General features: G+C 37.0%; 3 protein-coding genes across 3 annotated transcripts; all 3 read right to left on the bottom strand.

Annotated features, from left to right (window-relative positions):
* Positions 1-16,043: 16,043 nt before the first annotated feature.
* On the bottom strand, positions 16,044-16,925 carry LOC110940970 (F-box protein At2g02240-like). The gene is made up of 2 exons (XM_022182542.2): positions 16,827-16,925; positions 16,044-16,622 (listed from the first exon to the last, which is right to left on the bottom strand). The coding sequence occupies exons 1-2, from the start codon at positions 16,922-16,924 to the stop codon at positions 16,214-16,216; spliced, it is 507 nt and encodes a 168-aa protein (XP_022038234.2). The 5' UTR covers position 16,925; the 3' UTR covers positions 16,044-16,213.
* Positions 16,926-30,998: 14,073 nt separating this feature from the next.
* Positions 30,999-38,105, bottom strand: LOC110933885 (receptor-like protein kinase ANXUR2). The gene is made up of 5 exons (XM_022177090.2): positions 37,200-38,105; positions 36,883-37,032; positions 31,279-31,385; positions 31,106-31,166; positions 30,999-31,007 (listed from the first exon to the last, which is right to left on the bottom strand). The coding sequence occupies exons 1-5, from the start codon at positions 38,097-38,099 to the stop codon at positions 30,999-31,001; spliced, it is 1,227 nt and encodes a 408-aa protein (XP_022032782.2). The 5' UTR covers positions 38,100-38,105.
* A 9,842-nt stretch (positions 38,106-47,947) lies between these two features.
* Positions 47,948-61,097, bottom strand: LOC118491712 (probable serine/threonine-protein kinase DDB_G0271682). The gene is made up of 5 exons (XM_035989734.1): positions 60,571-61,097; positions 59,644-60,490; positions 59,491-59,544; positions 50,109-51,095; positions 47,948-49,088 (listed from the first exon to the last, which is right to left on the bottom strand). The coding sequence occupies exons 1-5, from the start codon at positions 61,095-61,097 to the stop codon at positions 48,195-48,197; spliced, it is 3,309 nt and encodes a 1,102-aa protein (XP_035845627.1). The 3' UTR covers positions 47,948-48,194.
* Between the last annotated feature and the right edge of the window lie 10,992 nt (positions 61,098-72,089).

Here is a 72,089-nt window from a genome sequence, read left to right as displayed (position 1 = left end):
GAAGGTTGTAGAATGATTCAGCGACCTTCAGCAAGGTTGTAGAATGAAACAGCAACCTTCAGCAAGGTTGTAGAATGAAACAGCAACCTTCAGCAAGGTTGTAGAATGAATCAGCGACTTTCAGCAAGATTGTACTTTGAAACAGCGACTTTCCCGACAATGTGCAGCTTTTGCAGAACCTCTAACTTTTTGCAGAAAATTCTCTTGAAGGTCGCTGAATGAATGTGCAACTTACCTATATATGAAAACAATGTTGGTGACCACCTAATGGCACTCTTTTCTGGCCTAAAACACCTATTTCTGTAAAAAATTCGATCTTTTTTAACAGCGGAAATGGATTAATTAGTTTGAACCACCAAAACTAACAATATCTACCATTTAAGATTAAGAATCAGAAAAGATCATATGCAGAATCAACCATAAAATTCCCAAATGATGCATGATTACACACAGTAAAAAAATTACATCATTTAGGAATCAAACTATAGCACAGCAGATACAGTACCGAAGAAGCTTTCCAAATTTAACGCATATACAATATTGTAATCATGCGGGGTGGGTATCCTAATTTCACTACTTTAGTTTCAATACACAAAAATCCAAAGTAGAAAGTGGACTTGTGTGTAGTATATTTTATGATAATGAGTGATATGACACTCTTTCTTGGCTACCCTTTGGATTTTATGCATTAAAACTAATTTTGGTACACATTGGTCTATCATTTATATCTAAACACGACCACCTGACCCGGTCTGGCTGTCCGACCCGAAAATTTTAGTATTTAGTTGCGAGAAATCTGACCATCGAAAATGATGAACCCATAAAGAAATTCATGGGTCCGACACTATCGGATTGGTTTCGGATTATTTTTTGGATCAATAGGATTCAGTTTCTTTCTGTACACCTCTAACTCCAACCACATTATTACAATCATTATTCCACCAGATCTATACAAGCAAACTATATATAACAAAACATATGAAATTCCAAACTAATCTTCAAACGTTGATCCTTTCCACTTCAAGCCTTCCGTTTGACATTTTGAACACTGTTGACCAAGGTGCAATAGTTGACTTTAAGATTTGCCTCCCAATTATTTCATTTCATATTCTAATCATTTTTATGTCCCTTTCAATTGTCACCATATAGAAAACAAACTTAACCGAATTATGGTGGTTAAATCACATACACAATCAAGTCTTTCAACTCCCAACAACCAAACAAACTCGCTTTGATGATCCATCTAACATTAACCAAGAAGCCAATCGCCCAGTATGATCCTACCGGATTGCTGACATGGCACAAGGGATATCAAACAAGCTATTCCAAATAAACACAAAATCATAATCCCTTATTTGCCAGATGTTATTATCGCACATTCTATACGGACTTGACCAAGGTCCCTTAACCAGTACACATTTGAGCCAGTAAATTTTGACTCATGAATTTATTGCATCTGCCATTTTTAATGTTCAGCCCAACCCAATTAGCTATCCATTCAAATCACTCTTTCAACTTGGGCTTGAACGAATCCCTACTGTAATATACTGAGATATCCCAAATCAAACCGCATGTTATAGACCCAAAATATATTGAAAATAATTCCTTCAATACACAAGCGAAATGTTTAGTTTTGCACATTCCTCAAGCCACACGTTACACAAAAGTACATAAACTTTGACAAGAGTGTGCCTATTGGCACACTAAAGTGCCTATTGGCACACCAAACCCTAGCAAAATTAGGGTTTATCTACGCTGCGTATTGGTCACTACGCAGCGTATAGGGTTTACCTTATACGCTGCGTATTGGTCAATACGCAACGTAGATAGACCATAGATCTCAGTGCCCTGATAACCAATCATTGCACAGAAAACAAGGTTCCTATGCGCTGCGTATTGGTCAATACGCAGCGTATATAAAACTGATGCAAATTTGGGGTCGTTTTGGTAGGTTTGAAGTGTCAAATTTTTGCCAGGTTTGTATACGCTGCGTCGGAGCGTATACAAACCTGGCAAAAATTTGTAACTTCAAACTTACCAAAATGACCCCAGATTTGCAGCTGTTTCATATACGCTGCGTAGCGGGTAACAATTACGTAACCATACTTCTTTTCCGTTTCTTGTACCCAATTCTTCAAATTAGTTAGAGACATGAAACGCTAAAAAAAAGTTACGTTAATGAATCGGTCATTTTATGAAACTCATACTTCAGGGACTAATATGGTCATTATTGAAACTATTTTAACTGAATGTTTTAGCCAGGTTAACTTTCATATAAAGATTTCTTCTTTAAACACTAACTCCGTTAGCATACTTAACTGAACAGTTCAGGGACCGTTTCTGTCAATTTTCGAAACTTCAGGGACCACTTCTATCAATTTTTGAAACTTCAGGGACCATTTTTGTCAATTTTTGAAACATCAGGGACCATTTTTGTAAATTTATGAAACTTCAGGGACTGCTTTTGTCAATTTATGAAACTTTAGGGACCATTTGTGTAAAAATTGAAACTTCAGGGACCAAAGTGTAAATATATCTAAAATCTGTATAAAAGGGGGTCTTCTTTAAAGAACCGGCCCTTGCATGGATCGAACTCGTGACCTATCTTTTAGAACTGCAACGCCTTAACCAGTTTATCCTCCGTCTCGGAGCTGTTAGATTATGAAACTTAATACTTATATGTAGTAGTTATCATATACGCTACGTATTGAGCTATACGCAGCGTATATGAACACTTATATAGGCTGCGTATAGGTCAATACGCTGTGTATATGAACATTTATATACGATGCGTATTGACCTATACGCAGCGTATATAACCTTCTGAATTTTAATTGCAAACAGAACCTGTTATATTCCAGAACTTTATCGATACAACAGAACATGTTATATAACCTGCCATAATTTTATATGTACACCACAATATAAAAGTTTGTGCATACATAACAAAATGATATATACAAGAGTTTGATATATACAATAAAAGTTTGTGCATACATAACAAAAGTATAAAATACTACTGTTGCTGGTCCTGCTGCTGCTCCTGCTGCTGCTGATGCTGATCCCATTCCGCATCCGTAATGAAGGGTAGTGGAGGTAACCCGTCATGCTGTCGCTGCTGCTGCTGCGCCGCAGCCACCCACTCCAGCAGATAATTGTTTCTTTCAGATAACCGAAGCTGCCGCTGATATGATGGGTCAGCACCGGGCCAAACATGGCGTGGGAACTGAGGCGCCCCTGGTGGTCCACGCGGCGGTGGTGGCTGCGGAATGACGACGGTCGGCTCATACGGCTCCGGCGCCTCCGGATCGCGCGGGGGATAATACGGAGGGAACTCCGCCGGCAGCTGTTGAAGCTGATATTGCGTGCCGTCCTTGTTCTTAAACCGCTTCCCGTCGGGGAAGTCTTTGGTAACGTGCATTTCCGGATATAAGGCGCGTACGTAAGGCGCGTACGGGCCTAACGAGCGTCGAAACTAAGTCTGTCGTTAAACAGTTTAACGACGGACTTAGTTTCGACGCTCGTTAGGCCCGTAATTATTTAGTCGACGTCGTATTTCCCTGATTTAAATCAGTACCTCTACGCAGCGTAGAGATCCCTACGGAGCGTATAACATTAATCAGTTTGCCATACCCTTCTGTTTTGGGGCAATACGAGGCTGACAATAAGGGTAAAACAGTCATTTACGAAGGCCATATATGCTGCATATGGATCTCTATGCTGCCTTGTACTATTATTATTATTATTATTATTATTATTATTATTGTTATTATTATTATTATTATTATTATTATTATTATTATTATTATTATTATTATCCTGAAACTTACAGAGGCTGCGTAGAGCTCCATACGCAGCATAGACAAAGGTTGTAAAATGACATTTTTACCCTTACAGTTAGCCTCGTATTGCCCCAAACACAAGGGCAAAATAGTAGTTTAACATGTATAGGTTTTGAAATCCTGGTTTGGGGGGAAATTGTCCGCCTTTTACATACGCGGCGTATGGATCCATACGCTGCCTTTGACAATGCTCATTTTACTGTTTTGCCCTTGTGTTGAGGCAATACGGAACAAAAAACAGGGGCTTTTTTGTCCTTTGCATTACATACGCTGCGTAGGGATTCCTACGTAGCGTATATAAAGTTCCATTTTTTTATTTTTTTTGTGTTTTCCTTTGATAAATAATACAAAAATTATGAATAAATTATAAAAATTGAAAATGATACAAACTTTATAAATTAAAAAAATTCTACAATTTACAAAAATACAAGTTTTCGGTTAATCTTCGATTTCATTTATACTCGGTTCTCTGTCTTTGTCTGCTTAGGATTGATTAACTCGTAGTAGTGTTGTAACCACGGTCTATACATTTCTTCCCACCGTTCCGCAGCTATTGATCGATGTATCAACCACAACGGGGTCGCTAAAGGCATGGGGTAGTCTCCTTCCAACTTAGCATGTATGAAGTGTCCCCTGTCAACATGTACGAGCGTTATCGCTTGAGGTCGTGGATCTAGTGGGGCATCCGTTAATGGGAAGATGGTAGTGCTCCATTCGATGCTTAGCACGTGGAGGACAATATTATACCTTTGCGCTACGAGAAGCCCTACCTGGGGCATTTCCATCCCGTGACTTGGACCGCACGCTTTCAATGAATGCCATTCGATACTCTTACGTATTCGTTCAAAGTCTCCTTTGTTATATGTTTCGAATATATGCTTCCAACGCGCCTTGTTATGGTCAATCTCCAGTAGTAAATCTCTTCGAATATTGGACCATGCGTGTTCCGAAAAACCTAACCCGACAGCCACAGACCTGTACCCACAATGACCGTCTGGGGTCACATCTTGTATACGCGATATGTAAGAGTGAAACTCTGAGGGAATTTGATCCTTAAACCTCTGAATGCTTAACAAGTGCTCGTCCACCTTCATTAATGGAAAACCCTTATCATCCCGCGTCTCCTTGTTTTTATAACTCGTTGAACTGTTTCGTTGCATTTTAGGTTTTTCAGACTTTATAACCGAACCAGTTCCACGAGAGCCCTCTGACGGTACGTATGAGCTGTGTCGGGGTAAATCGTACCTATGTTTGGGGGAAGCGGTATATACGCTGCTGTCCTCGCCATAGGAGTTGTGTCTCGCAGCTTCGTCTAACCTCGCAGCTTCATCTAGCCTTTCTTGTACTTCCTTTGATGTAGGTTGACCGTGAGTATTTTGCTGGACGATCGGTGGTTTCTTGGTTGGCGATTTCGGGTTGAAGACCGCTTTTATCTTTGAAAGCAAACTCTTTTGCTGAACGGGGGACTGTGCCTCTAAATGTTGCCGCATATTATTTAGCTCTACTACAACATCGACCTCCTCGTCTACCAGTTTACACGGGAGCAAGTCAAGCTTACGCCAGAATACATCTATGTCGTCGAGTTGTATTATACGCCCTGCACAGTTAAGTTAATACGGTGTGAGAAACAGCTAAATCGTACAAAATAACAAAAGGTTTGTAGTTTTAATATTTTTTACCTGTACATTTGTAGTTTTCCAGCCTACAAGCACACGGCAATCCTTTGCTAAGCCACATATGGCACCACATGATGCGTTAAGTTTCCACAACACATCCATCTTCCTCAGTAGCTCTTTTTCCAGCAAATCAAGTGCTTCATGGGAAACCTTTCCACGTAGGTTGTCCAACATTCGGTGTCTGTGGTGGTTCATCGTTTTTTCGATGCTCTCAGTGAAACTTTTTTGTATTTCATCGTACTGAGTTTCAACTATATCAATGATGCATCTTGCTATTCGCTCCAATGAACTCCCGCGCGTAATGTATCTTTTTAAATTTGCGTGTTGGCTCTCAACTCTGTTGGTGGTGCGCTGACCAAAGTTGCGACACTTATCGGTCCACGCATAAATGAACATTTCTTTATAGTCTTTGAGCCAGTTTTCGTAGACGTAATCATAGACACCTGCAAAAATAAAATAATGAAATGTAAAAGCGTGTGTAAAATATAATAGATTGGGTGAGTCGTTTGTTGAAGGAACACTTACTTTCTCGGTTGGCAACCACGAGTCGGTTATACATTTTCTCCAAGTTGTACTTGTACATGGGCTCTGATGAAGATTCGCACAATCTCCGCCAGTACGACATAAATTTCCCCCAATCTTCTTTATCGAACCCTTTCTTGCACTTTCTAGCTATATTTTGTTGGATGTGAAAGTGGCATAGAAGCCTGGTTGCGTTCGGGAATACTTTAGAACACGCTTAATTAGGGCAAGCTCCCTATCCGTGACTATCACACGCGGCATCATACATTCATGCAATATTGACTTGATCCGCTCAAGCACCCACATGTAGTTACCCCTTCGTTCTTTACAAATAACGGCATGTGCGATACAAAAAGACTTCCCAGTCGACGTCATACCCACAACCTGGACAAATGGCATGTTGTAGAGGTTTGTTTTGTAGGTCGCGTCGATCAACATCACGTGCGGGAATGCACGCCACATAGTGATTGAATAAGGATGAACAAAGAAAATCTCTGTTACGACATCTGTTTTGGGATCCTGTCGGGTGTCGTAAATGAATCGGCGGTCATGCAGCAGGCTCTCCAGTGCCTGAATAGGATTCTTTTCGTCCATTATTGTCGCTCTAATTTTTTGTACCGCATTTTGCACGTCTTTCTGAACGTGCAGGCTGTCGGGGAACTGCTTTCTTAGGGTTTGAAATATGATACGTGGCTCCATGTTTTGAGCAGTTAGCTGCTCCACTAGCTTGTATTCGGCTTTAGTAAATCTTCGCACAAAAGCATGGCCCAACAGACTCGTCCTAGGTTCGTGGTTATGGTTCGCACAGTCCACTTTTAACTCCCACGTGTCATTCGTCACGTCCCGTATGGCGAGTAATGAAAATGGGCAACCGATTTTTTTGCTACCAGCTTTCCTAACTGTTGCTTTACTACGGTGCTCACCACTACGGTCGCACATAAGCCATACCATCCCAGTAGTACCGCCAATATTTTTTGATCGACGTGTAACAATTACGTAACCATACTCCTTTCCCGTTTCTTGTACCCAATTCTTCAAATCAGTTAGAGACATGAAACGCTAAAAAAAAGTTACGTTAATAATAATAATAACTCTAATAATAATAATAATAATAATAATAATAATAATAATAATAATAATAATAATAATAATAACTCTAATAACTCTAATAATAATAACAATAAAAAAAGTTACGTTAATAATAATAATAACTCTAATAATAATAATAATAATAATAATAATAATAATAATAATAATAATAATAATAATAATAATAATAGCTCTAATAATAATAATGATAATAATAATAATAATAATAATAATAAGTCTAATAATAATAATAATAATTTTACTAATAATAATAATAACTCTAATAATAATAATGATAATAATAATAATAATAACTCTAATAATAATAATAATAATAATAATAATAACTCTAATAATAATAATAATAATAATAATAATAATAATAATAAAAGTTACGTGAATAATAATAGTAACTCTAATAATAATAATAATAATAATAATAATAATAATAATAATAATAACTCTAATAATAATAATGATAATAATAATAATAATAATAATAACTCTAATAATAATAATAATAATAAAAATAATAAAAAGTTATGTTAATAATAATAATAATAATAATAATAATAACTCTAATAATAATAATAATAATAATAATAATAATAATAATAATAATAATAATAATAACTCTAATAATAATAATAATAGTAATAGTAATTATTTTAATGTGATACCTCATTTATTTCAAACGGATTGCCCGGGGTAGATGGTTCATAAAGTGATGTGTTACGGGGCTCATAACCATATCCACCATGTTCTTCGTATCCACCGTAGCCTCCGTATCCACTGTATCCACCTTCACCCCCAGATCTATCGTATCCACTGCATCCACCTTCACCCCCTTATCCACTGTAACCACCTTCATCCCCATATCTATCGTATCCAATGTATCCACCTTCACCCCCGTATCCACTGCAACCACCTTCACCCCCGTATCCACCTTCACCGCCGTATCCACTGTAACTTCCGTATCCACCTCATCCCCGTATACCCCGTAACCCGGATATGATTGCTGCGTTAGGTAATATGGTACATCAACAGGTGCATTCTCAGCACCGTATCCACTTTGCTGCACGTACGGATATTCATACCCGTATCCGTAATCTTGATACACTTGATGTGCCGGGTAATTTGGTTCATCAACAGGTGGAGTGGGAGTCTTGTTCAAGTCTGGCAACTGTGGTTTTTGATCAACAGGGACTTTAGACACAACCTCCTCCTCCTCATTGGCAGCATTTGCTCCCCATGTGTCGTTAGAATAGCGATTACCAAAATAATTATCGTTCCAAAATGATGACATTTTAACAAGATTGAACAAAAAACAGAACAAATGATTTTGGTTTGGGGTGTAAATTCTCTACTGAAGAAGACTATGAAACACAGAAGAAGAAGAAGAAGAAGAAAGAATTGTGGCTTTTGTTCGAATGATGAAAAGAAAGCAGAGCTAAATAGACTTTTAAATTTACTCAAATAGGCAGCGTATTGATCTGTACTCCCCGTATTGCTTTATTCACGTGCCTGGACAACATCGTTTCATTGTCAAATCAGTCTGACATACGCTGCGTAGAGACCTCTACGCAGCGTATAGGGTTAGTAGTATACGCTGCGTATAGGTCAATACGCACCATATGTAAGACTGATTTGACATGGTACTAGCTTTGACTGTCTGGTCGTGTACCTACCCCTTACATACGCTGCGTAGAGGTCAATACGCAGCGTATTGTGGTAACCCTATATGCTGCGTATTGGTCAATACGCAGCGTATGTAAACCCTAAGTGTGCAGATAGGCAAACTCGGTGTGCAGATAGTGAGAGCCCTTTGACAAAGTAACTATTTTATTACGTTTTTCTTCGGAAGCCACATTACAATAACCTCTGGACGAAAATGAAAGTTACTAAAACATAATTTTAAGAATACACTGTTGCCGGAATTTTCTGCGATGCTTATGCTTACATTGGCCGAAACTCGAGCCCATATACAATAAGGCCCGACGTTGTTCCTTCATAACTTATAAGTTTCAAATTCATATGCACCAAAATACTTTCATTCCTTGTTTGTAAATCCTTTGTTTTAAATGTCCACACATTAACCTCCATCCATCCATCTTCTCTTTGTTTTGGGACCTGGTCGATATCATGAATATTCCATGCGTTTGGGGACCTAATGTAAAGATTTTAAATCAGTATGTTACTTCGGTGGAGCGGACCTCGTACTTTCACTAGACAATGTAGGCCACGGCATTTTTCTGAAAGCTTGAATATCAGGTAACACCTATAATATATATATGGTGAAAATAAACATTGAGGAATCTTGCCCTTGATACGAACTACTGTTTGTGATAGAACCTCGATCACCTCTTGAAATCTGCATGTACAAAATGTCATGTGGTTACATACTTCACCACAATCAAGAGGTGAAACTTGTCACATCCCTATACTTGAGAATCTTTAGTGTTTTATATGACATTAGAAAAGAAAACGATTTAGTATTTTAAACTCTTGCTCATCATAATTATATATATGTTGGTATCATTGTCATCGGAAACCCAGGACCATTCGGAATGGATAGAGTTGTGACCGCATACACAATCATTCTCAAACAACCCACAGTAATCACAATACATCATTATGAAAACGAACAAATTGAAACTTGTGAATGATAATCAAAACTAACCGAACAAACTTGAATCGAACTTGAACTTGAATAATAATAACTTGCAATACAGAAACGAACGAACTAACTGTTTTGAACAAGTGTTTGCGGCCGGCTTTATATGCAGTGAACAGGTACGTTTCCAAGAGTCACGATGTTTCATGAAGAGATATGATGTTTCCATCATAACCGCTCATGCGGTTATACTCGACGTACCGGTTCAGAAGCTTCGGCCCAAACCCGCTTGTTCTCTAACTTTACATAACCTAACTGGACTTGATATTTGTTCGACCCACTAGACATTGGCCTCCGGCCCAAATACATAAATATAAACAATAAACAGTTTTGACCCATTACTAACTAAAACGAATAAACAAACGATACCGGCCCGAAACCGATCTTCGGATGGACTTGATTAACTTCGTTCTTCATTCACCCCCCTAAGCAAGAACATCCGAGTCTCCGGCCGTGATCACTCCTTGCGATTGTTGGTGACCTCTATCTTGACCACCACTTCGTCGTCACTTGATTCTTCGAGCCAACCGCCGTTGTTGCTTGAATTTCCAGCCATGACATCTTCCTTTTTCCCACGCTCTTTCTTCATGTAGTCGAAGTACCACTCGACTAGTTCCAAGTAGTAGATGTAGGCAACTTTCATCTTATACGCATCATCCGGTTCATAACCGTACTTTGCCGCGATCACATCCCACATATATGCTTTTCCATTACTTCCTTGAATCCTCCGTTATGCTTTACAATTCGATGTAATAAGATGAGACTAAGATCTCGGCCATCAATAAACTCGGGTGGCATTGCCTTTTCACATACGATTCCGAGAAAATCCATAATAAACCAAATCAAGACTTCTTCGAATGGTGCATCGAAAAACCTTTGGTGTTTCTTTATTTCTTCGTGCAACGTTATAAGATCTCCCGGTTCTACACAACTTTCCATAATCATGTTCCTTTCGATGACGTCTTCCTCGAGTTGTGAGAGAATTAACGCTCGTTCCCGAAGTGTTTCTTTTGATTGACGCGGGTTATCTTTTTCGCCTTCAATGTAAACTAAAAGCGCCTTCTTTGCTTTCTTGGAATACACAACTTCCTTCTTTCTTGCCCTCGAATTTTCACCGTACACCCTTTTCTTGTTTCTTTCCTTTTCGAATTCCCTTTCGCAGTAATCACCCAAACATTCTTGGAATTCTTTCTTTTCTTTCTTGTAACCGTTGTCAACGCCAAGATTATCATAAAATGCGTTGAGATAATCTTGTTCCAAGTCAACTTCCGACTTATCTTCATAAATGTCGAACCCTTTCGAGCGACATCCAAACATCTTCTTTAACACACACGTATCCCTCGTTGTAACCGTTTCTATCCTTGGGCAAATCGAGGCGATATGACCAAATTGCTTGCACTTGAAGCAACGGATTCCCGGTTTCCTTGGCCTTCCCACCGGTGCACTTGCTTTCTTACCGGACTTCTTCACGAACCCCTTTGGGACCATTTTCTTTGGAAACTTCTTCACCGGTGACTTCCTGGTTCGTATGGTTGGCTTCCCCTGCGCGTACTCATCCTCTTCCGCCGCCCGGCCGCACTTTCCACTACGAACAACATCTTCACCGTAATCGGTTTCCACCGATTTTCCTTTGTCTCCACATACCCGGTTCCCGTCATGATCACAACTCCTTCCGGTTCCTGTTAAACCTTTGGCTCTGATACCAATGTTGGTATCATCGTCATTGGAAACCCAGGACCATTCGGAACGGATAGAGTTGTGACCGCATACACAATCATTCTCAAACAACCCACAGTAATCACAATACATCATTATGAAAACGAACAAATTGAAACTTGTGAATGATAATCCAAACTAACCGAACAAACTTGAATCGAACTTGAACTTGAATAATAATAACTTGCAATACAGAAACGAACGAACTAACTGTTTTGAACAAGGGTTTGCGGCCGACTTTAAATGCAGTGAACAGGTACGTTTCCAAGAGTCACGACGTTTCATGAAGAGATATGATGTTTCCATCATAACCGCTCATGCGGTTATACTCGACGTACCGGTTCAGAAGCTTCGGCCCAAACCCGCTTGTTCTCTAACTTTACATAACCCAACTGGACTTGATATTTGTTCGACCCACTAGACATTGGCCTCCGGCCCAAATACATAAATATAAATAATAAACAGTTTTGACCCATTACTAACTAAAACAAATAAACAAACGATACCGGCCCGAAACCGATCTTCGGATGGACTTGATTAACTTCGTTCTTCAATATATACCTACTGCTTAAGTAAACATAGCCTATCATATTGTATAAACAAGTATATATGGGAAATGTACAAAAGAGAGTTATCTTTCAAATTGGAAACCTGGATTGTTCAGAGGGTTTCAAACGAAAAAGCTTCACATTAGAAGAGTCGTAGAAAATCTCCTCTGCAGAAAGCATAAGATGTTGCTTTCCATTCACTTTAGTTGACTGGAACAATTGTCATCAAAGAGTTTAACGATGTTATATCCAAAACCACAATAATTTTTTTTTATTTCTCAGATGCTATAAACTTTGTTAGCAATACAACAAAAATTGTTGTAAACCCGATTTCATTCCAGCGGAAACATCATTTTGATTTGGATTCACAGACGTATTGTCTTTGATAACGTGCAGTTGATTAACAAGGACATGAACAAGATTATGATGGACAATTTCGGTTGATAATGAAACTGTCTTGATACCGGATCTTACTGCCGGAAATTACATATATATATGAGAGATTTTGGCGGTTGTTTATGGCGGGAATAACTGCCATAAACCGTTTGAACATCCAACCTGCTTATCTCTAAGTTTATAAGTCATAATACATTTCGAATTAATAAGTTGCATAATAAACATTAACATAATTAAGTTTATACTTCTAACACAACCCCCTAAACTTGATTATGCTTGGAGGCATATGCTTGAACACTCCGATTCGCTTCATCCACGGCTTTCCTTGCTTCATTGAAATCAAAACGGCGACGCTTCTTATGCAGATTCCATGAACCTTCCCAGCTATTTTCGGCATATAGAGCATAATGCTCCGAAGCAGCATCCTCCGGTGTTGGATCTGCACTCTTACTTCTTCCTTTATCCTTGCCTGCCTTTGAGGTTTCACCTTCTTCCATCATCTCTTTAATCTGCACCCTTTCTTCAGTAGATTTAAACTTATAATAGTAGATCAAGATATCCAAATACATGGCATATATGACTCTTATAAAGTCACCATCTTGATATTCAAAGCCTAAATCTTTTGCTATTGCCGGCCATAAGTTATCAACAGTCACACTTTGGTAGCCTCCATCCCTCTCAACCATCACATACAACCCGAGCAAGTTTATCTTTCTCCCATCAGTTAACAGAGGAGGAATTGATCTTGATGTTATGCCCATCTTTTCTTTTAAGAACCAACCCACCATCTCTTCAAACTTCAATTCGAGATCATATTTATACTTGAATATGAATTCCCGATCATCAATCATGTTGAGCAGCACTTTACAATCAGTAAATTCATGAAATTCGAGTGCTCTAATGATCATACGAGTCCAGTCATTCTCGTTTTCATTTGAAACACTTAGTGTTTCAAAATATGAATTCAAGTAGTGTTCTTTGAATTCATCATCTACAGAACATAAAGATTGTAACTTTCGTTTTTCATACAATCCTAATTCTTCTTCCTTTGACAACCCACTCACATCACTTACAGTATTTGCAACCGGGGATGAAAACATGGGGTAAATTTTGCACATATCACCGGATTTCTTGACGGTAAACCCTTGAAGGGTTAATTCATCAAGACTTAGAACATTACGTTCAAGATCCGGTGAGTAGAATACGCTATGTATTCTCATCGTATCGTTCCCAGTTTTTATTTCTGCATTTCCTACCCCTCTAATGAACATAAAATTATTCATTCCAGTTCTTGTTTCTACACCCATCACATGCTTCACTCTCTTGAAAACATTCAAATTACCACTAAAATGATGATCAAACGTCGGATTTACATACCAGATGTCGGACCATAATCCGCCTTCAGTGCCTGTAACGATCATCTCATCCTGACAGCGTACATCTCCTTCTTGCCTTTTCGTTCCAGAATTTATCGCCTGCTTTAACAATTGTGTCACTTCATCGTTTTCTTTGACTTTGCAATTGTAAATTTGATGGCCAGGAGAATGACAATAGTAGCAGAGTTTTATGCGAGGGATTCGTCGGACTTTTTCATTTTGTTCATCAGTGCAGTGTTGGCACGGTAAAGTGGTTGAATTGGGTTTGATTTCTACACGTTTATCAGATTTGGCTCTGATACCAGTATGTTGTAAACCCGATTTCATTCCAGCGGAAACATCATTTTGATTTGGATTCACAGACATATTGTCTTTGATAACGTGCAGTTGATTAACAAGGACAGGAACAAGGTTATGATGGACAATTTCGGTTGATAATGAAACTGTCTTGATACCGGATCTTACTGCCGGAAATTACGTATATATATCAGAGATTTTGGCGGTTGTTTATGGCGGGAATAACTGCCATAAACCGTTTGAACATCCAACCCGCTTATCTCTAAGTTTATAAGTCATAATACATTTCGAATTAATAAGTTGCATAATAAACATTAACATAATTAAGTTTATACTTCTAACAAAAATGACCTTTCCCGCCCCCTCGTCAGAGAATTCATAATAAGAGTATTGATGATCAGAGCTTTTGGAGAAAACAAATATTTCATTATCGTCAGCTGGAGTTTGTTGCATGTGACTCATGTTCGAATTCGATCTCCTAATTTGTTGGACATAGTTTGATTTCTCAGATTCTTCATGTGTCAGCTGTATACAATTATATACAAGACCATGCCATAAATCTAGAGTGATCTTTGTTTCAAAATATAAACAAAGTTGCCAGAATAAGAACCAAAGATATTTCTCAACGTACATTGTCAATGGCTCGAAACTCAATGCCTTCAACGTAGATGGGACCACTTCCGCAATTATAACATGAAAAACTCTCCAGTAAAACCTCGAAATTAACATCATCTTTATCATTCAGGAACCCGGTACAAAAGTGTCGTTTTTATAGTTTACGTCGTCCGTCTCGTTTACTGACTCTGCGTTTTACTTCTACCAAAATTATTACTTATGATAAATAATATTTATTTTTGGGATTTTCGGACAGTTATTGTTTCGTTCTGCGGAATGTTGTACACTTCAGCAGGATTACTGTACTTTTCTGCGGACTTGGACAATTTGGTTTTTAAATGGAATTTTTCTAAATAATATAAGGCACATGTTATTTTCAGAAGAAAATTTTATAGAATATTTGTGTAGACGTATCTTCATGTCTTGTTTTTGTCGTGTCAGACTGTACTGCGACTGGTACTGACAACCAGCCGGGCCGAGCCCGAGCTCGACCAGGCTCGAGCTCGGCTCGTTTGGTTTTATGAAGCTCGAGCTCGAGCTCGGCTTGGTTCGAGCCTACTTCTTTGAGCTCGAGCTCGGCTCGCGAGTAAAACCCAAAGCTCGAGCTCGGCTCGAATTGGCTCGAACTATTTTGAGAACAACCTTAAACGAGCAAAAAAGCTCGGCTCGAGCTCACTTCAACATCGCTTAAACGAGCCAAAGCTCGGCTCGAGCTCGGCTCATCAATGTGATTAATATATTATATATAAAAAAATTAAAATTTTGTATGGGCTCGTTTAGGCTCGCGGGCCTAAACAAGCTTTGTATTTCAAGCTCGAGCTCGGGCTCGATAACAAAACGAGCTCTATTTCAGACTCGAGCTCGGGCTCGGGCTCGTTAAGGCTCGGCTCGTTCGAGCTTTTAACCGAGCCGATCACGAGTAGCTCTCGAGCCTCTAGGCTTGTTTACACCCCTACTGACAGGTATTGTCTGTTCGCATTTCTGCTGTAAATCTAGGATGTAGTTTTTAATCGCAACGGATTTGTCATCATAATAACCTATGATTTTTATTATTCCTAGACTTTTAAGACTTAATCAAATATAATCAAGTCAAATATGCGAAAATAAATAATGTAATAGTTGCTCGGGTTGTATGGAATTACCGGAATTTTGTCGAGTGTCACAACTTGGGCTTGAACGAATCCCTACTGTGATATACTGATCCCAAATCAAACCTTATGTTATAGACCCAAAATATATTGAAAATAATTCCTTCAATACACAAGCACAAGCGAAATGTTTAGTTTTGCACATTCCTCAAGCCACACGTTACACAAAAAAGTACATAAACTTTGACAAAGTAACTACTTTATTACGTTTTTCTTCGGAAGCCACATTAAGATAACCTCTGGACGAAAATGAAAGTTACTAAAACATAATTTTAAGAATACACTGTTGCCGGAATTTTCTGCTACGCTTATGCTTACGTTGGCCGAAACTCGAGCCCACATACAATAAGGCCCGACATTGTTCCTTCATAACTTATGAGCTTCAAATTCACACTAATACCTTGAAACATTCTTTGTACATCCTTCGTTTTAAATGTCCACACATTAACCTCCATCCATCCATCTTCTCTTTGTTTTGGGACCTGGTCGATATCATGTATATTCCATGCATTTGGGGACCTAAGGTAAAGATTTTTAATCACTTTGTTACTTCGGTGGAGCGGACCTCGTACTTTCACAGGACAATGTAGGCCACGGCATTTTTCTGAAAGCTTGAATATCAGGTAACACCTATAATATATATCTGGTGACAAATACAGTTCATCAATCTTGCACTTGATACGAACTACTGGTTGTGATAGAACCTCGATCACGTCTCCAAATCTGCATGTACAAAATGTCATGTGGTTACATACTTCACCACAATCTAGTATATGACATTAGAAAAGAATACGATCTAGTATTATAAACTCTTGTTCATCATAATTATATATATACCTACTGCTTAAGTAAACATAGCCTATCTTATTGTATAAACATGTATATATGGGAAATGTACAAAAGAGAGTTATCATTCAAATTGGAAACCTGGATTGTTCAGAGGGTTTCAAACGAAAAAGCTTCACATTAGAAGAGTCATACAAAACCGCCTTTGCAGAAAGCATAAGACGTTGCTTTCCATTCATTTCAGTTGCCAGGAACACCTGTCATCAAAGGGTTTAACGATGTTATATCCAAAACCACAATAATTTTTTTTATTTCTCAGATGCTATAAACTTTGTTAGTAATACAACAAAAATGACCTTTTCCCCCACCTCGTCAGAGAATTGAAAATAAGAGTATTGAATATCATAGTTTTCGGAGAAAACAGATATTTCATTATCGTCAGCTGGAGTTTGTTGCATCTGACTCGTGTTCGAATTCGATCTCCTAATTTGTTGGACATAGTTTGATTTCTCAGATTCTTCATGTGTCAGCTGTATACAATTATATATAAGAACATGCCATAAATCTAGCGTGATCTTTGTTTCAAAATATAAACAAAGTTGCCAAAATAAGAACCAAAGATATTTCTCAACGTACATTGTCAATGGCTCGAAACTCAATGCCTTCAATGTAGATGGGACCACTTCCGCAATAATAACGTGAAAAACTCTCCAGTAAAACCTCGAAATTAACATCATCTTTATCATTCAGGAACCGGTACAATTCAACCATCATCCACTTGTCTTTTCTCCATGTTGCCAAATACGCATGTAAGGTTTCATCCTTCATTTTGTACTTCAAGTTGACATACTTATACTTGGGTTCGCTTGATATTTTATTTGGTTCTGTTGGTGCACTTGTGTCTGTACTTTGTCTGTATTCGGTCTGATATAAACGATGTCCTGATTTGTGTTGTAAGTTGACCAAGTCAACCATCCTCCGGTTTGACTTGGACAACAGTTGAAAGATGTTCTGATCGAAGGATAGCCTCGAAGGATACACCTGATCCTTCGAGGTGATCGAAAGATATGGTTCGACCATGGTTCGACCATTAGACCTCGAAGGATGATCCTTCGAGGTCCACGCTGATCTTTCGTGTAACATGTGGTCGACAGATGATCCTTCGGACCATCTGTCGAATCCTTCGAGCAGACCTGCTGAGCTGGGTATATATACCCATGCATGTGTTGAGAGTTCTAGAGTTCTGCCATTTTACACACCCGAGAGATAGAAGCTTAGAGAGCATTCTGCCCAGAACTCACACACACACTTAGAGAGTTTATAGAACACTTCTGTAAACATTGAGCTTGTAACCGAAACCTTCATTTGCATTAATACGACTAGTGTTAATCGGTGAATCTTTGTGTGTTTGTTTCTCTACTTGCTACTAACTCGGTTTGCTTGCTAGCTTGGATTCCGCACTCGCTAGTAGGTTTGTATAACAAGGTTTAGGTTCGTAATCCTCCGCGAAAAGGGACCTACAAGTGGTATCAGAGCTAAGGCTCTTAACCTTGTTTAAAACCGGGTTTTTACAAGTTTTGGTGTGTTGAAACACTTGGTTTTGCACCTGTTTTTACTAAGTTTCTTGCATTTTCTTTGAGTAAAAACGTGTCTAAACTAACCGGGAGTGGTCAGGTTGGGTTGGGTAACATAAAAATTGGTTTTTAGAAAACCTTGTGTTTTCCGGTGGTATTCCGGTGTGTTTCCGGTGACTGAACTTGAGGATAAGGTTTTGCCTTTTTGGGTATAATTTTTGAAAGTCAAAAAGTTTGGTGGAAAGTTGTGCAGAAACATCCTTTCTGCCGAAAGCAACTTCACCAACCCCTGTCACCTTTTCACCAACCTTTCACATCAGATCAGATTGTGTCAGAGCTCTCGAAAGATATCTTTCGACATCGAAAGATCATCCTTCGATATCTTTCGATCAAGGAGGGCTCGAAAGATTTATATCCTTCGACCCATCCTTCGAAGTCTGAAACATATCCTTCGACAGAGGAATCTTTTCGAAAGACTAGTGTCCGAAAGATTAGGATCCTTCGTATTGGTGAATCTTTCGAGATCTGTTGTTCGAAAGATAAGGATTTGGCTCGAAAGATAAGGATCTTTCAAAAGGGAATCCTTCGAGCTCTTGAATCTTTCGAAATCATTGTTCGAGAGTCAACAGTAATCTTTCGAATACTGTTGATCCTTCGAACAATAAATCGATCTTTCGACTGTGGTCAGTTTACTGCTAACAAGTTTCGGTGATTTCAGATCTTTCGACCAGGATCTTTCGGTTGTGTTATCTTTCGGATCATTCTTACTTAGCATTTATTTTGCTCATTTATCATGAATCCGAGTTGGTGGGGAAGTCCGGCTCCAGACAGTGGAAAATACATGAATACCAGTCAATCTCCATCATGGGCCGAATCTCCGGTATCTACATCCTCACAAACAAATGCCACTCCAGCTGGTCAATGGGCGTTTGTTTCAAATCAAACTCCGAGTATTCAAAGTCTTCTACTAAGCGAAAGTGAAACCGGAAGTTTGAACAGGCCTCCAAAGTTGATGCATCTTCATGAATATCCAGGATGGGTTGATCGTTTCCATACATACATTCTTGGTCAAAATACAGAATTGTGGTTACGGTTCATTACGGAATTCGATCAAACTATCGAGGTCGCTGCTTCTTCGACAGCTACATTTGCCGATCTTCCTGATGAACAAAAGAAGACGTATGACTTAGAAAAGAAAGCATACGCTATCCTCACTCAAGCACTGAGCAAGGATATTTATCATCAGTTCGTCAGTTTCAAGACTACGAAGAAGTTGTGGGATGCATTGAAGACAAGAGGAGTAGGTAATGAAGCCACACGTCAACTACGACGAGATCTACTGAAGAAAGAATTTGATGGCTTCACATGTATGGATAAGGAGTCCTTGGGAGATATGACAAGCCGTTTCTATCACCTGCTTACTGAGCTGACCAACTTTGAAGTCACAACGACTCCAACAGAGGTGGTAAAGAAATTTGCTGATGCATTGCCTCCTCAATGGAATAACTTCCTGGAAATCTTGAAGTATAACGGAACGTTGAGAACTACAAATATCAACGATTTCGTGCAGCTTCTGGAGAACAAGGATCAGGAAGAAACGTTGAAGGCAAAGAGAGTTGCAGTGCCACAGAATCCAGAGATGTATTATGGCACCTCCACTACTTCATCTGCAAAAGCTGGATCACATGCTCCACTTCAAACGGCGTTTGTCACAAGCACGGATATGTATGGCAATCCAGTGCAAGTTCCTGTAAAGCCGCCTCCAACCACAGATCTGTATGGAAATCCAATACAACCACCTCATCCTCCTCCTGCTCAACAACCTCAATATGCATGTTATGGAGGAACATCATCTGCTGCAGGTCAACAATCAAAGTCAAGTACAGTACAGCTCGACACGTCAAGCTTCTCTAAAATCAGTGTAGAAGTAGCTAAGGAACACATGGAGCTGCTTAACACTGTAGTGAGCGCGTACTGTGGGTTGATAGAAGGTCAGATTGGAAACATTAATCTGACACAAGAAGATTACAGGCAGATTGATAAGGAGGAGATGGACTTGATGGACATCAAGTGGGCCTTTGCGAGTGCTGTGAGAAGAGCAAAGGACTGGATGGAAAGTACTGGAAGAACCAGCTTGGAAAGTAAGCGAGACACCAAGTATGGGTTCGATAAGCAAGCTGTTAAGTGCTTCAACTGTGGTGAACGGGGCCACTTTAAACGGGAATGTACAAAGCCAGCCCAGCACGGGAATCAAAACCCCTTCAGGAACCAAGGCAACCAGCAGAACAGAAACAATGATCGTACATTGGTGCCTGTCAACAACCAAACCAACCGAGCACTTGCAGTTCAGGTGGATGAAGGTTGTGACTGGTCAATCCAGTTGGGTGGTGATGCTCCTGATGGAACAGCATGTTTTGCTCAGATTGTGAAGGAGCTGGTTCACACCAATGGTGGAGAATCTTCTGCCAGTGGTGATGAATCGTCTGAAGATGAAGACTCCTCTGGATACAGCAGGAGTGTTGATGAAGAATCATCCAACTCTGGTGATGATCATGTGGGTGAGACATCTAATGTTTCGGATGATATTGACATTGATGAACTCTTGGGGGAAGCTGTAGCAGAAACTCAAAGAAGATCTATTCTGGTGGATCAAGCTGCTTACTCTTCGTCTTCTCTCCATTCAGCCTTTATGGCTAATGTCGACGGTTCATCAAGTCAGGTATGTGTCGATGAACCCACTGCTGTTAATTGTGATGAATGTGCTAGGTTGCATGCTAGATGTGCTGATCTTGAGAAAAGTATGTCTGAGTTGCAAGGCAAACATGATGCTTTACAAGCTAGTTTGTTTGACTTGCAAGACAAACATACTACTGTGAATGAGAATTTGAGTGACTTGCAAAGTAAGCATGACGCTTTGCAAGAAAAATATGATGTGACCTTTCTCCACAATCAGAAGTTGACTGTGGATCTCTCTAAATGCACAGAAGCCAACATGTTTTATGAAAACCATGAAAAAGAATTTAAGTCAGTAATTGAAACATTAAAGAAGGATAAAACTGAACTGACTAAAATGGTTTCAAGAAAACAAACTGATATTAATTTGTATATATCTCGCCTTGAGAGTATGCAAAAAGAGATGGCTTGTGTGAAAACCGAAAGTGATGCGATCCAACTCAAGCTAGACAGTTATTTGAGTTCTAGCTATGTGTTAGATCACATCATTGACGTTCAGAAGGAAAAGAGAGATGTCACATGCATTGGCTACAAGAAGTGTCCACCACCAGTGAGACATAATTATGACGCCATGCCTGATGAAGAGGACAGGGTTTTCTTTGAACCTTCTGTGCCTCTAGATGTTAAGGAGTTTGCTGCAGGGCTCGGATACCAAAAGGAAGTATCCTCAGATTCAGATGTGTCAGCAGATACATTTGTGAGTGCTGAACAGAATCAAGATCCTCCAGTTGTGATTGAGGATGCTGATTCGTCTGATGATGAATCTGATGATACTGTCCCAGCAAAGTCTGATGCGGTAGTCAAAAATGAGGACATACCTCTTGAGAATCACATTCTATGTGATCCCCCTGTTCAACCCGCTAAGACTGTTGCAACTGAGTCCTCATCTGCAGGAGAGCCGGAGAGTGTGAATTTGCTGTACACTCTAGTTGGTGATGATAAAATTTACTCAGACAAAGATTTTCCCATTAAGAACGTTAATCAATCCTTAATCTGCAAAGTCTTTGAGAATTCGACGAGTAAGTTCTTGGGAAAGGCAGGACCTAAAGTTACAGTTACACAGTGTCCTCCTATTCCAAAGGCTGAAATTCGAAAACAATTTGGCAACAAGAAATTACCAACAGTGCCAACACAGCAAAATCACACCAAACCCAAAGGTAAAACACCGGCTCAAACTAACAAGAAGCCGAATCAAAAGAAGAAGAAAAATGTTAACTTTGTGAAATCGACGGGAACAGACAAAATTGAAAAGTTTGAAAATCAATCTAACTTAGATTTTGTCAAGAAAGCTATTGTCGAGAAAAGAAACGAACCAAGCAGTTCAAAACCTAGTACCTCGGGTTCACAAAGTTCAACATCATCGGCTAGACGATCACATGATTCTTCGGGGTTTGTAGAACGAAGATCATGTTTTGAGTGTGGAACCATTGGGCACATTATTAGAAACTGCCCATATCTTCATAAGCAGAAAGGAAAGGTTGATGATCCCCGTGGTAAGACTGACCGTAAGCCATCTGTTTCCACAAAACAAGATCCCCGACTTGTAAAAGAAAGGGAAAAGAAACAGAAACGGCAACAGGTCAAGAAAATTGAAAAAGCGATTAAAACCGATGTGGTTCATAAACAATCTGTTGTTGTAAAACCAGAAAATTCTAAAACTTCAAATCATCAAGAAGTTAAAATTTTAAAGAAAAACACTGGTGAAACCAAACAGACTTGGAAACCAAAAACGGTTGTTGAATCAGGGGGACCATCACAATTCACCAACCATCAAAGACAAGAAGTTATTGTCATTGATGAAAATGGAAGACCCAAGACCACAATGGCTTGGGTCCCCATCTCCAACTAATTCATTTGAGTTCATGTGCAGGGTGCTTCAGGAGGAACTATCAGTAGTCATTGGATTGTTGATAGTGGGGCATCCAGGCACATGACAGGCGACATGAAGCTTCTCTACGACGTTAAATCTATTAGAGGAGGTTATGTTGCTTTTGCTGGAGATAAAGGTGGATACATAACGGGTGAAGGAATGATATCTAACGGGATTGTCAGCTTTGACAAGATCAATTTTGTGCAACAACTTGATCACAATCTTCTTAGTGTTTCTCAAATTTGTGACAAGAAATTTTCAGTACACTTTGATGCTAATGGATGTTATGTGCTGAAACCCGGCTTCAAAATTCCAAAAGAATGGATTCTCTTGTCGGCTCCAAGGATAAATGATTTGTACGTCCTTGACATGAGCCAGGCTATTACTACGTCTGCACAAGCAACTTGTTTCGTTTCCAAAGCCACAGAAAAAGACACTATCTCTTGGCACAGACGAATGGGTCACATTCACTTACGCAAAATGAATCATTTGGTTTCAAATGAATTGGTGAATGGTGTTCCCCTCAAAAATTTCCATCTTCAAGACATCTGTGTTTCGTGCCAGAAAGGAAAGCAAACAAAGAAGAAGCACCCTACAAAGAAGATCAACACAGTGGCAGTTCCTCTTGAACGTTTGCACATGGATTTGTTCGGTCCTGTCAAGCACAAGAGTATTCGGGGTGATCAATACTGCCTCGTGGTTACTGATGATTATTCAAGATTTTCTTGGGTTGCGTTCATGGCACACAAGAGTGAAACCTTTGGCATTATCAAAAACTTGATCATTCAGATTGAGAATTTGTATAAGTTGAAGGTTAGGCGGATACGTAGTGACAATGGTACTGAATTTAAGAATCATTCCATGACGGAGTTCTGCACTTCAAAGGGTATTCTTCATGAGTTTAGTGCAGCTTATACTCCTCAACAGAATGGTGTCGCTGAACGTAAGAACCGCACATTGATCGAGACTGCTAGGACAATGTTGGTAGAGTCACAGTTACCCATTCCATTCTGGACTGAAGCTGTGGCCTCTGCATGTTACACATTGAACAGAGTCCTTACAGTAAAAAGACACAACAAGACCTGCTTTGAGCTTCTTCAAAAACGGAAACCAGATTTGTCTTATCTAGAACCGTTTGGAGCTCCATGCACAATCATCGATCCTAATGGAAAGTTTGGGGCAAGAGCAATTGATGGATACTTTCTTGGGTATGCCACCCCTAACTTACGAGTCTGGAATCTAGAGACTAAAAGGGTCGAGGAATGGTCTGAGGTCAGAGTACAAAGGCACACTTTGCCAGTCAAAAATCCGGGTCAACCTTGGATGTTTGAGTATGATGACTTCTTCAATTCGATCAATGTTGAAGCCGCTGAAGAAAATGCTGCGGCTAGGATGTTTTTCGAGAGTGACAATGCAACAGTTTCACCGGTGGTTCGTCCGATTCTTGTGAATCAAGAACCATCTTCTTCGGTGAACAACAATACTCTCAACAATGAGGATTTTCATGATGCTAACGAATTGAACGAATCTTCAGAGGATGATGAATTTCTAGATGCAGATCAAGAAGCTCCTACAACAGCAGTTCATGGTACTTCAGAGGGTACTCCTCCAGTGGAAACACATAGAACAGCTGAGACTACTGCATCATCCTCTTCGTCAATTCCGGGTCTTGAATTGGTTGTTGATCTTAATCTTAACAACCTGGGTATAAATGTTCCAGTTCCAGACAATCCAGAAACAAGGATTCATAATACCCATCCTCAACAAAACATCATTGGAAATGTGCAAAGTGGCGTACAAACAAGAAACATGTTGCGAAACAACAACAATGCAGGCTTGTATGCAGCTATTCGAGAATCCGGGCAACAAAACGACTGGTCCTTCGCGTGTTATGTCTCACAAGAAGAACCAAGAACGTGGAAAGAAGCCTTGAAAGATAATGCTTGGGTTGAAGCAATGCAGGAAGAACTGCAACAATTCCAGAAGCTGGGTGTCTGGAAACTTGTAGAGAAACCTGCTGGATACAAGAAGATTGGTACCCGTTGGGTTTTCAAATGCAAAAAGGATGGCCGCGGAGTTGTTATCCGAAACAAAGCTCGTTTAGTCGTTCAGGGTTTTCGTCAGATTGAAGGGATCGACTACAACGAAGTCTATGCACCAGTGGCACGTCTCGAAGCAATTCGAATCTTTCTAGCCTATGCGTCCTTCAAAGGATTCAAGGTTTATCAGATGGACGTGAAAAGTGCATTTTTACATGGTGTGGTTGAAGAAGAGGTGTACGTCGAACAGCCTCCAGGTTTTGAAGATCCTATCCATCCCGATCGGGTTTGGTTGCTCAACAAAGCTCTCTATGGTCTTCATCAAGCACCACGAGCTTGGTATGCAACCTTATCTCACTATCTGCTGGAGAACGGTTTTCGTAGAGGTCTTATCGACTGTACTCTTTTCATCAAAGAACAAGATGGAGATCTTCTTCTGGTACAGGTATACGTTGATGACATTATTTTTGGTTCTACTAATGATGTCTTGTGTAGGGAATTCGAGCGCATTATGCAGGATAAATTCGAGATGAGTGCTATGGGGGAAATGACCTTCTTCTTGGGCCTACAAGTACAACAAACGGAGTCTGGGATATTCATCCATCAGACTAAATATGTTGGTGACATCTTGAGCCGGTTCCAGATGTCTGATGCAACGCCCATTGGTACCCCATTGCCAACTAATCACGGAATTACTCCAGATTTGAAGGGAGAAGCTGTTAGTCCCTCAAACTATCGCGCTATGATCGGATCTCTTATGTACCTCACAGCATCAAGGCCAGACATCATGTACCCAACGTGCCTGCTTGCCAGATATCAAGTCAACCCGAAGGCCTCACATCTTGCTGCTGTCAAAAGGATTTTTCGTTATTTGAAGACGTACCCCGACACCGGTCTGTGGTACCCTAGGGATAATAACTTTGAATTGGTAGCTTTCAGTGATTCTGATTTTGGCGGATGCAAAATCGACGGTAAATCCACAACGGCTGGATGTCAGTTTTTAGGAAATCGCCTAGTCACATGGCAGTGCAAGAAGCAGACGTGTGTAGCTACATCAACATGCGAAGCTGAATACATTGCTGCCTCAAGTTGTTGCTCCCAAGTACTTTGGATTCAACAACAAATGCGGGACTACGGTTTTGAATTCCTAACTACTCCTATTTACGTTGATAATTCTGCTGCTTTAGATATCACTAGAAATCCTGTGCAGCATTCAAAGACCAAACACATCGAAATCAAATATCACTTCATACGTGATTGCTTTGAGAAAAGGCTAATCGATGTTGTTAAGGTCCACACCGATGACCAACGTGCCGACTTATTTACCAAAGCTTTTGACAAATCAAGATTTGACTTTTTATTATTGGTAAACGGCATTAAGGTCAAGCAAGAGTAAAACCAACATCGGAAAATCATTTTTGTAAATACCTTTGTGTTTTTAAATTTATCTTAGTTTGTTGATTTTAGGGGGAGTAAATCCAAAAATCGGAAAATCCAAAAACATCGAAAAATTCAAAAACACAAAAACAATAGAAAAACAAAAATGAGTTTCCTGGCGAGCAAAAGAGAAAATGATAGTACATCAGTGGTCTATCCAAACCTCTTTAAACCTTAAATGCAAAACGATAAGCAGCTCTATATAAGATGTATCGGTAGGCTCACAATCATTTTAAAGTGTGCAGGGTGATATAAATCTTAATCGACTGAAGACCAGGTGGGAACCATTCATTGGCATATGGTCTTAGTACCGAAATTTCGTTTGATAGATTGCCGAGGTTCTGAGATATTCGGTCTTTATGCTGCTTATCATCTGGGTATCATGGTTGTATCTTTTACCGAAAAATAACGGGGACGCAAGTCTAGATCTTCCATGATACTATACATACGTGTACATATTGCATACTGCATTCGACCTCAATAAGTGATAAACAATCACATGTCCAAATCAAATAAGTGATAAAATATCACACTTTTCCGGGTGTCAAGTTCGTCTCTCTGCTGTACGGAAGTACTGACCTGTTCACGGACTTGCACCTGTGCCCTCATGCATACGAAAATCAAGTTCCTCATCAATAAGTGATTATATCACATAGGACTTGTTTTCAAATCAAAATAAGTGAGTATCTCACAATTTATACGGTCAAACAGATGATAATCGGTATACTCACCGGTAAGATGAACTCTCGTGCATACCTTGATACGGGAATGTGTCGTGATGTGGATGAACACCGGTCGGTAAGTATAAATCATACATTAACGTATCCTCTAAACATGATTACATCTGATAAGTTGAGCTTAAGTGGACAACAATACCGATAATTGTTATAGGATGCTTATCTTAATGTTAACTAACTGAACAACAAGAGTGTTTTGGCATGACCGTACACTGATATGATTCTCTTACCCTCGAAACTCGCAAAAAGAATGTTTGTATATATTTATTTACTGCTTAACCTTTATTAGTTCTTTTAAACAGTTTCATCGTTTGGTGCATATCAGCACGACATTAGCGGTGATGTCGTTTGATAACACTCAAAGGATTTTAAATTGTTGTCTTTTAATTTCAAAAATACCAAAAAGATTTTAGGCTTGTTTTAATATAAACTTTATAAAAGCCAAAAAGATTTTATTTCTGCTTTATTTTCGATCGTACGATGTTGGAGCTCAAGTCTTCGTTACCTGAAACCTGACTGAAAACCGAACTGACTAAATCTTCATAAACGGTCGAAATTTGCATGTTTTGAAAGTTAAAAACTAAAATTGACAAATTTTATTAAACTTTCAAACTGTCGGACGGTGTTTGATTATGACATGGTCATTCGTGTGTCATTTGTTTAAACTATATTCCAAGCAATTGTTCTCATTACGCGTTTAGATTTCTTGCATGTGCAGATTCTAAAGGCTAGGAGAACATGGTCGTTGACGAGCTTTGGAATGAAGACACGAAGGCACTCAATGAATGAAGATGATCGAGTTGCCGCTGGCCATCATCATCACCTCGAAGGATCTTACTTCATAAAGTTAAAGTATTTCACGAGCATAACTCAAGGGGGAGCTTATGTTAAGGGGGAGTTTGTCAACACACTTCCTACATGATACGGGTAGTTTGTTGATACACTTTCTACTTTCAAGACGTGAAGACTTTGAAGACCCTCCGACATTGAAGACATGATAGGACATCAGAGTCTTGAAGACTTGAAGACCAAAGACCGTCGAAGTTCAAGACGAGTCTACACTTTTAGAAGAACAAGACAAAGATTAGAGATCAAAGACAAAGCTACAGCCAAGGGGGAGTTTGTTGGTGCACTTGTGTCTGTACTTTGTCTGTATTCGGTCTGATATAAACGATGTCCTGATTTGTGTTGTAAGTTGACCAAGTCAACCATCCTCCGGTTTGACTTGGACAACAGTTGAAAGATGTTCTGATCGAAGGATAGCCTCGAAGGATACACCTGATCCTTCGAGGTGATCGAAAGATATGGTTCGACCATGGTTCGACCATTAGACCTCGAAGGATGATCCTTCGAGGTCCACGCTGATCTTTCGTGTAACATGTGGTCGACAGATGATCCTTCGGACCATCTGTCGAATCCTTCGAGCAGACCTGCTGAGCTGGGTATATATACCCATGCATGTGTTGAGAGTTCTAGAGTTCTGCCATTTTACACACCCGAGAGATAGAAGCTTAGAGAGCATTCTGCCCAGAACTCACACACACACTTAGAGAGTTTATAGAACACTTCTGTAAACATTGAGCTTGTAACCGAAACCTTCATTTGCATTAATACGACTAGTGTTAATCGGTGAATCTTTGTGTGTTTGTTTCTCTACTTGCTACTAACTCGGTTTGCTTGCTAGCTTGGATTCCGCACTCGCTAGTAGGTTTGTATAACAAGGTTTAGGTTCGTAATCCTCCGCGAAAAGGGACCTACAGGTTCAACAATAATGAAAACTAGATAAACCCCATAAATGGCATTTGGAGTTAAAAGTTGGGCTTTTATGTGGGCTTGGATTTTTAGATTTGAAATGTCCATCATCAATGGCACTTTCTTAAACCTGAACATGTTATAAAATATTAAAGGTTAAATTAAGTCCTTTTCTCTTATGAAAACCTATATTAAAGTTTAAACTAAGTCTTTTTATCTTTTGATAACCTAGCAAGGATAACTGCATGATGTTACCAATTTTTACATAGAAACAATATTAAATAATACATCATAATCAATACAAATTATAATAGATCATATATACTAATCAGTACAATATATTTTCAATGCTCTGGTGCCACATACTTCCTTTCTGGATTTATTATTCAATTTGTTCTGAAATAAAGAAGAGTTTAATCTTTTTCTTAAGAACTTTTAACTCGTGATTTCCTCTTTAACATCGCTAATTACTATCAATAACTTTTTCTTAAGAACTTTAAACTCATGATTTCCTCTTTAACTTAGCTAATTACTTTCTATGAATAACTTTTTCTTAAGAACTTTAAGCTCAACACTTCCTCTTTAACATAGCTAAGAGCGTCCGGGGTGTCTATCGGGGAGGGCTAGTGGTGACCGCTCACCGCGTAGTAAGACTGCCGCCAGCCCTTTAAACCATGCGGTAAACTAATAATGCCAGGGAGGAGTCACCGAATGGATTCATGCCTTTTTTCGACCGTTGAAATTGAGTTCAAACGACTATAATGATGTTGAGGTTTAAAAAAATTATTTACATTTTCTTATTTAAACCAAACCATTCACAAACCATTTCTCACAAACCAAACCATTCACAACCAAACAATACAAACCAAACCATTTCTGTTCTCATTTTATACCACAATTTTTCAAAATGGTGGATACCGTTGTTTATTCCACCCGATATTAGCGACGATGATTTCTCCTCAAGCGATAGTAATTTAATTTTTTTTTTCAAAATTCTCATTGAACAAGCCGAACTAGAAGACACGGGCACATCTAGTAAAAAAGATATGTCCGGCGTGATCGGGAGAAATGCCACAAAATCCTTATGACAGATTATTTGTCAAGGAGCCGAAATACAATGATGATTTTTTTCGTCATAGGTTTCTTATGTCAAAAAAGTTATACTTAAAACATGTGAGTGACGTGGAAGCGAATAATCTTTGGTTTTAAGAGGGCATGGATGGGAGAATGAAGAGAGTTTTACACCGTTGCAAATTGTCATATCGGCGATTAAACAACTTGCAACCGGTAACACTCCAACAAGTATTTAAATATGTCCGAAAGGACTTCTCGTGAATGTCTACAAATTTTCTACCAAACAGTATGTACTATATACACTCCCGAGTTCTTACATAGACCAAAAAGCCACGACGTTGCGCTTTTGTACCAAGCTCATTAGGAGAAACATCACCTTCCTAGGATGTTGGGTAGCCTTGATTGTACACATTTTGCTTGGAGAATGTGTCCCGCAGAGTAGCGTGGCCAATATACGAGAGGCGATCATCAATACCCGACAGTTATGCTTGGAGCAGTGGCTTCTCAAGATTTATGGATTTGACATGCCTTATGTGGTCCACTAGGTTCATAAAACGACATCAATGTGCTACAACAATCTCCATTATTTCTTACTCAACGAAATGGAACTGCGCCAAAATGGCCATTTACGTGAACTATCACTTATACAAACGTGGATATTATCTTACTGCTGGAATCTACCTTACTTGCTCTATGTTTGTGAAATCTTTTCCATATTCTCAAATTCCGAAGGAAAAGAAGTTCAAGAGGCGACACGAGACTGCAAGAAATGATGTGGAACGGATTTTTGGCGTTTTAAATTCATTGGGGGTAAAACGGTCATCTAAGTGGGTCAAACAGTCTTATAATCATTGGTAACAGTCAAAAAGTGGAGAAACATAACGTGTATGTGAACCAGTGAATCCTACTCGTGAAAGCAATCCGATGGTCATGGGGGTGTACCCCCTTAGGGTATAGACCCACAACCCCTACCTACATGGCACCCCTTCCACTCTTAGTTTATGTATGTATAGGGGTGGTATTCTACACAAATAAGTTTCCGTGCAAAGTGTACAAATAACTAGAGTAACTATTATTACTCTCTACTTAATTATAAACTACTTACACTACAACAAATAAAGTAAAATGATTATAATTACTCTACTATTGTTATTTATACAATTAGCACACTAAAACTATTTGTATTTGATCCTGCCATATATACGGGAGAGATCATAAGAAAACTCTTTTTATTCAGAAAACTAGAAGTATGCAATATGTTATACCTAGAAATATGCAACATGTCATATACGTAATATAAAGTTTTATGGTTTTCTTAATAAAATGAATTTTTCTCATGATTCTATGCACACACACATATATAGAGAGAGAAAGAACCTTGAGCTTCGTTTATGTATCCACTTTTGTGAACTTTGGTTTTTGTATGTAAACAATTTTGCTGAAATCATCTCATTTCTGTTGTTATTACCGTCCAACGAAAACCACTATCACACAAAAGAAAACAAATCAAAGTTCTAGCGGTGAAGGCCCTTAATAATACAGAAAAACCAACACAAAGTAATTGAATGAAATGGGAAAAAAAATTCTAAAACCCCAAGACAATTATAAATTTATGGGTGATTCCAGTACAAGTAGGGTTTTTATGGTAAGTGTGCAAATAACTAGACAGTTTTGAACTTAAGTAATTAAGTTACACCAAAGGGCTTATATTCTAATAGTAATCATTATTATTACTCTACAATGTTGAACTAATGTAATTACGTTACACTAAAAAGCTTGTAGCCTAATGGAAGCAAGATGTTTGCTAAGGCTTACTCCCTCCAAAGTGTTGATGCTTCATGTCCTATTGTGGGCAAGGGGATTAAAAACAGAATTTCCACAGTAAACTCTGTTGAAGCATGTGCAACCTCCGTGAGTTTGTTTTAGGCTGCTGGTTCACGTGTGCATCACATGCACATTTTCTAGCATGTGTTTTTTCTTTTCAAGTAATGGGTCAGTTAGTTCCGTTATTTTAGGTAGTGGAGTAGTGGCTTAGTGGGTCTCTTTGACTAGTTATTTAAAGTTGTTATGTTTCTGCATTTTTCAAGTGTAATCGTTGTTTTTGTTTTAATCAGAAAATTGGCATTCAGCCACAAGTGTGTTTTTGAGTTGTGAGTTTTGCTTTGATTTATTTCACTGTGTGTATCAAGTGGTATCAGAGCCACTTTCGAGATGTCAGACCTGCAATTGATCGGTGGAGTGAAGAAATTGAATAACCAGAATTACAAGACCTGGGCTACGTATCTTTCTTCGTATTTGCATGGGCAAGATCTGTGGGAAGTGGTGCAAGGAAACGACACCGTGCAACCCCCAAGAGAGACTCAAGATGGAGCTCTACGGAAGTGAAAAGTCAAAGCAGGAAAAGCAATGTTCGTACTCAAGACAACGATGGAAGAAGAACTCCTTGATCATATCAAGGATGCAGCGAATCCTAAAGCGGTGTGGGATACCCTAGCTGAAGTTTTGTTAAAGAAAAATGAGGCTAGGCTGCAACTGTTAGAAAATGAGCTATTCAGTATAACTCAGGGCGATCTAACAATCTCACAATACTTTCACAAAGTCAAAGCTCTATGTCGCGAGATCGGTGATCTTGATCAGCAGTCCGTGTGAAGCCTGAGTATAGGAGCTTTGTTGCTGCGGTTCAGGGCTGGCCAACACAACCTTCTTTAGGCGAATTTGAGAACCTGTTGGCTAGCCAAGAAGCACTAGCCAAACAGTTTGGGGGCCTATCAGTTGGATCCAGTACGAAGCAGGAAGATCAAGCTTCATACGCTGAAAAGTCGAAGGGTCGGCACAAGAATAAGCCACGTAACATGAACCGGAATCATGATAAAAACAAAAATCATGATCAACTTGACAGAAAGAATGACAATTTTGATCGTGGTAACCATCGGGTGACAGAAAGACTCGTTTTCAGGGTAAGCGGTTCCCGTTTAAGTGTTACAAATGTGGTAATAGGGGTCACATGGCACGTAATTGCGACGAACAGGTGAATGAAGAAGGTAATGTTGTTGCAGTAGAAAACGAAGAGGCCTGGGATGTAGAAGCTCATGTAGCCTAGATTGAAGAAGACGTAGCATTCACTACTACTGTTGAAACACAATGAAACCGGCTAGATGATTGGATCGTAGTTTCCGTGTGTTCCAATCATCTCACCGGTGATAAAAATTGACTCAAAAATCCAATTAAGTATGGTGGCAGTCGGGTTGTAACAATTGCAGATAACTCAAAGCATCCGATAGCCAACATTGGTGACGTTGTGTTTCCCCCTGGAAGTAGTAAGAAGGAGTTGACTCTAAGGGACGTGTACCATGTTCCAGGGATGAGAAAGAACCTGATTTTGGTGCCTGGAAGAAGGCAATTATGTTTTATTTGGGCCCAAGGATGTCAAGGTATTCAAATAATTTGAAACCTCATCAATTCCAATTCTCCAAGGACGTAAAACTGAGACTGTGTATGTCCTCAATGCTGAGTCTGCGTGTGGAGAAGGCTAAAGGGAAGCAAACGGCAGACTTGTGGCATAAACGATTGGGCCATGTAGGGTTTGATAAGTTGGGCAGTATTGTGAAACAAAAACTTGTTAATGGGCTGCCAGACTTGGAGGTAAATAAAGACGGGGTATGTTCTGGGTGCCAGTACGGCAAGGCTACGCAACTTCCATTCAAGTCCTCTAATAATCGATCTGCCAACATCCTTGATCTTGTTCACTTAGATGATTTTGGTCCAGTAAAACAATCTTCAATGCAAGGTTTCAGGTACATGGTTACTTTCATTGATGATTTTTCAAGATTTGTGTGGATCTATTTTATGAAGGAAAAGAGTGAAGTCTTCTGCAAGTTCAAAGAATTCGAAGTCGATGCAGAACTAATGACCAGGTGCAAAGTGAAGTGTTTACGGTCTGACAATGGTGGAGAGTATGTGTCCGCTGAATTCGATAATTATCTCAAGAGAAAACTTATCAGGCGCCAATTAACTTGCCCTAATACGCCTCAACAGAACGGGGTTTCGGAACGCAAGAATAGGCATCTGGGTGAAGTGACAAAGAGACTAATTCATGACAAGAACTTACCTAGTCGTTTTTGGGCAGAAGCAAAGCGGGCAACTTGCTATGTGATCAACCGAGTGCCGTCACAAAGGCTTGGTTATGTATCACCATATGAGAAGTTGACTCGAAAGAAACCCAATGTGAGTTATTTCCGTGTTTTTGGATGCGTATGCTATGTGTTTGTGCCTTCTCATCTTCATCACACGATGGAGAAAAAGGCGATTAGTTGTGTGTTATAGGGTATGATTCATAGAGGAAAGGTTGGCGTTGTAGTGACCCTAGCAGTGGCAAGGTTTATGTATCAAGGAATGTGATTTTTGATGAGCAATCTTCATGGTGGTCTCCTGAGAAGCAAGTGTTGCTTGATAGTGAACAACTTAAGGAAGATCTTGAAAATTCAGAAATTAGTCTATGGTTTACTGAAGATGATTTGTATGTTGAAGGTGAATCAACGGGTCAAAATAGTGAAGGGCATGCTGGTACAAACAGTGAACCTGATAGCCAAGTCAGCCCCGGTTTGAGGCGATCTCAACGGGTACGTAAACCTAATACAAGATATGCTAATGTTGCCATTGTTGAAGATGTCTGGGCAGAACCTAGTTCGTTCGAAGAAGCTTGTTTGAAACAAGAATGGTACCTAGCAATGCAGGAGGAAATGGAAGCTTTATACCGGAATGAAACTTGGGAGTTCGTCCCAAAACCTGATAGTGTGAAACCGGTAAGTTGCAAATGGGTATACAACCTCAAACAGAAAGCCGATGGGTCCGTGGAAAGGTTCAAAGCTAGGCTTGTGGCTCGTGGTTTTTCCCAAGAGTATGGCGTTAACTATGAAGAGACATTTAGCCCCATGGCTAAGTTAACAACGGTTCAAATATTGTTAGCCATTGCAATGAGTAAAGGGTGGTCGTTGGAGCAAATGGATGTGAACAATGCGTTTCTTTATGGTGTGCTCGATCATGTGATCTATATGAATCAACCAAGTGGGTTTGAAAGTGAAGAACATCCAGAGTATGTGTGCAAGCTACAGAAAGCTATATATGGGTTAAAACAATCACCGAGAGCTTGGTTCGGTAAGATTTAAATGGTTTTAAACTAACCCATGCAGATTCAAGTCTCTTTGTCAAGAAATTAGGTGCACAAGTTGTAGTGGTTTTGGTCTATGTGGATGACCTCATTATTACCGGGGATCTGCAAGAAGAAATCACACAGCTGAAAGCTAATCTGTGTGTGAGGTTTAAGATGAAAGACTTGGGCAGGTTGGTACATTTTCTGGGATTGGAGCTAGACTACAGTGAAGAAGGAGTAGTGTTGCATCAGAAAAAATATGCAACTGGTATGCTGTATAAATTCAGGATGTTTTCATGTAAAGTTGCTGCAACACCAATGGACTCAAGCATGAGATTATATGCTAATGTTGGGAGACAACTTGAAGATCCATTCGAGTACAGGAAGCTGGTTGGGAGGAAGCTGGTTGGGAGTCTGATATATCTCACACTTACAAGGCCAGATTTGTCATTCTCTGTTGGTGTGTTGAGCCGGTTTATGCAAGACCCTCACAAGCCTCATCTTATTGCCATTCGAATTGGGTATTTGAAAGGAACTACAGGGCAAGGAATATTGTTTAAGAGGGAGATTCAGCCCAAGCTGATGGGATATTGTGACGCAGATTACGCCGGGGATTTGAATACAAGAAGATCGACTACCGGGTATGTTTTTCTGTTCGGGTCAAGTCCGGTTTCATGGTGCAGTAAATGACAGCCTACGGTGTCTATGTCGACTACCGATGCTGAGTATAGGGCAGCCGCCATGGCTGCACAGGAGTGTGCTTGGTTGGTTCAGTTGTTGGGTGACCTAAACCAAGTAGTAAACTACAAAGTTAGGTTGCTATGTGATAATATGCCGGGGATTAATTTGGCTGAGAACCTTGTTTTTCACGCTCGTACTAGACACATAGAGATTCATTACCATTTTATAAGAGAAAAGGTGTTAAAAGGTGAGATTGAAATGGAATGGGTTGATACTACAGACCAAGCTGCTGATATGTTTACAAAAGGTTTGGCGAGTGCAAAGCTGCTGATGTTCTGTGAGAAGCTGAGGTTAATGGAGCTGGATGTTGAGAGGGAGTGTTGAAGCATGTGCAACATCCGTGACTTTGTTTTAGGCTGCTGGTTCACGTGTGCATCACATGCACATTGGATTGTCTATTGTTTTCCCTGTTCTAGCATGTGTTTTATTTGTGTTTTTTCTTTTCAAGTAATGGGTCAGTTAGTTCCGTTATTTTAGGTAGTGGAGTAGTGGCTTAGTGGGTCTCTTTGACTAGTTATTTAAAGTTGTTATGTTTCTGCATTTTTCAAGTGTAAACGTTGTTTTTGTTTTAATCAGAAAATTGGCATTCAGCCACAAGTGTGTTTGTGAGTTGTGAGTTTTGCTTTGATTCAATTCACTGTGTGTATCAAACTCCCCCTAAAATCTTTGACATATTAATGCATTGCGTGATTAGCACTAGACAAACCTTTCATTTAAAATCAAAACATTAAACATACACTGATCCGAGAAAAACCTATCAAATAATATTCCTTCCAGTTCTAAACATAATTGAATTTGGAGTATGTTATTCAGAACAAGATAAAAAGAAGAAAGGCGAAGTCAGAAGCTACAGTAATGATTTTGATTTTGGTGGAAGATTTATGAAATTATTAGTAAAAAGAACAAAAATATGTTATGGAGGTAAATGAAAGGAGTAAACGTGTAAGATTGGTATTTTGAAATACAGGGACATTAAATTTGATATACGAGTTGAAACAGAACTTCACACTTCCCAATATAAAAGCAAAATGAAGTAGATGAGGCCCCAATATAAAAACAAAATGAAGTAGATAAGGGAACGAGCTATTTACCACGTTGCCATTTTGAATGAGGATTCCTGTATGTAACATGTTGTAAACAACCTCTTTCTTTTTGGTATAGCAGATCTCCGGGATTTTCGACTGTTGGATTATTTCCTTGTAGTCACTAGGCAGTTTGGGCTCCCATATTCCACAATCCTCCTATATATTAGTTAAGTAATTTCAATCATTAAAAATTCCATTTACATTTTGAAATATAGATGTGTATATATATGAAACGAAATTTAATTTATTTCTCAAATATACGTTTTTTTAACCAATATCAATTCTAGTAAAGAATGTAACTTTTGTGCAACGACGAAACTTACTTGGAATTCCTTCGCTTCCTTGAGCTGTGCAACCACCTCACTTGCTGTTGGCCGCTGATGCCAATCATCATGTAAGCATTTATGCGCAATATCTGCAAACGTAGATAATGATTGTGGCACAATTTGTTCCTTTATACCCTCAAACACGAACTCTTGAAGTTTGTTTTTCTCATGGAAGTTTTTAGCCAAAGGACCTAGATATTGTTCTTTATCCTGGACATCCACACCTGTTGGAATCGCCAATCTCCCACACAAAATCTCAAATAAAACCACACCAAATGAATATATATCAGCAGCTTTGCTTATTGTATGTGTTTTCAGGTATGCTGGGTCGATGTACCCTGCACCTGCAGGATCCTCCTCTATGACATAGTTGGTATCTTGAATATTTGGACTTATCAAGGAAAGCCCAAAATTAGCAATTTTCGCTTTCCAGTTCCTATCTAGTAGAATGTTACTACTCTTCATATCCCTATGTAACACCATTTCTCGTCTTAGAACACCTCCATGAAGAAAATCCAACCCACTTGCAACATCAATGCCTATTTCAAGCCGTTTCTTCCATGTAAGACTAGCGTCGTTTAGCAGATTATCGAGACTTGAGTTAGGCGCATACTCATAAACAATAATCTTTTCACCCATTTCGTCACAATAACCTTCTAAACCAATGACATTCCTGTGTGTAAACTTGAGAAGAATTTTTAGCTCTAGAAAAAAATCGCGAACTCCTTCACCATTCATCGTATTCAACCGCTTTGCAGCAATGATTTTATGTCCATTAGCATGTCGAAGTTGTCCTTTGAATAACTTCCCAAATGCACCTCTTCCAATGCACTTCTCATCACTGAAATTATCTGTGGCATATTTTATGTCTTCTAATGAAATTCTAATAATATCCATGCCTTTTTCCTGTGAATCATTAGAGACTCAATGAAGTACTTGACAATTAATCCAATAAAATTAAAATCGATGTCCAAAATTCGGTATGAATTAGTATATATTGTTTTGCATTCTATTTGTTGTAAATATAAAGTAATTGATGCATTGAAGTTTATACACCTACTCTTTTAATGGAGAATGTATTATACACTAGCAAGAAGCTAGTACATTTACATTACATTTTACATACCAATGTTGGACTTAAATGAATGTTAATTACCTTTTGATATCAAGCATGGACATCAAGAGCTTTATTATTTGGTATATATATTCAAATTGAGGAGTAATTTTAGGTTAAGATTAATTTGTGAAGAAGTTATCTCGCGGAAGAAGTTGAAATTTATGTTAAATTTGGAATCATAAGCTTTTTTTTAGCATTAAGCAGGTGAACAACACAAATCATTGTATTGTTTATGTTTTCCATTTAGGCCATGAGGTGTACTCTAATATATTGGGCGTTAATTGTGACATGACATCTTAACCGACATTGCACACCACTCCCTCCTTGTGTTAAGGGGCGTTAAGGGGGTTATATGTTAACCGGATGTTAAGAAATTGAATTAATTATTGTTTTCTTTTATAAAGCGAAAACTACTAAAAAATAGGGTTAAATGAAGTTAATGAGATTAAATCATTTCCTTCGAGTGAGGCTAAGTGAAATGGGGGAAATGGATTATGTGGCACTTAGGTGGACTTAAAGAGGTAGTATGTCCCAAGGCCTTACGTGTATATTCATTGTGTTGATCCTAATTCTGTCTTGATGTGGGGTTTTATTTTTTTTTCTTAGGCTCACTAGTATAGTTTAACGCCCCATCCCACGTCGGACTTTAACGCCACCATACACTGCCTCTTGGTCCTTGGGCGTTAAAATGCGACGGCCTAGATGGGGATCACCATTCTGTGAACATGAGTGATACATATATATATATATATATATATATGTATATATATATAGCAATAGATTTTCTCCAAGAAAAAAGAAAACTTCTAATCGCGCGTTTCTAAGAGGTTTTTTTTAATATATACATATATGTATATTTTAAATTTTGAATTATACACATATGTATATAGTCAATTTTTAAAGTATACATACGCGTATATTATGAAACATATATATCCTTAACCTAAGAAGTGTAGAAAACTGGGTCATACGAATTCCGAGTGAGCTCATTCTAGCGGCATTGGAACCGCTCATCGATCCCGAACAAAAAAACTCTAAACCCTAAAGCTAAACCCTAAATTGTAAGGTAAACCTATGCTAAAACCTAAAAACTAAGTATAAACCCTAAACGCTAACCCTAAATACTAATACTAAACCCTAAAGCTAAACCCTAAATACTAATGCTAACACTAAAGCTAAAACGAAAACTAAACCCTAAAGTTAAACCCTGAATACTAATTCTAAACCCTATAGCTAAAACCTAAATCCTTCCCCTCAAACATAAATGTATAATATCTATATTTCAATTTAAACACATATATCATATATGTATGTGTAATATCCAAAAAAAAACCCTAACCGAAAAAGCTCTGATTTTTTTCCAAAAAAGTTTTTTTTTTTTTTTTTTTTTTTTTTTTTTTTTTTTGCATTTTTGTTTAGGGAAAAAGTATGGTACAGAATACTTCTCAAGTTTTTCAATTAGTTTATTGATTCTTACATGATCCTAACCCTTTATATATATATATATATGTGTGTGTGTGTGTGTTTATATGATCAAATAAAATGTTTATTTTATCTAAGTAGGATAAAAAGGGATCTTAACCTTTCACTTTTAAAATCAATTGTTAAGATGAAAACTGTATGAAAAAAAGGAGTGCAATGAAATTTTTGGAATAGCCTATTTATCACCATTCTCTCTTCATAAGTGTTTTTTTTTTCCATTTTTGTTTAGAGAAAATGTGTGCTACAGAATGCTTCTCAAGTTTTTCAATTAGTTTATTGATTCTTACACGATCCTAACCCTTTATATATATATATATGATAAAAAATGGTCATTTTGTCTAAGTTGGATGAAAAAGGGATCTTAACCTTTCACTTTTCAAATCAATTGTTAAGATGAAAACTGTATGAAAAAAAGGAGTGCAATGAAATTTTTGGAATAGCCTATTTATCACCATTCTCTCTTCATAAGTGTTTTTTTTCCATTTTTGTTTAGAGAAAATGTGTGCTACAGAATGCTTCTCAAGTTTTTCAATTAGTTTATTGATTCTTACACGATCCTAACCCTTTATATTTATATATATATATATATATATATGATAAAAGAAATGGTCATTTTGTCTAAGTAGGATGAAAAAGGGATCTTAACCTTTCACTTTTCAAATCAATTGTTAAGATGAAAACTGTATGAAAAAAAAGGAGTGCAATGAAATTTTTGGAATAGCCTATTTATCACCATTCTCTCTTCATAAGTGTTTTTTTTCCATTTTTGTTTAGAGAAAATGTGTGCTACAGAATGCTTCTCAAGTTTTTCAATTAGTTTATTGATCCTTACAAGATCCTAACCCTTTATATATATATATATTTGATAAAAAAATGGTCATTTTGTCTAAGTAGGATGAAAAAGGGATCTTAACCTTTTACTTTTCAAATCAATTGTTAAGATGAAAACTGTATGAAAAAAAAGGAGTGCAATGAAATTTTTGGAATAGCCTACTTATCACCATTCTCTCTTCACGTGTAAGACACATGCATATTTCACCTCGCTTTTTAAACAACATTATTTTTTTTAAATTACACCATAAAATCAAGCATCTTTTTATCTTTAATTTGAGTGTTCTATTGCGATATAAAATATGACAACTAAAAAAACAAAAAAAGAAATATGTTGTATTTCTATGTTGTATAACATTTTTTACACGATTCTAATCCTATATATATATATATATATATATATATAAGATCAAATAAAATATTCATTTTGCCTAAGTAGGATAAAAAGTGATCTTAACCTTTCACTTTTCAAATCAATTGTTAAAATTAAAATGTAAGAAAAAAGATGAGTACAATGATATTTTTGGAATAGCCATTTATCGCCTTTCTTTCTTCACACACATGTAAGACACATGCGTATTTCACTTTATTTTTTAAACGTTTATAATTCTTTTGTATGACAGTATTTTTTTTTTTAAATTGCACCGTAAAATCAAACATCTTTTTATCTTTAATTTGACTACTCTATTGCTATATAAAATGTGATAACTAAAAAGCAAAAAAAAAATGTATTGTATTTCTATATTGTAGAGCATTTTTCCTCGATTTTTGTACTATATATTTGTGCTAGATTTTTTGTACTAGATTTTTTGGGCTATATTTTTATGTGTTACATTTTTTGTGCTGAATTTTTTGTATTAATTTTTTTTTGTGTTGGATCTTTTGTACTAGTTTTTTCGTTCTATATTTTTTTTGTGCTATTTTTTCCTACTTTTTTTGTGTTTTATTTTTGAGAAAACAATATTGGTGAAAGTTCGTGTTTTGGGAGTAGAATGTCATTCTATCTTACTTATAAGTAGTGTCACATGTCTTCTTTACAATCTTTGTTAGGCTACTTAGGAAAAAACCCACTATATATATATATATATATATATATATATATATATATATATATATATAGGATTAGGATCATGAGTGAACAACTTGTTGAGAGTGAACTAAGTGAACTAATCTTGGCCCTTGATCATTTTTTAGAATAAAAGGGTATGATTGACATTAGCCAAGTACTTTTAATTAAAATCCCTTAATTTTCTCCACTATTAACTCTCTCTCTCTCTCTCATCTTTAATTATTTCTCTATTATTTTAATTACAAGAGATTGAAGGGCTAATGTTATTTTTATATAAACTGTTATGTTTCTTTTAAAATTAAATATTAAACCTAATTAAATTATGATTTTTAACATATGTGTATACAGGTCAGTATATACAAGACTTATACATGTGTGTATTATTACATCTTGTTGTCACGGGTTAGTATAAACCAGATTTATACACTTGTGTATTATTCAAGTACATATGTGTATACGGGTCGGTATATACCGGACGTATACACCTGTGTATTATTCAAGTACATAGTGTATACATGTCGATGTATATCAGACTTATACACTTGTGTATTACTACATATTGTTTCCACTATACATCTTTTCATCAAACATTGATCTAATACATATATGTATAGAGAATGTAATTAAATATTTTTAATTGTGTTCTAGCTGGAACAATATTTGATAATGTTTGTAAAATTATGAAATATTAAGTTAGGTAATATGTGAGAGAAAAAAAATATAGAGAATGTAATTAAATATTCTTTTAATTGGAAAGAGAAAATCAGGAGAGAGAGAAAATTAATTAATTAAATGAAGATAGAAATATACAATTATACCCTTTTGTCTATTAAAATACTTGTAAGTTACAAAAAATAATTACAATCTTGCCATTAAAGAAAAAATCTAGATCTACAAAATTAGTGGTCATGATAAGTTCATTTTGTTCACAAATAAATCATTGTTCACTTATGAACCCTACCCTATATATATATATATATATATATATATATATATATATATATATATATATATATATATAGGGTTAGGGTAAAATAAAAACTTATACGAGTTGTGAGAACTTAGAGAATTCGGCCTTAAGAAAGGTTTTTTCAATTTTTTTTACCAAAAATCATAAGAAAAAGCAACTTTCCCCAACAAAAAAAAAAAGTTGGTTTTTTTTTAAATTTAGACATCACTTTTTACAGCTGCTGTAAGGGGGCGAAAAACACCACTTCGAAATTTTATTTTTATTTTTTATGGCAGTCTTTCTAAACATTTGAATTTATGGGTGTGAATAAAATGGGGGTAAAACTCGCACGGAAAGACTGAGTTCTCTAAGTTCTCACAACTAGTGTGTTTGTGAACCGAGTGAGCAAACCATAACCATTGATTTCATAATCAAATCGTAAAATATACTAGTGTATTTTCATTATCAAATCCTGGCCATTGATTTAGACTTGTGTATTGATAATCAATGTTAGAATTAGTTCACACAGTTTATTATTAAGGGAGTTGTTCACAAATGAACCTAACCTATATATATATATATATATATAGGATTAGGTTCAAGAGTGAACACTAATGTAGCTTGCGAACTGAGTGAACTAATCCTGGCCACACACGTGTGTATTTTACGATTTGATGATGAGATCCTGGCCACACACGTGTGTAGATCAATAGCCAGGATTTGTTCACTCAGTTCACAAATATATTAGTGCTCACTCTAGAACCCCACCCTATATATATATATATATATATATATATATATATATATATATATATAGAAGAAGAATCCGTTAGAAACCACCCTTTATTGCGAGAACCGCGACAACCAATATAAACACTACAAAAATAGCTAAAAAACACAAAAAAAATTTTTTTTGCAAGCTATATTTCGTTACCAAAAAAATTAAAAAAAAGTTTTTTTTTAAAAAAGAAAAAATATTTTTTTGGCTACTAAAAGTAGCGATCTTAATATAAAAAATATTAAATTTTTTTTTTGTGTGTTTTTAGATTTTTTGGGGGTTTAGTTTTTAGCATTTTAGCTTGGTTTGGGGGGGGGGGGTTAGGTTTTTTTGGTGTGTTCACATTGGTTGTCATGGTTCTCACAGTAAAGGTGGTTCTCAAATGAACCTTACCCTATATATATAGAGTGGGAATCCTGCGGAAAGTGTGTTTTTCCTAGAAAGCGTAGGAAGCGATCTGGGCCATCAGATGAGTGTGTTTAATGGTTGAGATTATTTTGGTGGCATTTTGGTAATATATGTGTCTTTAAAATAGGCTAATTTAATTGATTGGGTGTAAATGTGTCATTTAAGTTGTTTTAAATAAGGAAATAATTACCAATCACAAAACCACCTACAAAAATGTCGCAATTTCTTTTTCCTCTCTCTCTAATCCCTCACATTTGAAAACACCAAATCATACAAAAAATAACGATAAATCAGATCTAGATGTGTTCATTGTAGTGTGTTTTAGCGATAAAACACAATGTGACGAACTAGTGACTGACTGCTAAAACACAACATCAAGAAAGCCAATTGATAAAACGCAACGTGAACCAGTAACTAATAAAACACAACATCAAGAATGCCAAAATCATATCAACCAGTAACTAGTAACTGATAAAATACATTGTAATGAAACAGTAACTGGAACCAGTAACTGATAAAACACATTGTGATGAAACAGTAACTGGAACCAGTAACTGATAAAACACTTTGTGATGAAACCAGTAACTGATAAAACATAACATCGAGAATGTCAAGATCACATCAACTAGTAGTAACTGATAAAACACATTGGGATGAAACAATAGATAAAATACAAAAAGAACATGCCATTCATGAATCATAACTGGTATAACACATTGTGATGAAACCGGTAATTGATAAAACACAACATCAAGAATGCCAAAAATCATATCAACTAGTAACTGATAAAACACGTTGTGATAAAAGAGTAACTGAAACCAGTAACTACTAAAACACATTGTGATGAAACCAGTAACTAATAAAACACAACGTGAACTAGTAAGTAACTGATAAAGCACAACATCAAGAATGACAAAAATCATATCAACCAGTAACTGATAAAACACATTGTGATGAACCCAGTAACTGTAACTGATACAACACAACGTGAAGAAATTGTTAATGATTTGAACTTCGTAATTTAAAGTATTTGCCCTTTTGAAATCGTAATGATTTGAAATAGTCAAAGAGATATATGTTTCCATAAATAAATATCTGGATAGTTAGTTTAGAATATATAATATTCCAAAATTAAATTAATAATCAAATTACCATCATGCCCTTTTGAATAAAAAAACTAAAAGCCACATGTCACTTCCCTATTGTTTCTTAGACTTTCTAGGAAATTTAGGCTTTCTAGCCAACTCCCACCCTATATATATATATATATATATATATATATATATATATATATATATATATATATATATATATATATATATATATATATATATATATATATATATATATATACGGAGAGGATCCTGTACAAAGTGGAACTTTTGTGAGAAGTGTGAGAAATAATTTGGGAATGACAAGTGTCCTTTATCCTAATTAATTCAAAAGGGTATATTAGTAATTTGACATTCTTATCATTTAATTGATTTCCAAGATAACTTCCAAAAAAAAACTGGCGATGAGTTTTTATAGGGATTGAATCGAATTTTGAATTAGGAGAAATTTTAGGAAACATATTTGTTTTTACGATTTTATACATATGATTGTTTTATCTTCTTCATCATCTTTTAATCGCAACATCTTTTAATCACACATTGTTCATGGCGTGGTGTTTTAAACATCTGGTTACATTGTTCATGGCGTGGTGTTTTAAACATCTGGAGACATTGACTATGATTCAAGTCATGGTGTTTTATCTGGAGACATTGTTCATGGCGTGGTGTTTTAAACATCTGGAGACATTGACTATGATTCAAGTCATGGTGTTTTATCTGACTTGAATTCCAGATAAAACACCATGACTTGAATCATAGTCAATGTTTCCAGATGTTTTAAAGCACCACGCCATGAACAATGTCTCCAGATGTTTAAAACACGACGCCATGAACAATGTCTCCAGATAAAACACCATGACTTGAATCATAGTCATGGTGTTTTAAAATCTGTGAATGTTTTGTGTTGATTATCCAGATAAAACACCATGACTTGAATCATAGTCATGGTGTTTTAAAATCTGGGAATGTTTTGTATTGAATCATAGTCATGTTTTATATTGAACAATGTCTCCAGATAAAACACTATGATTCAAGTCATGGTGTTTTCTGGATTCCAGATAAAACACCATGACTTGAATCATAGTCAATTTATCTGGATGTTTTAAAACACCATGCCATGAATCTGATTACAGTTCTTCTAAACGTAAAACACCACGCCTTGAATCTTATATAAAACAAAGAGGCTTCCGATTTAGATCTTGGTTATTAATTCCGATATTTAAGGAAAAAGGAGTGAATGTAAGTGTTTTTGGTTGTGTAGGATACGGTTACCATATTTGAAACATTAAAAAAGACACTATTGCCCTTCAATTTTACATAAGGTCTCTCTAATTAAAACACAATTTACATTTTTATACCCTATTGATCTCAACCATTAGATCAAATATCCAATGGTTTAAAACACTTCTTACCCTTCTCACATTTTAAACACTTTTTACCATATCCCTACTTTATATATATATATATATATATATATATATATATATATATATATATATATATATATATATATATAGGCTAGGAGTTGGCTAGAAAGTCCAAATTTCCTAAAAAGTGTAGAAAGTCATAAAACACCAAATTGTCAACCATAAAATACACCAAAAACCCACAAATAACAAAATAAAGATTAATAAAACATCATATATGTGGGTTGTGTTTTGTGTTTTGGATGATAAGGCTCTGATTATCGAATAACAAATATTATTGTGTTTTATGTTGATTAGCATGTTGTGTTTTATATTCATAGTTCTACGATTGTGTGTTTTAAGTTTTTATGAACTATTATGGTTTGAATATGGTGTTTTAGTAATTTTCACTCTGTTATTTGTGGGTTTTAGGTGTGTTTTATGGCTGAAATTAGAGTGTTTTATGACTTTTTTACACTTTTTAGGAAATTTGGACTTTCTAGCCGAACCCCACCATATATATATATATATATATATATATATAGGGTTATTGGATTTTAATAATCATAAGTTTCAACAGTTGGCCGCCGATAATAATCCCAACTTTAAAAATTCCCTCCAATAATCCCATTGATCTTTTGGGTAAAGTAAATTTATGGGGAATTGGCATGTAATAATCCCACATAGATCTTATTGGCCATTAATAATCCCACCTCAGAATAATCCCCCCATCAGTCCCACCTTTTACCTATTTTTCTTACAATGGTCCCCTGTTAAAAAAAACTTAACGGAGTTAAACTTTTTTTCCGAAATACAAACATGTTTTTAGGGCTTTTGATCAGAACGATGATACGAGTCCATTGATGTAAAACTTACTTCGAAATGGTGCTTAAGTGGACTCGTATCGTCGTTCGAATTGAAGCGTCGTTTTCATCGTTTAGAGCACCGTTTCGAGGCAAGTTTTACATCAATGGACTCGTATGGTCGTTCTAATCAAAAGCCCTAAAAATATGTTTGTAATTTGGAAAAAAGTTTAACTCCGTTAAGTTTTTTTAAAGGGGGACCATTGTAGGAAAAATAGGTGAAAGGTGGGACTGGTGGGGGGAATACTCTGAGGTGGGATTATTAATGGCCAATAAGGTCTAGGTGAGATTATTACAGACTAATTTCCCTAAATTTATCAAATACAGTATAGTACGTCCAAATATTGAAGGATATTCATATAAGATTTTGAAATCACAAATTTGGATATTTTTGTGACGTTACAAAATAAAATAATTTTAGTGAACGGATGGTAATTAACAACAAAATTTGAGTGTGATCCTAACAAAAACCTCTAAATTCGTGTGTTGCCAATCTCTATCTTCGATATTACAGTAAATTTTTAATTCCATAATATTCACATTTTCAAAACCTAAAGATTGTACCACATGTATTTTGGTATACCTCTAGCACAGAAAGAAAAGAGAGATAATAAAATAAGAATACATAGATAGAGATGGGGATGTGGGACGTTAGATAAAAGTGATCTTTTAGAGATACGGAGATTTAGATTTCAAAGGGAATGCATTTCTCTCTCCACTCTCTCGGAGATTTTTAACTCCTATCTTTCACTCTATACATATACCAACTAGGAGTGCAAACGAGTCAAACTGAGCCCGAACACAACTAGGCTTGAGGTCGAGCTCGTTTAACTTATGAAGCTCGAGCTCGAGCTCTGCTCGTTTTGAGCTTTTCTTTTAGCCTAGCTCGGCTAGTTGGTTTTGAATATATAGGTTGTCTCCTAGTACATTATACCGTATAGATCCTTTCTTTTACAACTTATATAATGATATATTATTTAGTTGTAAAAAAATAAATGAAAACTTACTTGGATTTCAAATGCTTTCTTAAGTTGGATTATCACTTCACGTGCCGTTGGCCTTTCTTCTCTCTTTTCATGTAGGCATTGAATGGCAATCCTTCGAAATATAGTCAAAGACTGTGGCACAACAACTTCTTTTGTACTCTCAAAAACCAGCTCATCGAGTTTTCCTTCTTTATGTAGGCGTTTAATAAAAGGGACTAAGTACTGACCAGCTAATCCCCGGAGCAAGATCTCAAATAAAAGAATACCGAATGAATATATATCACATTCTTTGCTTAACTGACACGTCCTTTCATATTCCGGATCCCGGTAGGCTTCTGTGCCTGCAATATGGTCGAGAAGAACCATTTGCTTATCAATTGGATGTCTTACGCAAAGCCCAAAATCAGCAATTTTTGCTTTCATGTCAGCATCAAGTAGAATATTGCTGCTTTTGATGTCCCTATGAATTACCACCTCTCCTGTTTTGGAGCCTCCATGAAGGAAATCCAACCCACTTGCAATGTCAATACATATCTCAAGGCGTTTACCCCATGTAAGACTCTCCTTATGCACATACATGTTAAAACCTCCATACGGCATATACTCATAAACAGCAACTCTTTCTTCTCCTTCTGCACAATAGCCTAAGAGAGCAATGACATTCTCATGTCTGTATTTCATTAGAACTTTAAATTCCGTATCTACTGCGTCATCCACTTCATTACCCATGGTAATTCGCTTCGCAACTACCCTGGTGATAGTTCCATCAGCTTGTAAAACATTACCTTCATATATTCCAACTGAAATAAGTCTGTCATCAAAAAAGTTATCTGTGGCCAACAGTACATCTTCAAATGAAATTTGAAATATGTCTTTGCGGTTTTCCTGTGAATCAAGACACAATTAGCTTAATAATTTAAAAAATAAAATGACATACTTAGCTAAAATCCTGCTTAGTTACTATCTCCGAAGGTTGTATTGAAGTATATAACCAAACATTCTACACCGACAATCAGGTATTTTAAAATCTATAATACCATAATAAAAATATAATAATGAGTTTATTAATTATAATTGTGATTATTTATAATCAAATAGTCCATGATTTGATAGGTTTTACAAATTGATATTACAGCAGTAACACTATGCTTTTTTTAATCAATAACATATATAATAAAACACTATATAAGAACACAAAATTATAAAGAATAAATTACTTTTTAGGTCCTTGTGTTTTAGTGGTTTTAACCATTTGTGTCCAAAATCAAAATGTTTAATGGCCTGAGTCCCTAGACACTTTTTTTTATAACCATGTGAGTCCTTTTGAGTCTGAATTTTAACCTTTTGAGTCCTATTTTTTTTTAACAAAATTGGACTCAAACCGTTATAAAATGAACAAAATTGAACTCAAAATGTTATAAAATAAATGGCTAGGGACTCAGGACGTTAAATTTTTTGATTTTGTACTCAAGTGGTTAAAACCACTAAAACACAGAGACTCAAAAAGTAATTTACTCAATTATAAAAGTAGGAACCTATGATAAAACAAAAAAAATTGATGAAATAATTCATGCTTTAAATTGGTTTTGTTTTCACAATAACTAGTGTTCTGTAATTTCACTCACTACTATACATATATTTAACCTTCAATAAACCAATAACTACACAATATCTCAAATTAGTTGTGAAATTGAATAAGAAACAGGTCCAATACATGGTTTCATAATAATTTATTGACTTGCTAATAAGGAAATTGAACAAGTATATATTGTGTATTCTATAATACTTAAAACAATTTAGATGAGACATTTTCATATATAACATACACCAATAGTTCCAGGCATCCATAAATGAATACATTACTTGAAGAGATAAAAAAGTTGAATATTTTGAACATAAACTTACCTGAAAGAGTAGGGCGTTCTCAAGTTCCTGGACTACAACCTCCATCGTTGGACGCTCCGATTGTTCTTCTGCCAAACATTTATAGGCAATTTTGGTAAAGATGTCCAGTGACTCTTGATTAGGTCCTTTAATTGAAGAAACTAGTGTTCGTGTAATCTCTTCTTTGATTTTAGAATCCAGCATTTCCTTGATTTTTTTATTCTCAAAGTGTTCTTTTGCTTCGAGTGCAAGCCCAACATTGTATTTTCTATCATAGGCTACCGTCCCAGATAGGATCTCAAACATGACTACTCCGAAACTGTAAACATCTGATTCTTTTTTCAATTTACCATCCTTCCCATATTGAGGATCCATGTACCCCGGAGTGCCTGCAATTGTAGTAGAATACCGAGTGTAATCTTTACTGACAGAAAGGAATGTGGAGAGCCCAAAGTCACCAATCTTTGCTTCAAAGTTCCCGTCCAACAGAATGTTGGCACTTTTGATGTCACGGTGCACTACCTCTTTTCGGTCTCCCTTGGTAGTGTGAAGAAAACTTAATCCCTTTGCGACGCCAAGGCAGATTTTCAAACGTTGCGCCCATGTATCATTATGATTATTACTCATCTTTTGTAGTTGATAATTGAGACTCCCGCTGGAAGCATACTCATAAATAAGGATCAATTCATCACCTTCGTCACAAAATCCAACCAGAGGGATTATGTTGGAATGCTTACAACTCGTAAGCAGTTCAATTTCGGCATAAAATCCTTGTTCTGCCATCTCTTCTGTATCGTCGATGCGTTTTATCGCAACTATGTTGCGTTTCTTGGGTAATTCACGAGCATTCTCTGTTTCAGTTGGTAAACAATATGCTTTATCTACATGTTCAAGTTCTGCTATGTACACTGAACCAAATCCACCAGACACGATGTGACCTTCTGAAAACTTCTTGGTGGCCGTCAATATATCATCTTCTCGAATTCTCATATGTTCCAAGCTCTTCAGCTGTTAAAATATGTGTTTTTTAGAGAAAAGGAAAATGTTGCAGCGTATACTTGCTAGTAAATTTGACTGATGATATTACATAAATTGTCTGACACTTTAGTAACTGATTCTTTTCAAGAGTTTGTTTTTTTTCTTTGTAGATGACAACAACAATTAACACAAGTTTTGTCGCATATGGCGCTGATTCAGATTCGTGTAGAGACAGGTTGGGTAAAGAAAATGGGTTAAGCATCTGTATAAATTAAAACATTTTACATGAATGATGGATTTCATAAATCTAAGGTTATTTTGGTCTCCAAACGAATGTTGCAGCCTATTGTACACACACAACTGACAATCTAATGTCAATTGCCATTTGAGGTTGCACCAAACAATTAAATAAATGTTTGGGCTTGCGTCATAGCCCCATACATTTAAATGGCCGTTTGTGAATTCGTCGAACTACCGTTTGAAGATTAGGCCTTGCGACATAGCCCCCAACCCGTTACCTTTAAATGACCATTTGAGTTTTTCGTCCAATGGCCATTTAAATATTATGTTCACTTTGAATTCCCAAGAGTCAAATTTCAGATTTTAAAAATAATGTTGACAAGCTATATTCCCCCATGTGAAGCGGCGGGAATTCGCTTTCGGCTGTATCAGTTTGCTTCCTTACGATAATGATACGGTAAAAGGTACTTTTTATCCATTATTAAATCTGAATACGACTCTCTTTTCAATAAAATGAGGTAAAAAAATAAGCCATATGTAGCTTTAATGATATGTACGTTTGTGCTTTGATTAGTTGTATATTATTATTCACAATTCGGTTTAATATAGTCTGAATTTTCTTAAAAAGAATCATATTTTAAAAGTGGAAAAATAAAAACAAATATACACTACTAGAAAATTGCCAATTTGCTACTGGATTTTCCCCGACGGAAAAAAAATGCGTTACAAATTTCGACAAAATTGCAACACATTTCCTACGAAATCTATTAAGTAGATTAAATTTTAAAACTATTAATATTTTGTCACGAATGCGTCATAATTTGTAACGCATTTGTAACCAGTACCTTAATGTAGGGTTAATTTGGGCTCAGGCCAAAAATTCGATTTGTAAAGAATATTATATTTGGGCTTAGGCTTTAATCAGACCCAAAATCAAATACGTGCGAATTTAGGGCATTCTAATCAGACGAATCCCACTTTCGCCTACAAAATCACACTTTATCCTACAAAATCTCATTTGCATCGTTCGAATTAGACGAATCTCCGATTCCGCTTGAAGATGTGAACCTCCGATTCCACTCGATTTGAATCAAAACCTCCGATTCCACTCGATTTGATTCAGTTTTCATAAATCCCTAATTCCTCTCGATTCTGAATCATTACATCAGTTATACTTTGGTTTAATTGGTAAGTCCTTTGAATTTGTTCCACTGGTTTATCTGGTTCAACTTCTGGTTTATCGATTCATCATTTTGACTTAGGATTTTGCACGAAATGCTTTGATCGGAGCAAACATTTGAGATATACTTCAGTTTAATAAGTAAGTCCTTTGATTTATCAATATAACTCTGTCAGTTTGGTTTAATTACTGTATACATCTGAGATTTGTAGCACCTGAGTTGTTTTATGTGTTTGTATACTTGTTATTTTAGGCTACATCATCAGATTTTGATTCGTTGTTGTGCATCTCATTAATTAGAGCTAGAACATCATCATCATCATCATACTCGGTATATCCCACCAATAGCAAAGCTAAGGTAGGGTCTGAGGAGGGTGAGATGTAGACAGCCTTACCTCTATCCCGTAGAAATAGAGAGGCTGCTTCCAATGAGACCCCTGGCTCGATAGTGGTTTTGCATCAAGCCTCGGACATAAGGCACATAACACTCAGCAATTGAGACAAACTCCTATTAGTGCATGTACCCCCTTGTCTTTCGGCTATCAACGCCACCACATGATGCATGATTAACCATCCCCCTCTTCTAACGTTATTTTCACGAAATTAGTAAAATAACGTTAAAATTAGTGTACTTTCACTTTTGCCCCCCAAGCGCCCACACATATATACATTATATGATCATACCGCAAGCGGGGCGTCAGCTCGGCTCAATAAATTAGAGCTAGAACATCAAGTTAAATACGTGATTTACAAGAAATTCTTGCTCAGCTCAGCTTGATTTTGATTTTATGAAGAGCCTAATTCAATTAGCTAAGACGTATGATGGAAGTTAATGTTTATATCTTATCTATTCACAAGTTTGATTATGGTTAGGATAAAATGTTGTGGACACATAAACTAGTCAGCCAAAGTTTTAGCAGTTTTAGCAATTAGATAATTATATGTGCAACAGTCTGGTATGCAACACTGAAAATTAAATTTTGATGTTCCATATGTGTGCTTTAGTATAACTAACTTAAAACTTCTATTATGGCTTTTTATCTAAGTTGCTTCTGCCTTCATGTTTATGGCTTAACGTACTAAGGTCTTAAATGTATGTTAGGGGAAGTTAACGTAATTTGGTTGAAGAATCACGTAAGTTGATGTGGATTTGCAATGTAGGATCGTTGTGATGTAATTTTGGTTGTTCCGTGTTGTTTTTCATTGTAGTTGTAAGTTAGAAGTGAAAGAGTTTTTAAAGCTAGGGTAAGAGTAAGATCTTGATGAAATTAGAACTAATCTACATTTTTTGTGACCCAAGTTATTGGATAATTGTTTCTGGTTTTTTATATATATAAGTATTAGGTTGCTTGGTGATAATCATTGTTTGTTTTTGTTGTAGTTATTACTATTACTATTACTATTACTATTACTATTACTATTACTATTACTATTACTATTACTATTACTATTACTATTACTATTACTATTACTATTACTATTACTATTACTATTACTATTACTATTACTATTACTATTACTATTACTATTACTATTACTATTACTATTACTATTACTATTACTATTACTATTACTATTACTATTACTATTACTATTACTATTACTATTACTATTACTATTACTATTACTATTACTATTACTATTACTATTACTATTACTATTACTATTACTATTACTATTACTATTACTATTACTATTACTATTACTATTACTATTACTATTACTATTACTATTACTATTACTATTACTATTACTATTACTATTACTATTACTATTACTATTACTATTACTATTACTATTACTATTACTATTACTATTACTATTACTATTACTATTACTATTACTATTACTATTACTATTACTATTACTATTACTATTACTATTACTATTACTATTACTATTACTATTACTATTACTATTACTATTACTATTACTATTACTATTACTATTACTGAAAGTTGTAATATTCGTTGTTTCTCTCATTCATACGAAAACCCTATATATAATACATTTCCTCTCCATTATTTTAGGAGGAGATTTCTGTAAAATAAATACAATATTTTCCTGTAAATATATCTCAATTTTCTCTAAATATATCAAGTCTATTAATTACTATTATTATTATGATTATTAATTTTTATATTATTGTTAGTTTAATTAGTTATAGATCAACAAAAATGTTGCCTAATAGAGATTGGATGTACACGAAGAGAACCACTAGTAACGGTTTTTTAATCTGACATTTCAACTAAATGTCAATGATTTCTTGGATTTCACATTCACCAACGCACCTAACATTAAAAAAGAGCTTATAGAAGGGGTCGAGGTTTTTAAAATTAGATGCCCATGTGTCAAATGCCAAAATCTCTATGTCAAGAGCAGAGATGTGGTTGAGGGTCACTTATATGAAAAAGGGTTCGTGGAAGATTATAAAGTATGGTATGTGCATGGCGAGTCATTTCGTACACAAGACATGGGTCGATGTTCAAACCCAGTATTGTCTCAACATGTGGGTCAAGATAATGATGAAGATGTTGGTGAATATACAGAATACGAGAAGATGGTTATGGAAAGCATGCACCAAGACCCAAATGAAAATGCCAAGGTATTTTATACCATGTTAAGTCAAGCCAATGAGCCTTTGTGGCCCGGTTCTGAAAACACTAGCATACTCTCTACTGCCACGAAGTTATTGAACTCGAAATCAGATTGCAATGTCTCCGACTCTACATTCGATAAACTACTACTGATAATTAAAGATATTCTACCCAACGGTGCAAAGCTACCTAGAAACTTTTATGAGACCAAGAAGAAGTTGAAGCTACTAGAGTTGTCGTCACAACAGATTCATGTATGCGAAAACCATTGCATGCTATTCAATGGAGATAATTCTGAATTGAATCATCGTATAGTATGCAATGAAAGTAGATACAAGGAAAAAGGGAACAAGGTGCCTAAGTTGGCGATGACCTACATGCCTGTTGAACCAAGACTTCAATTTGGCCTTGAAAGAGCGATACATGCAACTTCCGGTCCTCATTCCTGGGCCAAAGAATCTCGTACACAATTTGGACATTTTTCTACAACCTTTAGTACATGAACTAAAACAATTGTTCATAGATAACCTTGAAACTTATGATGCCCATCAAAGGGACAATTTCCAAATGAAGGTCATACTACTATGGACAATTAGTAACTTCCCTGCTTATGTGATGTTGTCCGGATGGAGCACACACGATAAGTTAGCTTGCCCATGTTGCTCGAATAATTCAGGGTCATTGCAAATGTCGTTCGGAAGTAAAGCATGTTGGTTTGACTTTCATAGACAACATCTCCTTCCCAAACATTGTTTTCTAAAAGATAGAATTAACTTTCGGAAAGACATCATGGTGTTGAGGGAAAGACAAATTCCGGAGCCATCTGGAGAAGAAATATGGGGAGACCATCAAAGATTTCCCCACCGTTTACAAAGGCACACCCTATCGTAAGGAAAATAGTAAACTGGATGGTTTTGAAAAGACACATAATTGGGTAAGAAGAAGCATATTTTGGGATCTTCCGTATTGGCGTAAATTGTTGATCCGGCACAACCTTGACATGATGCATATTGAGAAGAATGTTTTCGACAATCTATTTCATAGTCTTATGGGTACCGACTTATCCAAAGACAATATGAAGGCAAGGCAAGACATTGAGCTTCTGTGTGACCGACCTCTTTTAAACCCCATCCATGATAATAATGGGAAAATGACCAAAGTTAAGGGAGATTACACTTTGCAAAAAACAAAAGACCTTAAAAAAGTTTGTGTGTGGTTGAAAAAAGCTGAAATTTCCAGATGGGATGCGTCAAACATAGGGAATTGTGTAAACATCAAAGAGTGTCGTTTTTACCCTTTCAAAAGACATGACTGTCACGTGTTTATGCAACGGTTGCTTCCACTTGCTATCAGAGCTTTTGTTTCAAAAGAGATATATGAAGCTGTAATTGAGTTGTGCGTGTTCTTTCGGTCTTATGCTCGAAATCATTGCATGTGGATGACTTGCTTAGAATGAAGCACACTATTGTAACAACTATATGCAAGTTGGAGAAAATATTCCCTCCTGGTTTCTTTGATTCCATGGAACACCTCATAATACGTCTAGCAGATGAAGCACTTCTTGGCGGTCCGGTGCAATATACATTATGATGCAATATATGAACGAAGAAGCAATATATGAAGGCTTTCTTAACATGCTAAAGAAACGTTCAGAGAGATTATGATGCAATTGAGAAGAAAAGCTACACAACTTGCATATAATGCTAGAGAAAATATCGACCTACGTAATTCTAATCAATTCTGCATTATTCGTAAATATCCGCCTGAATCAATACATATCAACATATGGCATGACCTGTGTTTGGTAGGCAAATTAATATATTCTTTTATGTTTTATCTTATGGTTTATTATTGTTGTTGCATATAATTTGTTTTATCTCAGGTTATGGTTGATTATTATTATGGCTGACCATTATTGTAGGTGCCTTAATTTGGTAAAACCTAATTCTGTCACTTTTCCTTAGAAAAAGCACCCACAAGTTAAGTAATTTAGCAAAACACACACTTTTTCATATTGTGGGTGCCTTAATTTTCGTTTTAGCTTTGTTTTAAAATCCGGTTGGATCCACTTTGTTAGTATTATTACGATTTAATTATTTAAAGAAATATGTAAATGAACAAAATGAACGCGAAGTATTGTGTCTTTGCAGGCTTGGAACACAAAAACATCGCTTAGTAAGCCAAAGAGCGGGTCATCAAATCGCAACAGCGTCGATATCAACGACAGGTCATCTCGACACACCTGTGGATCTATAGGTTTCGATGAGCATCGTAAAAATAGGGTAAGCTATTAATATTTACGAATTTCAGTAATTGTATTGTATGTACTATTAATCTTATAACAATAATTATACTTTATATTTGTGTAGAGAAGGACATATGGTCGGGAACCTACTTGGAAAGAACTTTCCCTGCAAACCCACCTCACCAAAGAATGCAAAGAAAAGTTAAGGAAAGGTGAGATTAGCATATATGACATGAAGAATTTGAAGTTTTGTACAAACCGATCCAAAGAAGTATACATAAGTTATCCCTTTTTATTTTCTTACAATTTTCATATAAACATTTAGTACAATAAAAAAATGCATTATTTTGATATATTTCCGGGGGGGGGGGGGGTACTTGGAGGCGATGCATGATATTCACGGGTCGGACCTCACTGATTGTCCTGATGACCTTGAGGTGTCGGCTTCTGTGCAGGCAGGAGGTCATAGGACCACCCGGGTATTTGGGGTAGGATCTTCAGATCTGCATTACATAATGAGTGGGACATCATCATCTTCTAGTGGTGTGCACCATCATCTGTTGAGTACTAACGATCCATAGAAGAGGTATCATGTTCAGTTTCAAGATATTTGTTATGTTGATCTAATTGCTCAGTTACAAGTATAGCTTTAGCTTGAAATTGATGAAGCCACAATGAAGTTAAGAATTTAGAATGTATAATGGGACCTGGTGTCCAGTTTGAACTTCCATAGGTTGGTATGGTTACGGTCTGGTTGAGTGGCTTAGTGGCTTAGGGTTAGGGTGTGGTTTGTCTGGTTGGGCTTTGTTTGGTTAGTGGATTTAGGACCAGGTTTAGATGGTGGCTATTTGGATTGGTTAGCAGGTTTAGGTTTTTGTTATTTATCTCTTATGTTGAAAATTGTGCTAAAATAACATAGCTTTAGTAATTAACTAAAAGTAAATTCAGAGTACAATAGATACCGAAGTTTACTGATATTTTTATGCTTACTAAACTTGTGAAACGGGTCAGATATTGGGTAACTGATGTATTGTTTATTTAATTATACCTTTTAACAAATTTTTAGGCTTAAGCAATGTGAACACAACTGGCAAAGCTTGAAGCTTGCCTCGAAACTGAGACGAAGGAGAGGGAAGATCTTAAAGTTCATCTTGAAAGTGAGAGAAAAGCGAGAGAAGACCTCTAACAACACATAAATGAAACCGTGAAAAGAGAATTGCAAGACTTTATGAAGAATTGGCGTCCTCCTCGTAATTAGTTAACATTGGCCTATCTTTTTAGACATATACGCACGTTAAACGTTTGTTAGTTTTGTGGTTTAGAAACACTAGAAATGGCGTAATGTACTATTTTCGAGTACGGTGATTTTATAACAGGTTTATTAATATTTTCTATGTATTTTATTTTTTTTTGGTGATTTTTATGCAATTTTCTAAAGAAAAAAAAAACAGGGTTTTTCAAGAAAAATGAAAATATCCAGTTTTTATTTTTATTTTTTATAAATATTTTGTTACAAATGCGTTGCAACTTCTTTAGGGGATGTGTAGGAAATGCGTTGCAAATTTTGCCTGGAATTAGGGAATCGTAGGAAATGCGTTACAAATTTGTAACACAATATTTCGGTCGCAAATAAGTTGAAATTTGTGTGGTAAATGCGTTGCAAATTCGGATTTACGACGCATTTGTGACGGAAAAACACCTTGAAAAGTTCCATTTTTCTATATGTTCAAAATTGACTATAACAATAAAATGATAGAAAAAAATAAATAAATATAATTAAACAATTACCAAAGAGGCATCTTGAGGAATTTCAACCGCTTTGGTAAATGTAAGTAGCTTATTTTTTCTCTGAAAATTTTCATGGTGGATCATTATTAAACTGTTTGATGAAGTGTTGAATACTAAATTTCATGTATATAACGAATTAGGAGTACTACTCTATTTTCTTTAACCGCACGGATTGCTATTACACTACTTTACACCATTTATTTAAATAAACACCCTTTTGCCAAGATTTAAACCTCAAACCTCCCTTCAAGACGCATGTGCCTCTACCAAGTGAGCTACCCTACATTGGCGAGTACTAAATGTCCTACTTTAGTACGTTGCGGTACAATGTAACTATGACCACAATCATCTTAATTAAACAAATGAACATGTTACCTTCAACTTCATGCTGTCTGGAATTTTACGTTCAACTGCAATTGTTGAGTGTCCCTGTAATATATTGTAACAATGAAGAACAAATTAAGAACTCATAGTGTGTTATGACATAATGATGAAACAATAAAAACAACATTAAAAGTTAGGTCTTACATTATTTTCATGCTTCTGCTGAACTTTTAGTGCTCTCTCAAGTCTTTCGAGGACCTGATTCATAGTTGGTGGTGCTCTTCGATTGAGGCAATTATATGCTGTTTTCGAAAAAATGTTGAATGACTTTTTATCCATCTGGCTATATAGACCCGGTGCAACATATTCGTGCAATTTTCCGTTCTCATACTGGAACATGGCAGATGAAGCTTGAAAACTACCATCAACTTCTGAATGGAATGCTTCCCTTTTGCACAAGAGCTCAAACAATACGATGCCAATGGAGAACACATCTGACTTGTAGGTTCCGGTTCCAAGCTTTTCATATGCCAGGTCTAGACCTCCCGCTGGTATTGTCATGGAATATTCAAAGCCGGATATTTTGGCTTCCCAATTCTCATCTAACAAGATTGAATCACAGTTGATGTTATGATGGATAACACTAAAATTATGCAAGTAACTCAATGCAGACACAACACCAATGCTTATCTGCAATCTTCTCTCCCATGTAAGTACTTTGGGGTCACTCAGATGCCATTTTAGACTTCCACGCGCAACACGCTCGCTTACAATGAGCATCTCGTTCTTCTCATAACAATACCCGATAATTGTGACTATATTTGGATGCTCAATTTGAGAAAGAACTGAAATCTCCTTGTCAAACGCCACCTCTTGCAGACAAAAACTAGTATCTAGCCTTCGCACAGCAACATCTATTGACTCTCCGCGCCGAGAGAGCTGTCCTTCATAAATCTTTCCGAGAAACCCTTCTCCAATGACACTAGCAAAGTTGTTGGTGACTGAATTTATGTCTTCTAATGGGAAATTTCGCAGAGTAGACATCCTGTTCCTGTTTTAAAATGAATAACAACTTGAGAAAGGAAGAGAATATGCAAGGACACTAGTACCATACATAGGTGATCTATTTACCTGGTTTGCTCATTAGAATATTCTTTGTCGGATTGGGTTGGGTCGTCGGAATGTTCTTTGTCGGATTGGGTTGGGTCATTGGAATTTTTATTGTCGGATTGGGTCATGTCATTGGAATGTTTTTTGTCGGATTGGGTCGTGTCATCGGAATGTTTACTGTCGGATTGGGTTGGGTCATCGGAATATTCTTTGTCAGATTGGGTTGGGTCATTGGAGTTTTTTTCGTCGGATTGGGTCATGTCATTGGAATGTTTTTTGTCCGATTGGGTTGTGTAATCGGAATGTTTACTGTCGGATTGGGTTGGTGTTCTGTCGGATTGGCTTGGGTCATTGGAATGATTATTATCGGATATGGTTGGGTCATCTAATTGCTTTATGTCAGAGTGGGTCGGGTCATGTAAATGTTTTCTATCGGATTGGGTCGGGTCATTGGAAAATCCAGCTTTAGAAGATTCGATATGGTTTGTATCGTTTTTGGACCCTTTTCCGCGCAGCTTCCCGAGTGAAAGATGGGCCAACTTGCGCATCTCTAATTCTGTAGTAATTTCACATCAATCGTCTTAGACTTTGTGCTCGTAATCATAAAAATCTTGGAATAAAGTAGAAACAAAACAACTATTAACATTTAAGAATAATTGAAAATATAGTTACGATGTTTGAATGTGTGTTTTCAAACTGATTATTACAAACAGTTTTTGCCAAACACCTTAATAACTGTCTAACTGATAAATCAAGCCCGAGTTAAGTGTGTTAAAAGATTTTGAACACCAAGACTAGTTATAAGCCTTGATGGAAACCAGTCATAGACAACTAATGAATTCAGAAAGAGAGGAGTTTGAACACCAAGACTAGTAAGACTTGTATACAAAATTATAAATCAGAAAAGATTATATGAAGAATCCGCCAAAAAAAAGTCTAAATGATGCATAATTACACACAAACACAGTGAAATGAGAAGCGTTCTAACGTATAACGCATATAAAGAATTGTATCTGATGCCAAGGACATTGTACCTTGCTTTGTTTAGCTCGGAAAAACGGCCAGAAAATATCCTTGGTGAAGAAGATCGGAGGACAACGTAGAACGTTGAGCTATGCCCGAAGCAAGTTCACGATTGTCCGGTTGTTTCTTCACCAGACTGTTCTTTTCGGCTTTTATGTAGATCTGGGGTCGCTTGGGAAAACGTGAACTTTTAATTTTAGATGCGAGGGAACTAAATATAAATAACTTGAACGTGGGCAATTAATGTAGATTTAGTAAAATATAATTAATTAGCAATTTTATTTTTGTAAACAATTGTCAGTCCAATTAGTGGGAGGTGAGAAGGTTTACTTATTTTTTATTTGTGTAAAATTATTATTATATATATAGTAGAATATTTTTTTTTCAAAAACATTATTATTTATTAATATTTATATATAGGGTTGGGTTCATTTCAGAACTCTAAATAATTGCAGAACTTTTAGAACTCCTAATAAACAATCATTTTGTATATATATATTTTTTTTGTATTTAAGATCTTTTTATCATCTATTATATGTATTTCTTTGATTACATATATGTTAAAGTAGTTTACATATGTTTAATTGCCAAAATTATATATATATGTGTCATAACTAATTACATATATGTAAAAAAACTAGTTTACATATGTGTAATTATAAAATTACATATAAAAAATGATAAAATTACTCTTAACATGTATGTGTTGGTGCACTTGTGTCTGTACTTTGTCTGTATTCGGTCTGTATGTAAACGATGTCCTTGGTAGTCTGTAAGTTGACCAAGTCAACTATCCTCCTAGTTTGACTTGGACAACAGTTGAAAGATGTTCTGATCGAAGGATAGCCTCGAAGGATACACCTGATCCTTCGAGGTGATCGAAAGATATGGTTCGACCATGGTTCGACCATTAGACCTCGAAGGATGATCCTTCGAGGTCCATGCTGATCTTTCGTGTGAACTATGATCGATAGATGATCCTTCGGACCATCTATCAGATCCTTCGATCCAGACCTGCTGAGCTGGGTATATATACCCATGCATGTGTTGAGTTTCGGTAGATAGACACACAGACAAAAAGAGAGAGTATTCTCTGAGAGCATTCTGTCCAAACTCACACACACACCTTAGAGAGTTTATAGAACATTTCTGTAAACATTGAGCTTGTAACCGAACCCTCATTGCATTAATACAAGTTGTGTTAATCGGTGAACTTGTGTGTTTGTTTCTCTACTTGCTACTAACTCGGTTTGCTTGCTAGCTTGGATTCCGCACTCGCTAGTAGGTTTGTATAACAAGGTTTAGGTTCGTAATCCTCCGCGAAACAGGGACCTACAAGTGGTATCAGAGCTAAGGCTCTTAACCTTGTTTAAAACCGGGTTTTTACAAGTTTTGGTGTGTTGAAACACTTGGTTTTTGCACCTGTTTTTACTTGGTTTCTTGCATTTTCTTTGAGTAAAAACGTGTCTAAACTAACCGGGAGTGTTTTAAAGTGGGTTGGGTAACTTGAAAACTTGTTTTTGAGTGATTTGGTGAATTCCGGCAATATTCCGGTTAAGGTTCCGGTCACCGGTTTCTGGGTTAAGTTTTCCATTTTTGGCATATTTTATTTCAAAATCTTGGTTGGTAAGAAAGTTGTCAGTCTGCCATACTCTTTGCCGAAAGTTGACCTTACCAACCTGTCACCTTTTTCACCAACCTTTCACATCAGATCAGTTTGTGTCAGAACCTCTCGCTTTCGACATCGAAAGACTATCCTTCGACATCTGTCGATCAAGGAAGGCTCGAAAGATTGTTATCCTTCGACCCATCCTTCGAAGTCTGAATCATATCCTTCGAGAAAGGAATCTAATCGAAAGACAAGTGTCCGAAAGATAAGGATCTATCGTATTGGTGAATCTTTCGAGATCTGTTGTTCGAAAGATAAGGATTTAGCTCGAAAGATAAGGATCTTTCAAAGGAGAATCCTTCGAGCTCTTGAATCTTTCGAAATCATTGTTCGAGAGTCAACAGTAATCTTTCGAATACTGTTGATCCTTCGAACAAGGTTATATCTTTCGATTGTGGTCAGTTTGTTGTTAACAAGTTTCTGTGATTTCAGATCCTTCGACCAGGATCCTTCGGCTGTGTATCTTTCGGATCATTCTAACTTAGCATTTATTTTGCTTATCTATCATGAATCCGAGTTGGTGGGGAAGTCCGGCTCCAGACAGTGGAAAATACATGAATACCAGTCAATCTCCATCATGGGCCGAATCTCCGGTATCTACATCCTCACAAACAAATGCCACTCAAGCTGGTCAATGGGCGTTTGTTTCAAATCAAACTCCGAGTATTCAAAGTCTTCTTCTAAGCGAAAGTGAAACCGGAAGTTTGAACAGGCCTCCAAAGTTGATGCATCTTAATGAATATCCAGGATGGGTTGATCGTTTCCATACATATATTCTTGGTCAAAATACAGAGTTGTGGTTGCGGTTCACTACGGAATTCGATCAAACTATCGAGGTTGCGGCTTCTTCTACAGCTACATTTGCCGATCTTCCTGAAGATCAAAAGAAGACGTATGACTTAGAAAAGAAAGCATACGCTATTCTCACTCAAGCACTGAGCAAGGATATTTATCATCAGTTCGTCAGTTTCAAGACTACGAAGAAGCTGTGGGATGCATTGAAGACAAGAGGAGTAGGTAATGAAGCCACACGTCAACTACGACGAGATCTACTGAAGAAAGAATTCGATGGCTTCACATGTATGGATAAGGAATCCTTGGGAGATATGACAAGCCGTTTCTATCACCTACTTACTGAGCTGACCAATTTTGAAGTCACAACGACTCCAACAGAGGTGGTAAAGAAGTTTGCTGATGCATTGCCTCCTCAATGGAATAACTTCCTGGAAATCTTGAAGTACAACGGAACGTTGAAAACTACAAATATCAACGATTTCGTGCAGCTTCTGGAGAACAAGGATCAGGAAGAAACGTTGAAGGCAAAGAGAGTTGCAGTGCCACAGAATCCAGAGATGTACTATGGCACCTCCACTACTTCATCTGCAAAAGCCGGTTCACATGCTCCACTTCAAACGGCGTTTGTCACAAGCACGGATATGTATGGCAATCCAGTGCAAGTTCCTGTAAAGCCGCCTCCAACCACAGATCTGTATGGAAATCCAATACAACCACCTCCTCCTCCTCCTGCTCAACAACCACAATATGCGTGTTATGGAGGAACATCATCTGCTGCAGGTCAACAATCAAAGTCAAATCCAGTACAGCTTGACACTTCAAGTTTTTCTAAAATCAGTGTAGAAGTAGCTAAGGAACACATGGAGCTGCTTAACACTGTAGTAAGCGCGTACTGTGGGTTGATAGAAGGTCAGATTGGAAACATTAATCTGACACAAGAAGATTACAGGCAGATTGATAAGGAAGAGATGGACTTGATGGATATCAAGTGGGCCTTTGCGAGTGCTGTGAGAAGAGCAAAGGATTGGATGGAAAGTACTGGCAGAACCAGCTTGGAAAGTAAACGTGACACCAAGTATGGATTCGATAAGCAGGCTGTTAAGTGCTTCAACTGTGGTGAACGGGGCCACTTTAAAAGGGAATGTACAAAGCCAGCACAGCACGGGAATCAAAATCCCTTCAGAAACCGAGGCAACCAGCAGAATCAGAACAGAAACACTGAGCGTTCATTGGTGCCTGCAAATAACCAAACCAACCGAGCACTTGCAGTTCAGGTGGATGAAGGTTGTGACTGGTCAATCCAGTTGGGTGGTGATGCTCCTGATGAAACAGCATGTTTTGCTCAAATTGTGAAAGAGTTAGTTCACACCAGTGGTAGAGAATCTTCTGCCAGTGGTGGTGAATCGTCTGAAGATGAAGACTCTTCTGGTTATAGCAGGAGTGCTGATGAAGAATCATCCAATTCTGGTGATGATTATGTGGGTGAGACATCGAATGCAGCAATCGATGCAGATATTGATGAACTCTTGGAGGAAGCTGCAGCAGAAACTCAAAGAAGATCTATTCTGGTGGATCAAGCTGCTTATACTTCGTCTTCTCTCCATTCAGCCTTTATGGCTAATGTCGACGGTTCATCAAGTCAGGTATGTGTCGATGAACCCACTGCTGTTAATTGTGATGAATGTGCTAGGTTGCATGCTAGATGTGCTGAAATGGAGAAAAGTATGTCTGAGTTGCAAGGCAAACATGATGCTTTACAAGCTAGTTTGTTTGACTTGCAAGACAAACATACTACTGTGAATGAGAATTTGAGTGACTTGCAAAGTAAGCATGACGCTTTGCAAGAAAAATATGATGTGACCTTTCTCCACAATCAGAAATTGACTGTGGATCTCTCAAAATGCACAGAAGCCAACATGTTTCATGAAAACCATGAAAAAGAATTTAAGTCAATGATTGAAACATTAAAGAAAGATAAAACTGAATTGACAAAAATGGTTTCAAGAAAACAGACGGACATTAATTTGTATATCTCTCGTCTTGAAACAATGCAAAAAGAGATGGCCTGTGTGAAAACCGAAAGTGATGCGATCCAACTCAAGCTAGACAGTTATTTGAGCTCTAGCTATGTGTTAGATCACATCATTGACGTTCAAAAGGAAAAGAGAGATGTCACATGCATAGGGTACAAGAAGTGTCCACCACCAGTGAGACATAATTATGATGCCATGCCTGATGAAGAGGACAGGGTATTCTTTGAACCTTCTGTGCCTCTAGATGTTAAGGAATTTGCTGCAGGACTCGGATATCAAAAGGAAGTATCCTCAGATTCAGATGTGTCAGCAGATACATTTGTGAGTGCTGAACAGAATCAAGATCCTCCAGTTGTGATTGAGGATGCTGATTCGTCTGATGATGAATCTGACGATACTGTCCCAGCAAAGTCTGATGCGGTAGCCAAGAATGAGGACATACCTCTTGAGAATCACATTCTATGTGATCCCCCTGTTCAACCCGCTAAGACTGTTGCAACTGAGTCCTCGTCTGAGAAGGAGTCGGAGAGTGTGAATTTGCTGTACACTCTAGTTGGTGATGATAAAATTTACTCAGACAAAGATTTTCCCATTAAGAATGTTAATCAATCCTTAATCTGCAAAGTCTTTGAGAATTCGACGAGTAAGTTCTTGGGAAAGGCAGGACCTAAAGTTACAGTTACACAGTGTCCACCTATTCCAAAGGCTGAAATTCGAAAACAATTTGGTAACAAGAAATTACCAACAGTGCCAACACAGCAAAATCACACCAAACCAAAAGGTAAAACACCGGCTCAAGCTGACAAGAAGCCGAACCAAAAGAAGAAGAAAAGGGTTAACTTTGTGAAATCGACGGGAACGGACAAAATTGAGAAGTTTGAAAATCAATCTAACTTAGATTTTGTCAAGAAAGCTATTGTCGAGAAAAGAAATGAACCAAGCAGTTCAAAACCTAGTACCTCGGGTTCACAAAGTTCAACATCATCGGCTAGACGATCACATGATTCTTCGGGGTTTGTAGAACGAAGATCATGTTTTGAGTGTGGAACCATTGGGCACATTATTAGAAACTGCCCATATCTTCATAAGCAGAAAGGAAAGGTTGATGATCCCCGTGGCAAAACTGACCGTAAGCCAACTGTTTCCACAAAACAAGATCCCCGACTAGTAAAAGAAAGGGAAAAGAAACAGAAAAGGCAACAGGTCAAGAAAATTGAAAAGGCAATTAAAACTGATGTGGTTCAAAAACAATCTGTTGCTGTAAAACCAGAAAATTCTAAAACTTCAAACAATCAAGAAGTTAAATTATTAAAGAAAGACACTGGTAAAACAAAACAGACTTGGAAACCTAAATCGGTTACTGAATCAGGGGGACCATCACAATTCACCAACCATCAAAGACAAGAAGTTATTGTCATTGATGAAAATGGAAGACCCAAGACCACAATGGCTTGGGTCCCCATCTCCAACTAATTCATTTGAGTTCATGTGCAGGGTGCTTCAGGAGGAACTATCAGTAGTCATTGGATTGTTGATAGTGGGGCATCCAGGCACATGACAGGCGACATGAAGCTTCTCTACGACGTTAAATCTATTAGAGGAGGTTATGTTGCTTTTGCTGGAGATAAAGGTGGATATATAACGGGTGAAGGAATGATATCTAACGGGATTGTCAGCTTTGACAAGATCAATTTTGTGCAACAACTTGATCACAATCTTCTTAGTGTTTCTCAAATCTGTGACAAGAAATTTTCAGTACACTTTGATGCTAATGGATGTTATGTGCTGAAACCCGGCTTCAAAATTCCAAAAGAATGGATTCTCTTGTCGGCTCCAAGGATAAATGATTTGTACGTCCTTGACATGAGCCAGGCTATTACTACGTCTCGAAGCAATTCGAATCTTTCTTGCCTATGCGTCCTTCAAAGGATTCAAGGTTTATCAGATGGACGTGAAAAGTGCATTTTTACACGGTGTGGTTGAAGAAGAGGTGTACGTCGAACAGCCTCCAGGTTTTGAAGATCCTATCCATCCCGATCGGGTTTGGTTGCTCAACAAAGCTCTTTATGGTCTTCATCAAGCACCACGAGCTTGGTATGCAACCTTATCACACTATCTGCTGGAGAACGGTTTTCGTAGGGTCTTATCGACTGTACTCTTTTCATCAAAGAACAAGATGGAGATCTTCTTCTGGTACAGGTATACGTTGATGACATTATTTTTGGTTCTACTAATGATGTCTTGTGTAGGGAATTCGAGCGCATCATGCAGGATAAATTCGAGATGAGTGCTATGGGGGAAATGACTTTCTTCTTGGGCCTACAAGTGCAACAAACGGAGTCTGGGATATTTATCCATCAGACTAAATATGTTGGTGACATCTTGAGCCGGTTCCAGATGTCTGATGCAACGCCCATTGGTACCCCATTGCCAACTAATCACGGAATTACTCCAGACTTGAAGGGAGAAGCTGTTAGCCCTTCAATCTATCGCGCTATGATCGGATCTCTTATGTACCTCACAGCATCAAGGCCAGACATAATGTACCCAACGTGCCTGCTTGCCAGATATCAAGTTAACCCGAAGGCCTCACATCTTGCTGCTGTCAAAAGGATTTTTCGTTATTTGAAGGCGTACCCTGACACCGGTCTGTGGTACCCTAGGGATAATAACTTTGAATTGGTCGCATTCAGTGATTCTGATTTTGGCGGATGTAAAATCGACGGCAAATCCACAACGGCTGGATGTCAGTTTTTAGGAAATCGCCTAGTTACATGGCAGTGCAAGAAGCAGACGTGTGTAGCTACATCAACATGCGAAGCTGAATACATTGCTGCCTCAAGTTGTTGCTCCCAAGTTCTTTGGATCCAACAACAAATGCGGGACTACGGTTTTGAATTCCTAACTACTCCTATTTACGTTGATAATTCTGCTGCTTTAGATATCACTAGAAATCCTGTGCAGCATTCTAAGACCAAACACATCGAAATCAAATATCACTTCATACGTGATTGCTTTGAGAAAAGGCTAATCGATGTTGTTAAGGTCCACACCGATGACCAACGTGCCGACTTATTTACCAAAGCATTTGACAAATCAAGATTTGACTTTTTATTATTGGTAAACGGCATTAAGGTCAAGCAAGAGTAAAACCAACATCGGAAAATCATTTTTGTAAATATCTTTGTGTGTTTTAAATTTATCTTAGTTTATTGATTTTAGGGGGAGTAAATCCAAAAATCTGAAAATCCAAAAACATCGAAAAATTTCAAAAACACAAAAACAATAGAAAAACAAAAATGAGTTTCCTGGCGAGCAAAAGAGAAAATGATAGTACATCAGTGGTCTATCCAAACCTCTTTAAACCTTAAATGAAAAACGATAAGCAGCTCTATATAAGATGTATCGGTAGGCTCACAATCATTTTAAAGTGTGCAGGGTGATATAAATCTTAATCGACTGAAGACCAGGTGGGAACCATTCATTGGCATATGGTCTTAGTACCGAAATTTCGTTTGATAGATTGCCGAGGTTCTGAGATATTCGGTCTTTATGCTGCTTATCATCTGGGTATCATGGTTGTATCTTTTACCGAAAAATAACGGGGACGCAAGTCTAGATCTTCCATGATACTATACATACGTGTACATATTACATACTGCATTCGACCTCAATAAGTGATAAACAATCACATGTCCAAATCAAATAAGTGATAAAATATCACATTTATCCGGGTGTCAAGTTCGTCTCTCTGCTGTACGAAAGTACTGACCTGTTCACGGACTTGCACCTGTGCCCTCATGCATACGAAAATCAAGTTCCTCATCAATAAGTGATTTTATCACATAGGGCTTGTTTTCAATTCAAAATAAGTGAGTATCTCACAATTTATACGGTCAAACAGATGATAATCGGTATACTCACCGGTAAGATGAACTCTCGTGCATACCTTGATACGGGAATGTGTCGTGATGTGGATGAACACCGGTCGGTAAGTATAAATCATACATTAACGTATCCCCTCGCCATGATTACATCTGATAAGTTGAGCTTAAGTGGACAACAATACCGATAATTGTTATAGGATGCTTATCTTAATGTTAACTAACTGAACAACAAGAGTGTTTTAGCATGACCGTACACTGATATGATTCTCTTACCCTCGAAACTCGCAAAAAGAATGTCTGTATATATTTATTTATTTACTGCTTAACTTTTATTATTTCTTTTAAACAGTTTCGTCGTTTGGTGCATATCAGCACGACATTAGCGGTGATGTCGTTTGATAACACTCAAAGGATTTTAAATTGTTGTTTTTCTCAATATTAAAACACACCTAAAATCTGTTTTAATATAAACTTTATAAAAGCCAAAAAGATTTTCTTTCTACTTTATTTTCGATCGTACGATGTTGGAGCTCAAGTCTTCGTTACCTGAAACCTGAACGAAAACCGAACTGACTAAATCTTCATAAACGGTCAAAAATTTGCAGATTTTGAAAGTTAGAATTTAAATTGATAAATTTATTAGAACTTTCAAACTGTCGGACGGTGTTTGTTTGTGACATGGTCATTCGTGTGTCATTTGTTTATGCTATATTCCAGGCAGTTGTTCTCATTATGCGTTTAGATTTCTTGCATGTGCAGATTCTAAAGGCTAGGAGAACATGGTCGATGACAAGCTTTGGAATGAAGACACGACGAGAAGGCGCTCAAAAGATGAAGATGATCGAGTTGCCGCTGGCCATCATCAACACCACAAGGATCTCACTTCATAAAGATAAAGTCTTTTCACGAGCATAACTCAAGGGGGAGCTTATGTTAAGGGGGAGTTTGTCAACACACTTCCTACATGATACGGGTAGTTTGTTGATACACTCGCTGCTTGCAAGACGTGAAGACTTTGAAGATCCTCCGACATTGAAGACTTGAAAGGACATCAGAGTTTTGATAACTCGAAGACCAAAGACCGTCGAAGTTCAAGACGAGTCTACAACCATAGAAGATAAAGACAAAGCTACAGCCAAGGGGGAGTTTGTTGGTGCACTTGTGTCTGTACTTTGTCTGTATTCGGTCTGTATGTAAACGATGTCCTTGGTAGTCTGTAAGTTGACCAAGTCAACTATCCTCCTAGTTTGACTTGGACAACAGTTGAAAGATGTTCTGATCGAAGGATAGCCTCGAAGGATACACCTGATCCTTCGAGGTGATCGAAAGATATGGTTCGACCATGGTTCGACCATTAGACCTCGAAGGATGATCCTTCGAGGTCCATGCTGATCTTTCGTGTGAACTATGATCGATAGATGATCCTTCGGACCATCTATCAGATCCTTCGATCCAGACCTGCTGAGCTGGGTATATATACCCATGCATGTGTTGAGTTTCGGTAGATAGACACACAGACAAAAAGAGAGAGTATTCTCTGAGAGCATTCTGTCCAAACTCACACACACACCTTAGAGAGTTTATAGAACATTTCTGTAAACATTGAGCTTGTAACCGAACCCTCATTGCATTAATACAAGTTGTGTTAATCGGTGAACTTGTGTGTTTGTTTCTCTACTTGCTACTAACTCGGTTTGCTTGCTAGCTTGGATTCCGCACTCGCTAGTAGGTTTGTATAACAAGGTTTAGGTTCGTAATCCTCCGCGAAACAGGGACCTACAGTATGTAATCGTAAAAATACATATAATAAATGATAAAATTATCCTAAACATAAAAATATATAAATAAAAAGATTATTTATTAGAAGTTTTGCGAGTTCTGTAAATATTTATGGTTCTGAAATGATCCTGGCCCTATATATATATATATATATATATATATATATATATATATATATATAAACATACATAAAAAATTAGTTTTAAAATTATTTTATAAAATTCTGATTTTAATATTTTTATAAACTAAATAATAATGACAAGATAAATTGCTTTTTATATAAAATATAAATAAAACACATATTATTTAAAATAAGTTTATTATAATATCAGAATATTTTTATAATTATATATA

This window comes from Helianthus annuus, chromosome 1, assembly GCF_002127325.2.
Source record: "Helianthus annuus cultivar XRQ/B chromosome 1, HanXRQr2.0-SUNRISE, whole genome shotgun sequence".
Classification (NCBI taxonomy): domain Eukaryota; kingdom Viridiplantae; phylum Streptophyta; class Magnoliopsida; order Asterales; family Asteraceae; genus Helianthus; species Helianthus annuus.
This window is presented reverse-complemented; position numbering and strand designations above follow the sequence as displayed.

Bases quoted from the DNA above. Each gene is read 5' to 3' on its own strand.
- LOC110940970 (XM_022182542.2), bottom strand. From the start codon at position 16,924: ATGAATGGAAAGCAACGTCTTATGCTTTCTGCAAAGGCGGTTTTGTAT. The intron at 16,623-16,826 runs GTTTCCAATTTG...TTGTACATGCAG, and splicing joins AAACCCTCTGAACAATCCAG to ATTTGGAGACGTGATCGAGG.
- LOC110933885 (XM_022177090.2), bottom strand. From the start codon at position 38,099: ATGGATATTATTAGAATTTCATTAGAAGACATAAAATATGCCACAGAT. The intron at 31,386-36,882 runs GTAAATAGCTCG...TTTGTGTGATAG, and splicing joins TCATTCAAAATGGCAACGTG to TGGTTTTCGTTGGACGGTAA. The intron at 31,167-31,278 runs GTTCTTTCTCTC...GCATATTTCTAG, and splicing joins ATACATAAACGAAGCTCAAG to GTATAACATATTGCATACTT.
- LOC118491712 (XM_035989734.1), bottom strand. From the start codon at position 61,097: ATGCGCAAGTTGGCCCATCTTTCACTCGGGAAGCTGCGCGGAAAAGGG. The intron at 60,491-60,570 runs GTAAATAGATCA...ATTTTAAAACAG, and splicing joins TATTCTAATGAGCAAACCAG to GAACAGGATGTCTACTCTGC. The intron at 49,089-50,108 runs GTAAGTTTATGT...CTTGATTCACAG, and splicing joins AGAACGCCCTACTCTTTCAG to GAAAACCGCAAAGACATATT.